The sequence below is a fragment of the Lycium barbarum genome, chromosome 4 (genome assembly GCF_019175385.1).
Source record: "Lycium barbarum isolate Lr01 chromosome 4, ASM1917538v2, whole genome shotgun sequence".
In the NCBI taxonomy this organism is placed as follows: domain Eukaryota; kingdom Viridiplantae; phylum Streptophyta; class Magnoliopsida; order Solanales; family Solanaceae; genus Lycium; species Lycium barbarum.
Genome location: NC_083340.1, coordinates 23,951,096 through 24,012,043, shown reverse-complemented (window position 1 = coordinate 24,012,043; position 60,948 = coordinate 23,951,096). Strand labels below are relative to the sequence as shown.

Genomic DNA, 60,948 nt, shown 5'->3' with positions numbered 1-60,948 from the left:
AATTGGGCAGCATTACCTTTGTTTATACTATGTTTCCCATATTCTATTTCAGCTCTCAAACATTCGCAACAATATCCACAATATAGAAATCAACACTCATCATTTATATACGTTTAGCAAAATCCACCAATTTCCTCCAATTTCTCCACATTTAGTGGTTTTAGCTAATCGTTACTTTTACTCATGCGTCGCACTTATTCCATGGTCAAAACATCATTTATAATGTATTCATAATCACAACATATCAACATTCATAATTTCCATCCAATTACCACTCAATTGTGATACTACACATTCTTTCAAAACCCATTTTCCATGTTTTTTTCTATATTTCAAGCATCTTAGTCTTCCAATACCTTAAACAACATAATGAGATCATGAAACCTACCTTAGATGATGGTGGAACAAGTCTTGAGCAACAATACTCTTTTATGCCAAAACCCTATTTCAACCCCTCTGAGATTTCTTGAAGAAGATGACTTCCAGTAGGGTTTCATGCACTTGATTTCATGAATTAATATTGATGATCTTGGTTTTCCCTTAGTTCTCTTGGATGAAGTGTTTTGGAGAATTCTCTAGAGGGTTCTTAAGTTACATGGATGAGAAATGAAATAAAATGAAGCCTAGGTCCCTTTTTAATACTCAAAATCTGATTTTTAATGAACAACAGTCGGTGTGTACAGTGGTCGTAAACCACAGTTTATGGACCGTATAGTGGTTTACAGGCCGTATAGTATGGTCGTATTTAAGCATGTCAAAACAGAAAGGTTTGCTGTAGAACAGGGTGATTTACGACCGAGGTTTACGGGCCGTATTTCAGTTTACGGTCCGTAAACTGGGTCGTATTTTACCATTCCAACAATTAACAGAAAGTTGAGATTTTTGAGATGCTGTAGGACGATCGTAGTTTACGGTCCGTCAATCACTTTACGGGCCATAAACCACTTTACAACCACTGGCTGAAATAAAATTCCGCAACTTTCTTATTTCCAGAAATTCATAAATCATCAGTCCCGACTTAGTAAAACATCGGACCCTCATACCCTTCGTTGATCTATTCATTGTACATGCACGGGGACTTTTTCGAGGTGTAACACAAATAATGTGTCATCTATGGCTGATATATTGTGCATTTAAATGTTGTGCAATACAAGTTAGCGTTATAAAGAGTAGTATATAACATGATTGACGAACAACTAGCATTCACATTAAAACAAATTATCATGTCATTCTATACCCAATTTGCTGATATTGGTTCTATTACATGTTTTAACCCACAAGACATATTCGAAGCAATAGGTAGGACATGGAAACTAGATGATGATTTTAAATACTCAAATAACCCGAACAACATAATCAATCGACAATAGAATAACACAATGAGAGAGGAGTGGGATTGGCATGTCGGGGAGGCTGTAGCACTTGAACAAAACTTGAGGTCATTAGGGATTAAAGGCCCCAAAAAAAGGTGCCATGTCAATGCCTCGTGACACTCCACAAGAGTTGAATTTTGCTCTTAACCTTTTTCGCGAAGAGAATAATCGGATGAAAACACGTTGCCTAAGGGTAGAATATGGTCAACATGGTTACGTAAGATTGAGATCCAAGTGGGATTCGGACTGTGAGATGTCTGATGAAGATTAATTTTTATTTTATAATAAAATAAGCAGGTAGGTTCATAATTGTTACGCCCTATTTTGAACGATTCCAATATAGTTTGCAACTTCTCGGTTCTTCTAATTGGTTTAAAAAGGGTTAGAGTCGCCACCTTATTTTTAAGGAAAAATAGGAAACTTCTATGTATTTGTGTGTCTACTCCATTTTTAGTCCATGAAACATATGAGATTCTAGATAAGAGTTTTATTTACCCCGAGGGGAAGGTATTAAGCATCCCTCAGAGCCTTCCCGAAGACAGTCCTTAAATTTAGTTTAACTGAACACTAGAGGGGGTTATCTTTCTATTTATCATTATTATTACATGTTTTCAAATGTTATGACTTCATGAAAAGCTACACTAGGTGATAATATACTAATATATACAGTGTATAAAAATGTATTTATATCAAGTATCAAGTATTTATAAAGAATGTATATTAAAAAATATATATAAAAGAGTATAAAGAGAATGTACCTCGTAAGTATAAAAGTGTATCTGTTAATATAAAGAGTGTATATATGTTAGTGTAAAGAATGTATACAACTATATTACTATATGTAATAAGGGATGATCGAACAATTTTTGTCGTCCTCAAGTTAGATTGTAACTAGGCCCCCCAACCAAAAAAGCTCCCTCTTCTAAATTTACCCCTATCTCTCCTCTTTATTGCTTCAAACTACTAAGGTGTATTGGTGTAAATAGAGGCACTTTGAAGCCCTTTTTCGATAATACCAAATCCCTCAAACTAATGGTTTCCAGGTGAAGTCATATGCGGCTATGCGCTATAGTGCCTCTTTATATGCCTCAATATTACCCCTACTTTGGTTATTTATTACTTAATTGCCATTACTCAATTTGATAAAAGTTTAAAAACTTTCGGGCCCTTTAGAAATACTTATAATTAAGGGTGTTCATGGTTCAGTTTGGGTCGGTTATTGATTAAAACCATAACCAAACCAATTTAGTCGGTTTTTAAATTTCTAAAACCATAACCAATCCAAATAAAATAATAACCACCAGTTTGGTTATTGTCGGTTTGGTTCGATTTTTCAGTTTATGACTAGCAGTCATAAGACTTATCAGTAAAACATTAAAAAGTTGAAAAAGACATCTCTTTTTTTGGTTCAAATGATAACTTTTATTTATAGTTTAAGGTGGAACATACATCATAGAAACATTTTCATTATTAGTGATAGTGTAGTACTCAAATTACCCAAAGTTGCTAAACTATTACATATAGAGCTAAAAACTAACTTAGTAGTGGCTGCACCATTTTTGTTATCTTAGTACACATACCTGAAAATAAAGTAGAGCATAGGAGCTTTTAGTTGTCATTACAAACATACATATTAATTAAACATATAGACTACCTAAAATTAAAATGAAAATATATGAAATAAAAAAAATTTGTATAATGATCCCAAACTTTGGGGCAGTACTTGCACTTTGCCCTCAATTCTCCCATTTTCTTAAAAAAACTTTGTGTAATGATCCCAAACTTCAGATGTTTTTCTATCATTATCCTCAAGGCTAGGGTCTCGACTACACAAAGTTGTTCTTTTCTGCTTTTTAGGAAGATTACCCTCGAAGAAGTATTAGGGCATTACTATGTGCTTGAGTTGCAACAAATGCTGATGTTACTGAAGTATCTTCTATATAAATCTACAACCTTTGTCCTTTTCATATGAAAAATATTAGAAGTTTAGGACTCATTCAAACAAGAAAAAAAGAAAGGTATAAATTAAAAAAAAAAAATCAAATGGCTGACAAAGAAAGGCTAAAAACTTAAGTTAAAGACATCAGACTCTAACGTGAGCTTCTGTTAATAGGTTTAGGGCAATTCGCAGAATTGCCCTTCTTTTGGGGTGGTCTTTAAATTTTGCCCCTCATATTTGAAATCTTTAAATTTTGCCCTACGGCTAAACCCTATGGGTTCCAGGTTCAAACCCCCACACAGTCAAAATTTTTAAAAAAAAATCACAAGGCAGAGTTTAATTTTCGCTATGCCCCCACCAGCATACACTTGTGAAGGAATTATCAAAGTTATGCCGGACCCGGCATACTTATGCCTTATGGACAGACTTGTCATAAGTATGCCGAGTCCGGTATAACTTTGGTAATTCCTTCACAAGTTTATGTCGGGTCCGGCATAAAATTTTGCCCATTAAAAGTATGTCCCCACCGGCATAAACTTGTTAAGGAATTACCAAACTTATGTCGGACCCGGCATACTTATGCCTTATGGGCAGACTTGGCATAAGTATGTCGGGTCCAGCATAACTTTGGTAATTCCTTCATAAGTTTATGCCGGTGGGGTAATTCCTTCATGAGTTTTGCCCATTAAAAGTATGTCCCCACTGACATAAACTTGTTAAGGAATTACCAAACTTATGCCGAACCCGGCATACTTATGCCTTATGGGCAGACTTGGCATAAGTATGTCGGGTCCAGCATAACTTTGGTAATTCCTTCATAAGTTTATGCCGGTGGGGGCATACTTTTAATGGGCAAACTTTTATAGTATGCCACATAAGACGGAATTTTTCTTTAAGGCATAACTAAAAGTTTGCCTTATAAGAAAAAGTCTATACCTTAAGAAAAAGTTCTGCCTTATGGGGCATACTTTTGGTTATGCCTTAATTATAAGTCTGCCCCATAAGGCATAATTCCTTAAGGAAAAGTTTTGCCCCATAAGGCATAACTAAACTATGCCTTGAGGAAAAGTTATGCCCCTTCCGGCATAACTTTAGTTTTTCCTTAAGGACTTTATGCCGGATCCGGCATACACTCCCCCCAGCCCTGCCTTGCGAAATTATTTTTTTATTTTATGCCTGAGCGGGGGTTCGAACCCAGAACCTCAGGTATTCAAGCGAAGGGCAAAATTTAAAGACCACAAATATGAGGGGCAAAATTTAAAGACCACCCCAAAAGAAGGGCAATCCGTTCAAAAAAATGGTAGGTTTACACTTACAGAGTTAAAAGACTTAAAGACATGAGCTTGGACATATTCTTAAAAACATGGGCCTTAAACAATCATGTGAAATAAGTAGATCAAAAATCAAATTAATGATTAAAAGGTATAAATATTTATAATTATTTATGAAAAACTAATATTATACATATAAATAATCATTTATCGGTTTGGTCGGTTATTTTTTAATAGAACCATAACCAAACCAAATATTATCAGTTTTTAAAATTTAAAACCAAATCAAACCAAACCAAACCGAATGTCGGTTTTTTTATTCGGTTTGGTTTTGATTTTAACCAAAACTGTGAACAGCCCTACTTATAATTTGTGAATTGTGAAGATTCCACACGTCATTATACAAAACTTTTAACATTACTCTGTAGATGATACATTTCACCCAGTGCATTATGAAATTATTTTTAAATTCTCCGCATCTTGTTTTTGTGTAGTATTTTTTTAATTTTGAAAATATCAAATAAGGTATGATGTTCTAAATTGATGTTCCCGAAAAATGAGAAGCAGAAACAGACAATATAATTAGCTACCTTTTTTTTTAGCATGTTGTAACTATTTAAAAATGGGATAATACTCCATGCATATTTGGTGTTACCCTAAGTAAAGCATGTACAGTATTGCACCGAAGAACAATGAAAGTTCTCTGCTTAACAGCTTATAGAATCTTCAATTGTTTAACGTGAGGCTTTTAGAATTTAACAAGAAATTTGATCTTTATATTAAATATCATTGGCTAACTTATTTATTATTCATTTTTATAAGAACCTTGGGATTCAAATCTTTTTATTGGGAAATTGTGTTGGTATATAATTGATGAGTTATTTATCTCATGTTTAACAAAATTAACTTACTTTTTTCTAACGTTGTTTGAGGTATCATAATTTTAAAAAAAAAAATTAATACATGTGTACTTAAATATTACATAGTTTAAAAGAAATCTATTTCTTCCATAGCTCAAGAAATTATATGCTCACAAATTTATAGAAATGCCAAATGTTCCCAATTTATGATCTTCGATCAGTTATAATTATTTACTTGTAAATATTTTTGCTTTGTAATATATCGAATCACGCGTGTCCCTTTATTATTTACTAATTCTCTTCCAAACTTGCTTCCTACTAAAAAATATCACTTTTAAAGATTATCCAATTATGTGACTAAAAAACTTTGATTCTTATGAGAACTTATCGACAAGACATGATTAACGTGCTACTATCATAAATCTATTATCCGAAATAAAAGTATGATTCAAATTATACAATAACTGAATCTAGAACTTTTAAATTTTAAATTTGGGTCCGGGCTAAGCACGGGCCTGCTTGAACTAGTAAAGAATATATAAAAGAATGTAAGAGTATGTAAAATAAATATATCAAGTATATAAAGAGTGTGTGTCCATGTATTAAAAGAATGTATGTATATTGAACATATAAAGAACATATTTCAGGTATAAAAAAGTGTATATCAAACATGAAATGTATAAAGAATTGTTTAACTAGGTATATTAGTACATAAAGAATGTAAAAATAATTTACGAATATCCATTGGTGTAAAGAGTTTATATAATGAAATTATTCAAAAAAGTGATGTTTATTTGACTTGTTTCTACCGTTTAGTTAAAAAGAGTGCTCGTTTAATGAATATCCTATCAAAAGAATAAGGAACAAAAGTTTAGTAAAATGTTTTGGTAAAAAAAATAAGTATAAAGAAATATGTATGAAAAATGAGTGAAAAGATATAATGACTTTTAAAGAATAAAAGATTTGCAAATGGACGGCCTAGTATTACCTAGCATCAAAAATGTGTATTTAACTTAACTAAAATATATATTGGTGGATACGAAACACTATAAAATGTATGTTGTATTAAAAGTGTATAAAGAATATAAAATAAATGATGGACTAGTATTTTTTTGCCTAAACGCCAAAAGTGTGAATTTAATGAACAAAGTATTTATACCAAGTCAATTTAATCTATTTATGAAAGTATTGACGGCCTAAGTCTTTCCTAAAGCGAATGACAAATTTTAAATTAAACAAACAAGGCGACAAGTAAATAAATATATCAACCCGTCATTCCAAAAATAAAGTTTCCACTGTACTACGAATTTATGTTTTGTACAGTTATGGAGAATGTGGAAAGTAAATACAAACAGTGATTCGGGTCCTTTCCGAGTGTCGTCTTCGAGATGTATTTCCCCGTACCTATATAAGCACTTGGTAAAAAAGTTAGTAAGCGAATAAATAACTATCTAATGAATTAAAGAAATGATAAATAAACTTAAAATAAAAACCCCTTTTTTGTACATGGGAGGCCTTGGAAATCGATGAAAATTTCTTCATCGGCCAAAAGTGTAGTATTTGTAATAAATTGCAAGATAAAAGAAAAATGTATTGGTTAAAATAATTTAAAAAGTCAAGAAGTAAAGGATGTAACATAAAAGTCTTAAAAGGTGATTTGACATAAAGTCCTAAAAAAGTGATTTGACATAAAGTATTTAAAAAGAATATTTGACAAAAGTGAGGGTGAAACTTGATTTGGCCAAGGATGTAGTGTAAAAGTGTATACGGAAATGATTTATATAAAGGAAATATATGAATATAAAAATGAAAATATATGTAAATGTAATATGATGTACAGAAAATGTAAAGAGTAAAATGTGTAGAGAAACAATAAAATAGGCATGTAGTGCGATGGAACAAAAAATGTAAAAGAAAATGCTTGAAAATGTATACATGTATAAAAAATAAAAATAAAAATTGTAGAAACAATATAACAAAAATATAAAGATAATGTATGAAAAATATAAGGATAATGTAGAGACAATAAAGTGCATTCTCTTTAATGAAAAGTTTCTCCCTTCTTTACTTAGCAGTTAGGTAAAGTATGTATGTACATCTATATGTATATAATGTATGGTATAAAAATATATAAAAGAATATAGAGATGTAAAATGATGTAAAGGAAAACTGTGGGTTAAAGTGGAAAAAAGATGTATGAAAAATGTAGAGCAAATATATGAAGAAAATGTAGAGATAATGCATGAATAAATATAAACAAAATGCATGAATAAATGTAAAGACAATACATGAATAAGTGTAGAGACAAATGCATGACTAAATATAAAGACAAATGCAAGAATAAATGTAAAGATAAATGTATGAATAAATGCAAAGACAAATGCATGAATAAATGTGAACACAAATGCATGAATAAATATAAAGATAGTGTATGTTATGTATATAAAAAATATAAAGACAATATATGAAAAAAGAAGGGAGAAAAAAAATATAAAGAGAGAAAGAAGATGCTAGCCTTGCTAATCTTCCTATGAAGAGAAAATATGAAGAGTGTAGAGAGAAGAAAACATATATGTGAGGTAGTGTGAAGTGGTGAAAAAATAAGACTCATCTCCTCTATTTATAATACAAAATGACCCCTTGTTCTGTCCAAAAAATAAAGGACTACACCACATTGTCCCTTAATGCCACATTTGGTCTTTAGGTTATTGTCCAATGGGGATTTCACCCTTTTAACCAATGTGTAAAAATCTATTAACCAATGGATTAAGAACCCAACCCATCACTTCAAATGTCACCTTTTTAAAAAGTGATAAGATCTTGACTTGATCAAATTCTTGTTCTGCATTTAAGAATTAATTGCTCCAATTTTCTCTACAGTGACGGACTATACTAAAATATAGTTAACTAATGCATGTATAAATAATAATGTAAGTATAAATTTTAAATATTAATGTATAAGTTACAAAAATGTACTGCTATAAAATAAAGAGACAATTATTAATTGCACAAAATGGTTGTATTACGTTGTACATGTGCAAAAATAATGATTCTTAAAAATGACAATAAATTGATAAAATTCCTAAAATAAGGATAATCATCAATAAATTGACGAAAAATGTAAAAATGTGTAAAAATCTATTTCGTGCTCTTTTATGAATCAGGACCACCCGAAACGTTAATTTAAGCACGTCGAGCCAAAATTAAGTGTCAACAATAATGACCACCCCTGAGGGTACTTGGTTTCCATCTATATAAGTAGCATTTCATTTGTTATTAGACTACAACATTTTCAATGTCGAGTAGTAGAAATGTAAATTGGTCTTTATTCCTTCCAAAGGATTCGAATAGCAGTTGTGATGATAGTTCAAATCATAGCAGCTATTCCAGTGAATCAAGTTTTCTTAATAACAATGATTTCAAACTAGATGATATGAAACCCCACCTTCTTATAGAGCATAATATTCCGATCCATGAGAATATTTTTGCGGGTTATGCCGAGAATGGGCACATCGGCATACCAAATTAGAACGTCTTATTCGTGACTTGAAAAATATCAACGCTCAAATCCCAAAAAGGTATTCAATAAGCATGCCTCGAGTAGTCTAGAAACTTGCGGGCTTGTCGTACAAAGGATTAGAAAAGAAAACAACAGAATGCTAGCAAGACGTTGCAGATTTTACATGCTAAAGTTGGCCGAAGAACAAGCATCATCAACAAGTAGAGAATTAACATCTACAGAAATAGATATGTCTTAAGAAACCCAAAATATTGTTCTGAGGACGATATTGAGGACTTCTATTCTGATGATGATTAGGGGTTATTTTGGTTCACTCTCTCAGATTTTGGGTAATTTAAGTTTCGGACTCTTGCGGTTAATTTGTATTTTTAATTTATGATGAAGTCACCAATTTGAATATTTTTAGAATGTTTTTAATTTGCTTTGATTGTTATAGTCCATTATTAATTTAAATAATCTTCTTAAAACAGAGTACATAAAAATAATAAACAACAGAAACAAAGTACATAAAAATAACAAAATACATAGAAAAACAAATTACATAGACATATTAGACTTAATAAACAAAATACATAGAAATAATAAACAACAACAACATAGCACAAATAGTCTTCCAAAATTTTAGTTTTTCTTTCAAAGCATTTTTCTTGTGTTGAGTTTCTCTAAGGTAGACCTTGAGAAAACTTTGTTTTTCTTTGGATTCTTTTAGCAACACCTCCAAAAGGTCAATCTTTTCTTTAGCTTCCATAAGCTTAAATTACAAATCAAACTTCACGGTATCTCTTGAGATACATGAAGTTGCGGTATCTCTATTAACAGGAGGCTTTTTAATTTTAGCCGCCACCGTTTTATCCACGGGAATGCGATCTTCCCAACGAAAATATTTGCAACTACCCATATACTATAAACATTACAAGAAAATCAGTTTTAAAACGTATAATATATAGATAATGTGAAAAAAAATTAAAACCTAAAAGAAATGTAAAAACAGTTACTTTGGGCACTTTACAACACCAAAAATGACGCCCCGAATTATCTTAGGTCCTTGATATTTTTAGCTTACAATAACGATCACATTCACAAACATCGGGTTCTATAGCAAAGTTTGATATTTCAGGGCTTTGAGACATGATTTGAAGGGAGCTAAAGTATGTTGAAAGAGTGAAAATGAAGGAGGTGAAGAAGAGTAGCTTGAAAAATCAAACTGGGCAGAATTTTATTGAACCTATATTGCGCATTAATTTAGTGCACAATAGAGCTAAACTGTAAAATTATAATTTAGTCCTATTGCATAATAAATTAGTGCGCAAAAATTACTTCGGTCATTTTTTTAGTAAGGTATTTTAGTGCCTTTTGATACTTTGTGGGTTAAAAAAATTGGTGACTCCTCTTTTCTTAGGGGCCAAGATTCGTGTTGGCTAGTTCCTTGTCGGACATCCACTAACAAGTTAATATTTACAGCAATTCTAAGAATAACAAAACTTTATTGCATCTGAGTTGACACTTTGTAGTGCCCAAAAAAAAAAAACTCTCAAGTCTTTCTTCCAAGTTCCCAAGTTTGTCTTAAGGGGTGTCCTTTCTTGCTCCTTCTTTCTCTCTCGACTGAATCTCAAACATTTTCCAGTTGACTCACTTATTCATATTGCTGATATTGATTCTTGGTGTCCATCAAGATTGCTTTTTTAACTCCTTTTTTGGCTTGCACACAATTGGTCAGTGAGTTTTTTTGAAACCATATACATCTTTTGCTGCTTCTTGATTTTACAACTAGTTTTTAGTTCAGATTTGTGTTTTTTCTGTTGAGTAGTATTTTGGTTTTGGTTTGTTGAAAGTTTGCTGAAGCAAACAATGGAAGTTCACTTCTTCAAGAATCCAGATTGATTTTTGTTCTTTGAGTTTCTTGTGTACATTGCATATATATTGCTGAAATTAACGTATACTATAATATTTTGGTTGTGGAAGTGGTTTGAGATTTGACATTTAGTAGTGGGGTTTATGTTAAAGTACTAGTTTTTCAATTGGTTTTGGCAAATTTTGAGTAATTTCATGATGACCATGATGGAAAAAGGTGTTGAACACTTGATATCTGCTAGGAAGTCTTTGAGGGTTAATTTGGAGAAATCAAAAGCCTTAGGTTTATCTCTTGAAAAAGATGGCCCTAGATTAGTTGAGATTAACCAGAGATTGTCTTCTTTGGAGGCTGCAATTAGGCCAATTAGGGCTCAAAGTGATGCTCTTGTTGCTGTTGTTGGACATATTAATCATGCCGTGTTACCTGCCACTGCTGTTCTTAAAGTTTTTGATGCCATTCATGGGCTCGAAAAGTCGTTATCAGATCCTGAATCTGACCTCCCTGGGTACCTTAGTGTGATCAGGAGGCTTAAAGAGGCGTTAAGATTTTTAGGGGAGAATTGTGACATGGCAATTCAGTGGTTGGCGGATATTGTGGAGTACCTAGAGGACCATAGTGTTGCTGATGGAAAGTTTATTTCAAGTTTGAAGGAGGCATTGACTTATCTAAGGGAGCTGCATAGTGGGAAGGATGGGGTCCACTTTGACGGAGGACTTCTTGAGGTTGCGTTAGATAGATTGGAAAATGAATTTAGGCGGTTGCTGACTGAAAATAGTGTACCGTTGCCAATGTCTACTCTGGACTTGCCAGGTGAACAGGCCTGTATAGCTCCGTCCCCGCTGCCCGTTGCTGTTATAAAGAAGCTACAGACTATACTTAGCAGATCGGTTGCCAATAACAGGGTTGAAAAGTGCGTGGAAATCTATGTTGAGGTACGGAGTTCTAATGTCAGGGCAAGTTTGCAGGCACTTAATTTGGATTACCTCGAGATTTCAGTCTCCGAGTTCAATGACGTGCAGAGCATAGAGGGCCACATTGGTAATTGGGGTAAGCATCTAGAGTTTGCTGTGAAACATCTTTTAGAGGCCGAATATAAACTCTGTAACGATGTGTTTGAAAGATTAGGGTTGGATGTGTGGATGGGGTGTTTCGCAAAAATAGCTTCCCAGGCAGGTATTCTTGCGTTCCTTCAGTTTGGAAAAACTGTTGCAGAGAGCAAGAAGGATCCGATTAAGATGTTAAAACTGTTAGATATCTTTGCATCTTTAAATAAGCTGAGATTGGATTTTAATCGGCTCTTTGGTGGAGCTGCATGTGCTGAAATCCAGAAGTTGACAAGGGATCTAATAAAGCGGGTGATTGATGGGGCTAGTGAACTCTTCTGGGAAGTTCAGGTTCAAGTTGAATTGCAAAGGCAAATGCCACCTCCTCCAGATGGTAGTGTCCCGAAACTTATCATCTTTATCACCGACTACTGCAATAAGCTGCTTGGAGATGATTATAAGCCAATTCTCACCCAAGTTTTGGTAATTGAAAGAAGTTGGAAGCGTGAAATATTTCAAGAGCGGCTTCTCTTTGATGAGCTACTGAATATTATGAGAGGTGTTCAGTTGAATTTAGAGACATGGTCCAAGGGATACAAAGATGATACCTTGTCGTACGTGTTCTTGATGAACAATCATTGGCATCTTTATAAGCATCTGAAAGGCACAAAGCTCGGTAGTCTTTTGGGAGATTCTTGGTTGAGAGAACATGAACAGTACAAGGATTACTATCCTGCCGTCCTCATGAGAGAGAGCTGGGCGAAGCTTCCTGCTCTCTTAAGCCGGGAAGGTCTTATTCTCTTCTCTGGTGGACGTGCCACTGCTCGTGATCTTGTTAAGAAAAGATTAAAAGCTTTTAATGAAGCTTTTGATGACATGTATAAGAAGCAGTCTAATTGGGTCATTCTTGACAAAGAACTAAGAGAAAAGACATGCCAGCTCATCATTCAGACAATTGTACCTGTTTACCGGAGTTACATGCAGAACTATGGGCCATTGGTTGAACAAGAAGGAGGTTCCAAATATGCAAAGTACACGGCTCAGTCTTTGGAGAAAATGCTGAATTCTCTTTTTATTCCAAAGCCTGTGAGACATGGTAGTTTCAAAGTTCGAGTACCTAGTGGAAAATTCAACAACAGTGTTGCAGATCAGAATCAGACTGCTAATGTTAAGTAACTGTGAGCTTTTTATCCTCAAGGCAAAGTTTGATCTGTAAAAGACTCGTCAATTAGACCTATTCATTTTATCTTATGTATTTACTCATTCATTTATTCACAAACTAAGCATTAGTACCATCTCCTGAATTGGTTGTAGCTGTCTTGTACAACGGATAAGTACAAAATCAGAAATTTAGCAACTGTATAATGTTTATTTGTAATTTGCTTATAAATTTATAAAAGAAAGACAATGGTTGAATCTCCAGAAAAACTTGCTTATTGTGCTGTTGGATGGAAATGTTATTTAGTAGACCCTTGAGCTACAATTGAACAATCTTTTTATCAATAAAGAGTATATGATGTCTTATTTCCTAGCTATCATGGAGCCTTAAGCGATACAGGAACAATGAGTTTAATAAAGAAAAATGTGTGCTTTACAAGGGCATGAACATTTTATCATGCGATATCTATTTATATTCTCCTATTTGATTTTCGGTTGGAGGACATTTACAACTTGACCGTTGACTTCAACATAGGTGTATTTCAGACGTGTAAGGAGCACGCATATGAAGATTTAGACTAAGAACATATTTTTGAACAGGTTCAAGTGTCTGAATGAAACCCGGTGAAGTAGGGGGGGTCGGGATGAGAAAACAGAAAAACCAAAGGTGTCTATTTGGCCACCGGCTTTATTGTTAGCAATTTCATTCTGGGGATTTTCCGTGATCTATTACGCTTTATTTTCTAATCATTTAGCATAGCTGGGAAAGGAAATGAACACTAGAAAGGATGATCAGGAAATTAGCAATTCCTTCCCATTATCATGTGATTGGATGAGATGGGAAACGATAGATAATAAAGTTGTTTCTCTCATTCCTTCCTCCTTTTTATCAAGTATTCTCTATCCAATCATGTGATTATTGAATGCATTCTTCGAACCGGCCTATCGCTCTATGAAAAGATTCTTCAGTAATCACTCTCAATAAGACATTTATTCCCCTTTTAAATGAAATGAGAACTAGACTTTTCTCTTCATCACTGAAATCCGTCATTAAATCGTAGTGCGGTGCTCTCAAAAAGCTCAGCCCTTCTGAGGCTGAAACGAATAGATCAGTAATTTGACCTGGGAGATATCTGCATGTTCCGATCCTCGCATACTAACAGTTGCAACCCAAATATGTATATTGGGAGAAGCCCTTGATCCTTCCGTGTAGAAGCAAAGGAAGAAATTAAGGTGACCATGAATACTATTGTAAACGAGATTTCAGAACTGTGCCTTTTAAGTTGTTGACAATTACTAAATTCATTTGAAAGTGCCAAATATACGTTAAGTAATTAATGTCGTTCGTATCCTAGAACGTTATTTTATAAAATATTCTGAGCCCTATATAAAGGCAGTTTTTGTCATAATTTGAGAAACTATGCTTAATCAACCCAAATATTGAAGTGATTCTTAACTTTCACGTTGATAAACGCGTCAAAGAAAATCTGGTTTAATTTCCAGATGTGTCGACCTTGCAAATTCATTGCTAAACGAAATCTTGATATTTTTCTGCTACTACAAATCTAAAAAAAAAATTAGCTGGTACCACCCCAAGTTATAATGATGGTAATTATCCCTCCATCCTTAACCGTCTCAGGTGGGATGGAGTCTCCTTTGGTAGCAAAATATTTTACCTCTCAAAGTAGGATTTTCCGGTGCAAATATGAATTAGTCAAACCCTAAAATAGGTACTGAACATCGGGTGAAAAGCTAAATAAAGAGGGACATGCTCAATTGGAGTTCACATTTCCACAGACAATTAAGTTTTTTTTTTTGTGAGGAATATGTAGTTGCAAGAATTTTTAAAACCCAAAATAGGTACTGAACATCGGGTGAATAACTAAATAAATAGGGACATGCTCAATTGGAGTTCATATTTCCACAAACAATTAAGTATTTTTTTTTTTGTGAGGAGTATGTAGTTGCGAGAATTTTTAAAATGATTTATGAAGAATATCTAAATAAAAAAAAATAAGATACGGAATTTCTCAAGGGAAAAAAAGACTTGAATACTGAAAAGACCAATTTGGTGCTAAGGGTTAACCATGTCAATCACATAATTAAGAAAAATTAATATGTTGCTTTCTTTAACCATTTAAATTTTTTGATGAGTTGATCATACATGTTACATGATAATAGAGTTGGCAAAAGTACTGATTCAAGTCTCACCTTCACGTTTTATTAAAAAAAAAAGTGTTTAATCTATTAAAAAGAATCACGTCTCCTCCTTATGGGAGATGGAATACTAATATAGCTATACTACTAAACATTTAGTGTCAATTTTGCCTAACTTTTAAATTTTCTTATATTAAAAAGCACTTTTTTGTCAAAAAGCTCAAATTATTTTTACTTTTGGATAAATTTTTAATTAAAAAGGTTACACATTTCCACAAACTAGTACTGATTGACCAATAAGGTTGGAGGAGACCTATCAATAATGATAATTAAATAAGAATATTAGGAGTACTATTTATAGCCAATTCCCCAAACTTTCAGAATTTACTTTTTTTAAGAATTTTTTTTTTCAAATGAAATTTCAAAAAAAAGTAACTTTAGATAGTAGTACTATTTTAGTGTATTTGACAAAAATCATGTGACAAATAATGTCATTTTAATAGTGTAGGGGGTGTCAAAGTGTAACAAACAGAGTTGGTATTATTATCACTTTAACGTGATGCTATGGGATTCAATAACACAAGAACCTCGTTGTTTGCATGTTGATTTATAACCTGAAAAGGAGGAACTAGAAACCCGTTTAATCTCTACTAATTTTGCTACCTTCACGCATCAACAGCCATTATTATCTCTTTTCAGTAAAAAGGCTTTTTAACTTCTTTTACTAAATTGATGCATTTGTCAAACGTATTGCTCTGACTTTAATTCTTCTTCTTATTCTTTTTAACGTCTGCATTCTCTATATTTTTCCAACAGAACCCACCAAAACGATTCTGAAAATCCATGAAGTGAAAAATGTAAGTCAAAATCGCATTTTTTTCCATATATTTATTGGCTTATGGTGTTATGATCTATTTGTGGGCGTTGTTAATTTAGTTTCTTCTGGAAGATAATGTATTTATCTAGATTTATGCATTGAAATTAAATAAAGAGCATTCAAATGATTTTATCTTGTCCAGAATATATAAACCAAAATCAACTAATTAATTTGATGAACTTGATTTTTCAGAAATTTGTGATATTGAACAGCTAAGTCTATGATCAATCTCTAAGTTTCGTAGGTCTAAAGACGTTCTGCTAGAAAATAGTAAATGTCCAAATTTAATGGTTTTTCACGTATATATTGTTGAAAAACATGGGGACTTTCTTTAAAACCAAATTTTATCATATTTAAAATGCTGAATTTGATTTGCCAGTGATTCACCACATTAATTCCTTAAGGAGAGTATATGGCCAACTCGAGAATATAATTTTTCCTCATATAAGCACCTTCTAAGAGATTAGAAAATAATATCTGTTGAAACTTAACTGACTCCGTCAAGATTGATTTATATGCGACATAATTTGTTCTTCTGTTTTTCATGTTAAGCAAACACCTAATTGTGATTCTTTCCTATGATTCTGTAACAGTGCATTGAAAAAGCAGCAAATAAAGGATGTCGCCCCAACCAGCTCCTTATGTACCCAAAAATGTCCTCATAACGGGTGCAGCAGGCTTCATTCCCTCGCATGTAACCAACAGGTTGACCAAGCTTTATCCTGACTACAGGATTGTTGCTCTTGACAAGCTCGATTATTGCTCGAGTCTGAAAAATTTGGAGCCTAGTTACTCATCTCCAAATTTTAAATTTGTCAAGGCTGATATTACAAGTGCTGATCTTATCAATCATCTTTTGGTTGAAGAGAAGATTGACACAATTATGCATTTTGCAGCACAGACTCATGTGGATAATTCATTTGGAAATTCATTCGAGTTCACAATCAATAATATTTATGGTACCCATGTGCTTCTTGAAGCTTGTAAGTTGACTAAATCCATCAAGAGATTCATTCATGTTAGTACAGATGAAGTTTATGGTGAGACCGATTTGGAGACCGACATTGGCAATCCTGAAGCTTCTCAACTCCTTCCTACTAATCCATATTCTGCAACTAAAGCTGGAGCGGAAATGCTTGTCATGGCTTACCATAGGTCTTATGGCCTACCGACAATCACAACCCGAGGGAATAACGTTTATGGCCCGAACCAGTTCCCTGAGAAGTTGATTCCAAAGTTCATAATTCTTGCCATGAAGGGCGAGCGTTTGCCAATTCATGGGGATGGATCGAACGTTAGGAGTTATTTGTACTCTGATGATGTTGCTGAGGCATTTGATGTGATACTTCACAAAGGGGTGATTGGCCATGTGTATAACATTGGCACTAAAAAGGAGAGAAGAGTTTTGGATGTGGCCGAGGACATATGCAAATTATTCGGCTTGAACACTCAAGAAGTTATCGAGCTTGTGCAGGACAGACCCTTTAATGACCAAAGGTATTTCTTGGATGATCAAAAGCTTAAGAAGTTAGGGTGGCAAGAAAGGACCCCTTGGGAGGAAGGACTAAAAAAGACCCTCGATTGGTACACCAAAAATCCTGATTGGTGGGGCGATATAACCGGAGCCCTTCACCCACATCCGAGAATTTCAAATATTATGCCTTCACATGATGAAGGGTGTTTGTTGCAGCTTATAAAAGGAAGCAAGAAAGGCAGTGGCTCGGACTTGAAATTCTTGATTTATGGAAGAACTGGTTGGATCGGAGGGTTGTTAGGAAAGATGTGTGAAGAGCGTGGAATAGCATACGAGTATGGGTTAGGGCGATTGCAGGATAGGAATTCGCTAATGCATGACATGGTAAGGGTAAAACCGACCCATGTTTTCAATGCAGCTGGTGTTACTGGGAGGCCTAATGTGGATTGGTGTGAATCACATAAAGTAGAGACGATTAGAACTAATGTTGCAGGTACACTAACTTTGGCTGATATCTGTAAAGAAGCGGATATCTTGGTGATGAATTTCGCGACCGGTTGCATATTTGAGTATGATGAGGGGCACCCACTAGGCTCGGGCATCGGATTCAAGGAGGAAGAGAAACCAAATTTTACAGGATCCTTCTATTCCAAGACCAAAGCCATGGTAACTAGTTCATTTTCATTTAGCATTTGTTACTCCTGAATAATTGTCTTACATTTCAAATTATATGTGCCATCACTTGCATTTTATATCCAATAACTTGAGAGATTGGTCCATTCTTTAAAAAATAAAAATAAAATTAAGAGGTTAGTCAGACTAGAAGCATTTTAACAATATTTCTGAAATTTTTTTAAAGCGCAGATAGCTATTTTAGTTGCCTTGGCAACAATGGAATAACAGATGAAGTCCGTTAGTTGATGCATAGCTTGGCATTAATATAGAGGCAGCAAATACATTTATAGTTTGATTTGATTTCTATAACATTGCAGTTGAAGTGTTCCATAATATTTACAGGTTGAGGAGCTTCTAAAAGAATATGATAATGTTTGTACCCTCAGAGTAAGAATGCCAATATCATCGGATCTCAGCAACCCAAGAAACTTCATCACGAAGATCACGCGTTATGATAAAGTGGTAAACATACCAAATAGCATGACAGTGCTAGACGAGTTGCTACCAATATCTATTGAGATGGCAAAGAGAAACTGCAGAGGGATATGGAACTTCACCAATCCGGGAGTTGTGAGCCACAATGAGATTCTAGAGATGTACAGAGACTATATTGACCCCAAATTCAAGTGGCAGAATTTTGATCTTCAAGAACAAGCCAAAGTGATCATTGCACCAAGAAGTAACAATGAGCTTGACACAACAAAACTGAAGAAAGAATTCCCAGAATTGTTATCTATCAAAGAGTCTATCATCAAGTATGTCTTCGGACCTAACAAAAAAACATAAGCCTTTAAATTGTATTTTCCATATAGTGGAGGTGCCAAACAGAACCCATCATTGATTTGAGATCTTGATAAGGTGAATACCCAGTCTATTCAATGCTAGGCATAATGAGTATAAGGACCTATAGTCTTTCCAAATTCCTTATCTTTCTCATTCACTTTATTCTTTTACAAATGGATTTGAGCGTAAATGGCTTTTTCTAATCACAAGTCTTGTGATATATATATATGGAATTAGGGTATCTTTTTAAATTGATTCTTTTATCACTATGATATTTTACATCCTTGAATGGCCCCATTCGAGAAGAATTGGCTGCTGACAAAATTATTAACCACTGACATTCCTTATTTCTATTCAACAGCGTTTTTCTCATGTTCATCAATCTTTTTGTCTTAGTTACTTGAGGTTGTAGTTTTAGATACATAATGATTCAGGTACTTCTAATTTTCCTTTTGTTGGTCGTCAGTTATCATCTCACTTTTTCGAACACGATTGGGCTGAGTGAAATCTACTTCACTATCATTTTGGAATTTTGGAAATCTTGCACACCAGTTTAATTGATGCATATAGAACAAATTCAGAGAAGGCTTGCTTGATTTATTTTAATCTATTGATGTCTTCTGTTGTTTCATTAGTTTCCTATCATTTTAAATATAATTTGCAATTCTTGCGAGAGTCGATGTGCGAATGACATTGGTTATGGTAGTTTGTTTGGCCAAGCTTCTAAATTCAGCCTATTTTGAAAAGTGTTTTTCAAAAAAAAAGGTATTTTGACAAAAAATAGTTTGTGTTGAGTCAATTAATTTTAAAAACACTTTAAGCGCCAATTAGTTTTTGGCTATGCTTTTAAAAAGTGCTTCTAAGTATATTTTTCTCAAAAGTGCTTTTCAAAAAAGTACTTTTGATCAAAAACTATTTTTTTAGCTTCTGAAAAACAACTTTTGTTACTCCCCAGAAACATTTATTTTCTCCCAAATGCTTAGTCAAACACCTCACTCTTTTAAAATAAACGTTTATTGAAAAAAATAAGCACTTTTAGAGGAAAACAAGCTTGATCAAACAGACTATCAGTATTTTAAAGGTAGCATTTCTTCCTTCAATTTAAAGCTTTTTCTTCTCCTTTCTTTCTCTTCTGAGATGTAATTTTTATTCTTCTTCTTCTTCCTCTGTTTCTATTAATCCAAAAAGTCAGTATCTTGGCATTTAAACAAGGACTCATTTGCATTTGGACGTGCATAGACCATATCCTTTCTTAATACAATAAAAGTTACTGATTCAAGACACTTAAACTTTTATTTTATTTTACCAAATTTGCTAAACATTTTTTATTTTTTTTTTGCAATGAAAGATCATTAACTTTTCTTTGGTATCAATATCTCAAAAGGTCATGAACTTTGAGAAATTATGTAGTAAAGTCATTGAATTTCGCTAAATATCAATAAAATCACTCAATTTTGGCCTACTATCTCATAAAATCACTCAACTACATATGTCATCAAAAAAATCTGACATGACAATACAACAACAACAAGTCCAGTATACTCCCACCATGTGGGGTCTGGGGAGAGTAGAGTGTACGCAGACCTAACCCCCACCTTAAAAGGTAGGGCGGTTGTTTCTGAAAGACCCTCGGCTCAAGAGAGGAGAACAAGAGAGAAAAAACAAGACAAAATGTTAGATAGGACCAAGCATATCAAAAACAATAAGAAAGCAAGGAATAACAGTTAACTGCAAAAGGATATTTGTGCTATCCAAAGTTCGGGCCTGACATGACAATAATAATTAATTATTTTATTCCTTGTAGACGTGGGCTCCACGATAAAATAAAATAAATTTATATATTTATACCCACACCTACTCACCAACCCTTCATCCAAAATTCATTTTTCCCTTGTCTGTATCTTCTTCTCACTGTTTCCTTAAAATTAGGTTGGATCAAAATAATTACTTAGCCAATATAACTTAGAGAGTAAATCAAAACAATTATGGTAATTTACACATATCTTATTACCTCAAAAATGAACGAGTTCCACTCCAACGTACCACATCCATCACCTCTCAAGACTAAGACAAGCCCAGAGAAACATGTAAGCACTCCTTAATTTTTTATACAAAACCATCACAAAGCATGCAAAAAAGCCACACGGAGATACACATAGTATTACTAGTCCCCAAACAATCATAATTATTATCATGCTACGCCCTAAACCACAATTAATTGTTACCACTATAAATCAGTTAACAAATACACATATAACATTAACCACGCAAAATTGTAGAGTCAGAGCCCTAATCCTCATTACATATAACTTTGGCTGTTATGAGCACCATGTTTGCCAACCGAAAAAAAAAGACACAACATACTGTGTCATCATAGGTGTTTGACATAACCACAAAAGATTACAAAGATAGTTCGTGTACTTTGCTATGAGTTCTAGTCTTCTTCTTCTTCTGAACTTCAACAATATACTCCTCCATAGCTTTTCTCATAAATAGCCTGCCTCTCTTAGAAGTATCAGATGGTCCAGCAGTTTCAACACCTTCAATTGCAACTTCATCAACACCTTGAGCAGCCGATACATCAGTTTGAATAACTATATTGGTTCTTCATTTGGTTCCTTGTGAATAAAAAATAAAAATATGGATTTATTTTATTTTATTGTGGGCCCACGTCTACATGGTATAAAATAATTAATTAATATTGTCATGTCAGAATGTTTTGATGACGCATGTAGTTGAGTGATTTTATGAGATAATAGGTCAAAATTGAGTGATTTTATTGATATGTAGCAAAGTTCAATGACTTTACTACACAATTTCTCAAAGTTCAATGATCTTTTGAGATATTTACCCTCACAGAAAGTTAATAAACATTTTTTTACAACCAAAACGCCATCCAACTTTGCTTAAATATAAGGGCAAATGTCTCATTTCTTTCCTCTTAAAAACTTTTGTGATTCTTGATTAAATTTGAGTGACTTTTTTGTTACAAAAGAATATTTAGTGACTTCCGGAGATACTCAAAATAAAGTTGAGTGAATTTAATTTAATTTTTTCTTTTAGTATTTCTGGTGAAGAAAAAACAAAATAAAAGTTGAACGACGTTGAATTAAATTAACCCTGAATTCCACCAGTACAAATATCATGGATGACAACTCGTCCAAATCTGGGGGTGTCAATGGTTCAGTTTGATCGGTTATTTTATAAAATTTATACTGTACCAATTTTTCGATTACTCTATTTTGTATAACCAAAATTCAACTTTTTAAAATCGTTCCGATCATCTCGGTTCTCTTCGATATCAGTACGGTTTGGTTATTTTTGAGTTTTTTAAGACATTATATAAGAGTCGCTAGTAAAAGTTTCAACACGATAACATGCATACTTGCATAGGATTTTGGCAAAACTCAGGCACATTTACTTTCAAAAGTTGAAGAATCAAGGGAATATGAAAGATGCTCATAATAGAGATTCATTCTACCATTTTATAGCAACACAAAATAAATTAAGCAAAGACGAGAAACATATAAATCACACTAGTAAAAAGATATGCATTGTGCAAACATCATATATAATACTTGTTTTCCAGTTTTAGCAGTTTAGTAATTGGTATGTTATGAAAGTTAGGTTTATCTCATTGTTCTTTGAAAATCAAAAGATTAAGAACATGGTCAAAGCTGAACCTTTCTCTCTTTTAGCAGTTAGTAATCGGTAAATTACGAAATTTAAATTTATCTCACTATTCTTAGTAAGTCAAAAGATTAAGAATATGTTCGAAATTTGAATTTAATTTCAACACCGTAGCAAAATAGGTTTGGGAGTAGGAACTTTTGGTTTTAATTACTTGTTGGCTTTTAATAATTTCATAATCCAAAGATCCAAGGAAATAAATTTAGTCCTTTATTATTTTTAAATTTAATATATAAAATATATTTTTAATATATACATTTATCGGTACGGTTCGGTATTTTTCGGTTTATTTTTATAAAATTTAAAACTTACCCTATTATTCGGTACAGTTATAGATTAATATAATAATTTACGGTATTATCAAAAGAAACTTAATAATCGGTTCGGTATGGTACAGTTTGATCGGTTAAGTTAGTTTTTAAGTATCCATTGACACCTTTCATATACTTTTTTGCCAAAAATCATTAATTATAATGTTCTGCAACTTTTAGCCTCGCTTTATGGACTGTCTGATTCTAAATCTAGTTAAAGACATGTTGTTTTTGTTGGGTTTTTTTGTGTGAATGAAAAGTGAAGGTTTTATTTTTCACGCATTTTTTATATAAAGACTTGAGACTTTTCGCAAAAAGGCACATGCCTTTTCTCGTAAAAGCACCACCATTTTTCCAAGAATACATCGGGTTGACCTATTCGTTGGTCATAAAATCAGAGGTTTTGCCTTAGATTTTTCCATTGAATTTTGAATTTTCTCTCTCACCTCTTCTCTACACTATATCTTCAAAACAAATAGAGTCGTGTGATTTGCTCCGATCTTGTCATTCGAAAATTACTGAAATTTGAAGTACCGCTATTCCATCAAAGATATTTCGTTCTATTTTGGGAAAAATAATTTTATACCTCTGATATTTTGAGAGGATTAAATTCCTTATGAACATACAGTGCATTTTGTGAGCGCAGAACTTTTATTTCTATATATGTTTATTTTTTTATTTCGAATGTCCAGTGAATAACAATTTGCCGGTATAAACTATATTGGTCGGAAAATAAGGGTCAAATGTGATGATACAAGAGAAAAGCATTCTAGAAACAAGTTTAATGTATTGATGTCTACAGTATTGAACAATGCTTTTAGACGTAGCTATGCCCTTTTTTGTTTAAAAGAATAAAACTTAAATTAGTACTTGGGGGATTTTTATTTCAAGACATACAGAATTTACTGACTTAGCTAGACATTTTTCACAAATTATATGAAAATTCAGTATAAAGAAATAACAAGTTAAGTTAAATGTCAATAAGTTGGTAATTTGTGCGACTAATTAATCTAAGTTGTATGTTTCAAAATGTCAATATTAGCAAAAATCATCATACTCATTTGTTTTTCTTTTGGTACATTTTAAGAATATGAATGTTAGTGAGAAATTCTAAATTTGATTTACAAAAACTTTTTATTATATCGTATCAACTTAGTAAACCTTTTAGAAGTAGTACTAAAATAAAATAAAATCCATCACCTCAGACTAAACAGGGAAAATTCACGAAGACCCACTTTTAGGACTGATATTTAAAATGAGTCACAATATCTCGATATAGTCACTCATTTATGCGAAAATAATATTTCTACAACCATATTCCTAACTCAAAAGAGAAGCAGAGACCAGCTCCTATAGTCTGGGTTTTTCAAATGTTTATTTTTTGTACTCTTTAAAAGTACATGATAGTGTCTCGGAATTCAGAAACTCTTACGTGTGAAACTTCATGAAAAATTTATACAGTTTCATCCTTTATCATATAAACTCCAGAAATTTATCTGGACTTAGAATAAATCAGGCCGCATTTATCAATTCTAGATATTAATATGGAATTTCACTTTACGAACAATCACTTTAAAATTTTCAATAAGTCAATACCAAAATTTACCTTTAGCACCTATTGATGTGAAGATAATTCAGAAATAAAGAGAAAGTTATTCAATACTTGTAGACACAATCCTACAGCACAGAACAAACTCCAAAAATAAGATTTCAATTAGATTAAAGAATTAAACAAGAGAACCTTAAATTTGGACGAAACCGTCAATGAAGACCCCTTCACTAATTCGAAGACTTTAACTTGGGTTACAAACACTATGATGTTCTTTTTTTTTTTGTTTCCCACCCCTGATATCCGCACTGGAACTCGATTAAATTCGGACTCGTGCCGAAAAGTCTCACATTTCAAACCTCTTTAAAGATTAAGGAGCACTCGTCACTCCACCACGACCCTTATTAGTAAACGCTATGATGTTTATATAGGTTTGTATGCGATTGATATTGCTAAAAAGACCCTGACATCATAAGAGAACAAAATATATAGATATTAGACATCAATTTTTGAATTAATGTAGAAATGGGCACAATGTAGCTCTCCTAAATTTCTTCATTAAATTTAATACTTTAAAGTGCGCTAACAAATATTTACATACTAAATAATGCTACATACTAGTATATTCTAATAATTTTCATACAGAATTTTAAATTAAAATTAACAGAATTTTTATTTCCACAAACGGTAATTACCGTTTCGAACAGAAACTGTCTTTAGGTACATGCATGTCCACACCTGTTGACACCCAAAGTTCTGCTATAAATTTTAAGGCTTCACCTCAGTTTTACTCACTGAAAATTATCAATTTTTTTATCTCTTCGCTCTTCAGCATTCTGCATCGTATCATAAGCAAACATAAGTATCCAATGTAATTTCCTACGACCATTTGAATTCGCTGAAGTTCTGCAACTTGCATTGCCGCTACTGTATAATAGTTTTCTGTACTATTCTGGGAGGAATTAATCAGTACCTTGATCGCTGTGAAGGGATTAAATTTCTTAAGAACACACAAGACATTTGTGGATTTGAGAATTTCTACTTCATCTATTTTCTTATTTACTGCTTTGAACACACGAAGTTAACAAAAAGAGAACATGGAGTTGATCAAGGGACTGCTTCGGGTCAAGCTACAGAGGATATCGCGAAATAACCTAAGGTAGAAGAAAAAAATACGTACTACTTAGTTTAGTATTTATAGAAACTTTATATGGACTGTAGATAATAAAATTCGTGTTAAGAAAATCATAATCAAGATAGGAAAATATCGCAACAATCGTAGTATTTGATTTCAAAATATGAATGTTACAATCACTATGAATCCTCTGATTCTTCTTTTCGATAATAAATTCAAGGGCTTTTGAGTTTAATTTTGAACTTGCTGGGTTTGATCTTAATTTGTACTTGAATTCAAGGGCTTTTGAGCTTGATCTTGAATCTGGTGGTCTTGAACTTGAACTTATACTTGGATTCAGGGGTTTGAAGCTTGATCTTGAATCTCATCTTGATCTCTAGAACTTCTAGAGAAATACTTAAGTGAATGCTTTTAGCTTGTAGAGAAATCTACAGCGTTTGATCTACGAGCCCTCTCTGATTTCTTATTAGAATTGCTGGTCCCTTTTTTGAATTATGAAGCCCCTATTTATTGTTGTAGAATGAAGAAGTTGTGATAAGGACGAACTCCTTTCGGCCAATCAGATTTCAGTTAACAAGACGATATTTGATTAGTCGGAGCATGTCACTTGTACACGTGACACACTTTCATTGGCCTTTGATTTGACTAGGCTTGTTTACACGTGGCATGATCCTATACGCTCCTTTGTTTGACTTGGCGTGCCACGTTATTTAACATGTGGCGCCAATTTGAGCCTCTAGGATAAGATGACATCTTGGGCTTGACAAAGTGGGCTCATCATTTATAGTCCAAACAAATGGACTAGCCCAATGAAGTTGGACCCTTAATTAAATTCATGTTATTAGACTTAAATAATTAATCCAATTACATTCATCTACAATATTTATTCGGATTAATATATCTTGAACTTAATATAATTCGAATTTCATACGGATTTAAATTCAATAAAATTCCGTTGTCCACAGTAACATTAGTACTTTTAGGTATTTAAATTTTGCCTCAATAGTCAGGACTACATTTTGCCTTTAAAATAATTAGATGATTTTATAACTTTTTTTTTTCTGGCAGAGAAATTGAAACCACTGAGCTATTGAACAAAAAATTTATAGGTGAAAGAACGACGTTCACCCCTAAAATTATTCACCCAAAATGCTCTCAAAATTATGATACTAACCTGATATATAAATATATTGAGATTCTATCATGTTCATTTATTCAAAAGGTGTTCATTCATTCAAAAGACACTTTTCTCAACAAAATTAAAAAAAAAATTCTCTATGATATCATCATCTTATATACATATAGTGTGATGATATCGTGGAGGACTGCTTCAGTCCTTCTCGTAGTCCTCAATGACCTCCATGATACCATCATGATATATAAATATACATCGATGGTATCACGGAGAAGGATTTTGGACGAGGGGTAATCAGATAAATATTTTTGGCCGGTTGGATAAGAAGCGAAATTAGTTTAGGAGAGAGCATGAGCGGGATAAATATTTTAGGGATATTTTGTGTTGTTTTCCCAAATTTTAAATAGGGATCAGAAAAGGCTATTTGCACAAATAACCACTTCTGCCTATATATATATAGTAATCATATTATAGGGTGAGATACTTTTGCGTGTCCCGTTCAATAGAACACCAAATTAAATCAAAGCCCTTGTTCTACAGTTTGGTGTTTCGCTAGGGTTTCAGGTATGCCTCTACTTTCCCAATTTCTCCAGCCAAACATCACTTATAAGCTCATCTGATCTTGAAATTATTGGAAAAAAGATGTACTGATTTTGTTGAGTTGTTAGATTCTTCAATTTATTTGTGATGTATAACCAACTTTGCAGTAGATTTCTAGTTTTCTTACTTAATTTTTGGTAGAATAGGGAAAATATGTCTTGTTTCACTCCTCCCTGTTATTTTTTGTTCTTATATTTATTTTTACTGAACTCTTGATGGTTTCATTGGATTCAACTCTTAAATTTATGTATAGCTCGTTCAGTTTATATAGCAATCGTTGTATTGCTGCTTGAACTGTTGTAAAAGAGTTGCTGTAGTTGTATTGCTGTTTCTTTTTTAATTGTTTGATATGTAAGTTGTATTTTCAAACTTGGGATAAAATCCATTTTCCTTTAGAAATCTGGTTATAGCAATCGTATGTTGTTTGATTAATTTGAACTCTTGAATTATTTCTTTATCTTGTGCTTATTCCATATATGTGGTGCATATCTTAAACATAGTTTTGTAAAGGCATTTTCACATAGTGAGTGACACTGAAAGTTTGTATTTTTTAAGTGGAAAGAATTGCTTATAGTTTGAGGATATTATTATGTTACTAGGAACATGGTGTTTTGTGAGTGGTATTTGATTCCTTGATGGTCTTATTAATGTTAAGAGTTGACTGTACTTTTCTGTTTCCCCAATAGGTGTGTATTGAAGATGTCAAGAGTCTATGTCGGAAATCTGGACCCTAGGGTCAGTGAAAGAGAGCTTGAAGACGAATTCCGCATCTTTGGAGTTATAAGAAGGTAAAGCAAGTTCCATGATTTACATCTCTTCGTGATTGGTATGCATGGTTGTATTGGACAATTAATTCTTTCCCTTGTTATTTTCCTTCATGCTCACCTGCACCAGTTGAAATTATGAGTCATTAACTGCCCATCACATAATTGAATTTTGTGCAATTTGTTCTTTTTTGTTGGTTTTAGTTGCTGAGGTTTAGCACCTTAGACCATTGATGTTGCAACTAAAGGCCATTATTACTGTTTCCTTTATCTCCATTTTAAAAATGCTTATTATTGTTTGGAATTTGGATTCGAATCGGTTCTCTTAACAGTAAGATGGAAGACATGAACAACTTATAATAATAGTATTTAATTTTTTTTTTTTTTGGATAACAATAGTACCCAAGCCAGCGTGCGCCCACCTTGGCTTTTCCGCGGGTACCTGCAACCTCCCACCAGTAAAGGTACCGGCTAACTCTGTCTGCTAAGGCTTAGGCACTGTCCAGCAAAAGGCTTAGGAAGATGGAAAAAAACCATCTAATGTTTTTTGTCTCTGTCATGATTTGAACCTCGGTCTTCAAGGTTTGCACCCAATTCATTGACTGCTAGGACACACTTTTGGGTGCAATAGTGTTTAAATTTTGGCCTATTTGGTTTGTAACATAAAGTCTTAATTTGTTATACTTCTTGTGGCTGAACAGCTCAGTGCTCACATGCCTTTGACTCCTGGGATTTTACAAGAAGATAGAGCGAGGCTTCATGTCTAGCTTTATGGCCATGCTGAGAAGTTTTTAGAGGAGATTGAGGGCATATGTTTCTAAATTTATAATGAACTAAGTTTAATTCCAGTCTTGGTTGAAGATGCACAGCTGGTTCTGATTAGCAAGTTGGCCAGAAAGAGAACCAAAGCTCAATTCTTTCTGTACTGTTATTCTTTGCATAAAGAGTGAACATCTTACATATATTGTGCTTGAGCTAATTGAGTTGCACTTATTGGAAAAGAGAAAAGAGCAGTTTTGGAGTGACTGATTGAAAAATAAAAAAACCTATAAGCAACCAGAAGGAGATGAGCATATATTGACATTTTAAATTACTTGGCAAGGTGGAAATTCTTAAAGATAGTTTGGGATTTCTATGCCTTTTTTTAACATATGGATCAGTTTCATGCAAGTTAAAGCTGTAATTTGGTCTTTAGTTGAATAACATCAGAAACATAACGTTGTCTGTGACACCATGGGAAGTCCTCATGTTCCATCCCTCCTTTACATCGGTACCATTCTCCAAAAAAAAAAAAAAAAGAGAGAGAAAAAAGAAAGGAGAAATCTATAAAAACACCCAACTTCCAAATAGGAGTCGTAATTTTTTGCATGTACATTTTCCCTAGCATACACGATGAAGTCATAAAGGACATTTTCCTCTGTCAGTAGTTAGTTGAAGACTTGGAGGGTCTAGCCTGGTAGGAGCCATTTGTTCATAAGTTTTTATCTCTTAAGAGCATTAGTTGCAGTTCACTTGCATTCTTATACATTATATTTATGATACTTAACTGGTTTGCTTTCCATCATTCCTAACTCACAAATTTGTTTACAGTGTTTGGGTTGCAAGACGCCCCCCTGGCTACGCTTTTATTGACTTTGATGATCGACGGGATGCACAAGATGCAATCAGAGAGATCGACGGTATTGTTATTTGACTGTTTGCACCAATTGAGGCATATTATGAAGCTTTTTGAATGAGTTTCTCTTATCTTTGTGATGGCCATGCTATATTTGGCCTTGCTCTGAGCTAAAACCTTAATTTAGTTAGTTTATCTAAGCATGGGTGTCTGTGTATTTCTTTCTTATCTTAGCATTTCTAAACACTGGTAGTATGTTAAGCTATGAAGCACTTCTTGAACTGTATTTTATCCCTGATTCTATGAAATAGGTAAGAATGGATGGAGGGTGGAGCTTTCACATAATTCTAGAGAAGGAGGTCGTGGGGGCCGTGGAGGGGGCCGAGGTCGCTCTGGCGGCTCTGATTTGAAGTGCTACGAGTGTGGTGAGTCTGGTCATTTTGCTCGCGAGTGCAGAACGCGTGGAGGTGGAGGTCCTGGAAGACGTAGAAGTCGAAGCCCTCCTAGATACCGAAGGAGCCCAAGTTATGGTCGTAGGTGAGAAACTGAAGGATGTATCATTGACTAGGATTCTATTAACAATTTGAGATCTTTTCTATATTCGTGATGATCTTCACATGTAATTTGCTGCTGTTCCCTCAGTTTCTTCTGATTTCCCCCTCCTTGAAGCAGGAGCTATAGTCCTCGTGGGCGTTCCCCTAGGCGCCGAAGCCCGTCACCACGCGGTCGCAGCTATAGCCGGTCGCCATATCGCGGCCGAGATGAAGCTCCATATGCTAATGGGTAAAGTCTCTATTTACATATTTAGGGTTCTTTTTTTATGTGAACATAGCTGACAGTTCTCTTTCGTAATAAATACTGGGTTAATGCCTTTGCATATGCTCTCTTTGATACTACAATATGTTTATTTTCTTTTTCCTAAAGATTATGATTAAGCATTGTTCTTAATTTATGCACTGATTATACGCAGAAATGGACTCAGGGAGCGTCTCAGAAGCCGAAGTTGAATGGAAGAGATGATAGTCTGACGTGCAGGAGTTTTTTGATTTGTGTTACTGTCCTTGACTTAATCACAGCTGTGTAAGTGAGGCCAGGCCCTCAGCTTAAACTGGTGGTTTTGGTTAAGTTTTAAGTTCTTGCTTTGGTATCATAAGTGTTGGTTTTTGTTGTTTCTTAATATTACCCTTTTTAAGAATCTATATCATAGACTTATATTTTGGATTTCATGTTAGCTGTTATTTTTATGAAGAAAATCACAAAGAATGTTGCTGAAGATTTATGTTTTTGTTTTCTTGTGCCGAGGTGTCTTCCTGGTACTGCTTCATTGGTTTTCTGCTTCTACACTCTGTGGTTTCGTTCTTCTCTGCCCTGCTGGGGGATCTTCAATTTTGAAGATTGTGGATCCCAGCTGGCTACATACATCGCTAGATGCTTCTGTTTCTTGAATCTCTGCGGATATGACGCGCCTCACCTCAAGTTGTAGTGGTATTTCTTTATGTTCGTATTAAGGATGAGGAACGGCATGACACGCGACTGGCAGGTACCTAATCTGTTCCAGGGAGGTTGGGGATTTGATGTTCTCGTCTAAACTAAATTGTGAATGGTGCTTCATTTGGGTTCATAAGGCAGTGTTGGAGTAGATATGCTTATGAGGATTTTAGTTCCCTTTGGCTTTATATGCTGGCTGCTTCTTTTTGCTTTTTCTTTTTCCTTCTTTCACCTACTCTTTTTAGTATCACCTGTCAAAATATCAGTCCTCTTTTAAGGGAAAATTCTCCATAATTTCTGTCTATCTGGGATTAAGAGCTGGTTCCAGTTTTATGAAAATGTTCCCTCTAGACTCTAGAGTGACACATATATTTTGAAATTTGAAGTTTCTCTTCTACTTTTCCACACAAAGCTAGTGTTTTGTTTTCAAAGGTTGCCTTTAACCCCCTTTTTGCCTTTAAAAAGCGTCAGTTATTTCTGTTAACTTCATCATGTTCTTTCTTTATTCTATCAATATCTCTTCTCCATTTTCTGACGTACAAAGTATGGGCTGGCAAGTAGTAGTTGCACTCATCAAAATTGTAGAATGATATGCATGAATGTAGAGGATAACTCGCCATTGGCCTTTCCAGTCGAAGAGCTTGCTTTAACTGCCTTCGTCCAAGATGTTCAGCTGATTGAGTCTGTGTCTTTGAGATGTGGCCTCATTGTTCTGGGCGAATCTTCTTACACCAGTTTCTGTCTAAGTATTCTGCTATATCTGCGCAGCAGTTTGCTAGCTATTGGCTGAATTCTCATCATGTCTCTTTGCTTCAGTCCATTTTAGCTGCTAGTGCCAGCTTGTTACACGGCGAGGTGAGCACAGATTATCATATATGTTGTATGCAGGAATAATTTGAACGGTAAGGTTATTATACCCACTAAAATGTAGTAAGTTTTCAAATATGTTCTCTTGCCTGCTCTGCTTTGCCTGTCAATAAGTTTGTTTGGCACGTCATCATTACACATGGAATTACGTCTGTAGTCTTAATATCAGATTTAAGGTTTACTTATTTTAATTTTCAATTTCTATTTTCTTGACTTAAATTTTGCAATATCTGTTTTGCATCATAACGATTGCTTGACCAGCGTGCTGCTTCTGTAAGCACCCGAGAACACTAGTTTCTATCGGTTCATGAGTATTTTGTGCGTGAGCCAACCACGTATACTGTTATCATGTTCTGTTAAATCATCAAAATATGGATTTTGCAAGGGAAACAGTAATTTTTATTATAATCTGTTAAATGATCCCAAATATGGAAGTTTAGTCCAATCTAATTAATGCTGAAATCTGGATGTATTTTAAATTGGTTGTGTCCTACTTCCCTTGTATGTTTAAGCTCTTTATAAGCATTATGCATCTTGAGCTGAATGTAATATTATTCGCTCCTGTGGAGGATGCGTCACATAAAAAGTCTTTTGTCTAATCTCATTGTTTCCAAATGAGCATAAACTTAGACGCAATAAAAACATGTAATAGAGTAGTAAAATCCGCCCTTTTCTTTCAGTAATTAATCTATTTCGGTTTGACCCTTACTCGCCGTGGTTGTACGTAGAATGAGCTATTGGGTCAAAATGGTCTAGCATGGTGACTCAAAATGCAACTCTAGTGCAAACATACATTATGATATATGAAGATCTTAAGTTAAGAGGTTTAATCATGTTGAGGGTCGTAGTTCACATGTTATTTGACCATCTTGACAAGTATACTTTGTGTGGATCTGGTCATTACCCGTTTAATTTTTCATTACCATCTTAAAAGACACATTATAATTTTTTAGCAAATATCCTCAAATTTACATTTCACATCAGATTTCTAATCCATAAAAGAAACCCCTATAAGACCCAACACCAATTTCTTTCCATCTTCTAGCTAAAAAAAATATGCTCCTCCTATACTCTGTTCCTATCAGATTTCTAATCCATAAAAGAAACCCCTATAAGACCCAAGACCAATTTCTTTCCATCTCCCATCAAAAAATATTCTCCACCCGCAAGGGTGGCTCAGTTGGTTGAGCAAGCATGATATTTTCATAATGAAGGTTTTAGGTTCGAAATTCCCTGCCTACGAAAGTAGGGGATTTGCCTTCTAGGTCATGAGGCTTTCATAAGGAAGGTTTCAGATTCGAAAAACCCTGCCTACGAAAGTTAAGTCTGGGGTTGCCTAGTGTGGGTTTTTGTGCGGCTTGCGGGCTATTTCACAAGAGTGGGGTATACCCTATGCACACCCGAAGGGTAGCGGCTGTCGGTTTCCTCCTATATTCTCTTGCTATCAACCAAAATGAATATCTTCATATATTCTCACTAAAAATAGTCTTTCTTAATGGCTGAAAAAAATTGCATAACATCCGTTTTATTCGAACAAATTATCCGACAATCTCGATCCTATTCGATCCAGTATAAACCAAGTATTATTAATAATATTAATATACTTATTGTGTCGATTGATAACCCTTGATGGCTTGCATGTTCGTAATACTCATCCTTAGTGTATACTCATTAAGAAGTGTGGGGTATATATTGATGCCCGGTTAGGCTAGTTGTTTGAGAATTATTTGGATAGCACTCGTGATTTACGATTTATTCTTTGATTTTAAAGGAAAGGGATATAAATTAAGTTAAAAGGATCAATTCCTTAATTATTTGATTTCAAATTTTAAAGAGAGAAAATTAGGTTAAGGGGAGAAAATGTGGTAATCCATTCCTAAACTAGCGTGTTATAAATGTTAACTGCTATTTTTGAGGGGAAAAAAAAAAACAGTTACATATATACTCGTAGTATTTATAAGGAGTTCTAAAGGAGTTAGAATCCACCGACCTTCTTCCATTATTCATTCTTTATTGAATCTATTGTTTCGTGTTTAGAAAATCCAAGAAAAACTCAAAAAGATACTATAACATGCATTGGAAAAAACAGCACGTTATTGGGGTTGGATCTTATGGCCCGGTGCATTTTGGATGCACCAATAAACTATTCAGCCAAGAATTCTTCAACATTAGCAGTTAAATCCTCAGAAGTTGAGAATTCATCTCGACTATGAAAAGAAGGAAAAATCTTGAACGAACTTAAACGCTCGCCTTACATTGTTCGATGTTTTGGAGAAGACGAGAGCTTTGAATACGGTAAGAAGACTTATAATATCTTATTTGAATATGCCTCTCGTGGCACTTTACATGATTTGATACTTTATAACGGAATAATTCTGGAACCAGAAGTAGCCCTCTATGCATATCAGCTCTTAATGGGGATTCGTCATGTTCATAGCAAAGGTTTTTTTCACTGCAATATAAAACCGAGTAGTATACTTGTTTTTCCAACTAACAAGTTGATAAAGATTGCTGATTTTGGGTCTGCGTTGAGAGCCACAGAAGTACCAAGAGAGCTTCATGAAAAAAGATGAATTTTCGACGTGTGTTGTATAGGGTGTGTAGTTGTAAAGATGCTCACTGGAGATCCGACTTATTGGTATACGGAAGATATTGAGAAATATCAAGAAGCGGTTTTGTGTTATTATCCTGATGAGTTTATGGACAGTACTGTTTCTAATATGACAAATGATTTTGTGAGAAATTGTTTGCGTTGTAAGAATCCTGGTAGATTGATTGTGGATGAACTAATTAATCATCCTTTTATTCAGAATGCAATTACTGAGAATCATGAAGAGTTGATGGTTTCTAGTGTTAATGATAATTCTTTTGGTGATTGGGTTTCTAAGCATGATTTGTTTACTACAAGTGGTGTTGATGATCCTAAAAGAAAGGCAGAATTAGGAGATGAAAGTAAACTGATCAATTCGTTCTTTGCATCAAAGGAATTCATGGAGGCGGACCTAACTGAAATCATGGAAGGAAGTTATGCAAAATTATTGCGTTAGAAACTGAGGTCATGATGTAGATCAGAGTTGAATGATGTTATTCTTTTTGTTTTTGAATTTAAGATTCTTTTTTCTTCTGAGTTTAACCATTCGACATCCAGAATACATTGACTTGTCTAATCCAGATTCTTGCTATGTAACGAATCGGATGGAACTTGACATCGCTAGTGAAGGATGGAAGAACTTTTACCATTTCAAGCACCATTTGGGGTTGTACGAGCTATGCAAAGTTAAAACTTATTTTGATGGTGTAAAAAATCTATACAGCGACTTAATTAGTTTGTTTTTCGGATGTCACGCGTATAATTTATAAAATTCCTGGGATTACCTCTGAAAGGTACTTGTAGTAGAAGTCGCAGCACTTGCACTAAAGCAAATGGAAGTTGTTCTGTGGAACCAGTTTATAGTAGACATGAGCTCTAGGACCATGCCAATTAAATTAAATGATATAAATCCTTGAAAGTGAAGTAAAGTAATTGGACTGGGAAGACTGAACTAATTTGAATTTACTAAACATGAATGGTAAGAGTTTTTGATCGTACTGTGGGATTAATTATGTCCATTCTATATAAAAATTAGTGAATTTATCCGCATTTCGCGCGGTCGTTAAAGAAAGTTAAAATATAAACGTAATATTTATATTAATATTTTTAATTAAAAAATTAATTTATTCATCGACCAATTTTATCTTTTCTCCTCTTTTCAACATAGATCCAAGAAGTATAGAATCTCAGAATGGAATTTCATTTAGGGTGCTCCACGCAGTACAAAAAAATCATAAGTAAATTTATAAAAAGACCAAATAAGTAATAATATATTTAAATAATATCCCCTTTTCTATGAGAACAAAAACACTTTTAATAAATTACTTTAGGGTTAATTCATAAATTTGATTTATTTACAATAGATACTTATATATTTCGATGTATCATATAGTTAATTATATATTGCTAATGGAGTTTATTTAAACTTTCACCTAACTAAGAAAAATTCAAGGAATATTTAAAAGTAGGAAAATTAAAAATTAAAAAATACTAAAGGATAACAGGTGCATAAAGCATTCCAAGTTAACAAAAAATATTATTGATATTTAAATTTGGGTAACAATTCTTCTGCAATTACCCAAAAGTCACATAAATAGATTAATAGTTTTAACCAAAAGGAAGCGTAACTAATAGCGGAAAAATGTAAAAGAAGAAGGACAAGAGAAAAAAAAAAATCACCTCGACAGCGTCAAACATAATATCCATCTACTACACTTCAAAGCTAGCCGAAACCTCATCAAACTATATAAATAATGTCGTCAAAAAATAATAAATAAATAAAATTAATTACCATCAACTCTTTGTTGACACCCAATTTTGTCCCACCTCTCCTCCGAAATACCTATTTACGCTTCTAACATTTTTGAAAAAAATTAAGAAATATATATTGTACTTTTACTGTAATTATCATCTTTATTAATACCAGCATTTCATTACTCTTACTACCGTTATCATTATTATTATTATTATTATTATTATTATTATTATTATTATTATTAATTATTATTATTATTATCATTATTAATTATTATTATTATTATCAAATTATTACTATTATTACTACTAACTGTTATTAATTATTATTATTCTTATTATTACCATTATCATCGTCATTATTATTATTGTCATTATTATTATTGTCATTATTATTATTATTATTATTATTATTATTATTATTATTATTATTATTATTATTATTATTATTATTATTATCATTAGCATTTATTACCGCTATTCGTTACTGCTATTTATTATTAGTGTTGTTATAATTTGCGTTTCAGCATTTACCACCTTCTGCATACGCACCGCGTTTTTTATTCCGCACAATCAAATGATAGCGTTTACTTATTGTTAAAATATTATTGCACGGCTATTACAACATCATATAATTTTATTACCCGAGTCCTAATAATTACATATTTTGTATTAGGTAATATTTTGTCACACTCAGTATATGTTTAGTTAAAATAGGCCTTTTATTTAAAATTAGAAGTCAAACTATTCTTTGCACTCAGTCCGTATTTTTTGATTTATCGGACCCCAAATCAAAGTCCAATCAACTCATAAATATTTTTGGACCAACCCATATTTCGACCCCAATTTTAGACCAGTCCATGTTTTAATTCACTAGCCCATTCATGTAATACCCAGCCCAAAAGAAATTGACCCAGTCCACAAATGGACCGGGTCCGACCCATCCCCGTTCGAGATAAGGGAAACCCTTCCAAATACATTTCCTTTTTCTCCTCCGCCGCACACATCCCTCACACTCTCTCCTTCTCTCTCCCTCTGCTCCCCCACGTTACCCCCACTTCTCTTCTCCCTCTTCACGCCCATACCTCTGTCACCCCACTCCTTCCTGTCCCCCACGCCTCTGCCACCTCCACGTGAAGATCTGTTGAGATTCCAACGGATCCATTTTTTTATTATTATTCATTTTGAAAACTTAGATAATTCGAAATCCCACCCAATTTTCAGATTTTGAAACCCAAACAAACCCTAGAAATTCCCCTATAAATAGGAGTTTCGGAATCCATTAAGGGAGGTCTGTTTTGAGTCATGAAATTCCCCAAGAACTAAGTTCTGAGCCGCGCCAAATCCCCTTAAAAATTTTTGAGTCCTTTTGCCTGAAAAAATTCCATAGAAATTGAAAGCTTTTCGTTTTGTCGCAAAAAATCCCCTAAGCAAAAACTTCGATTTTATCAGTCTTTTTTTTTATTTCTAGGAATTGAGTTTTGAAGTGTTCGAGTGTAGATTGAAGATCCGTACCCACTTCGCTGCACCCGAAGAAGGTTAGTCAGCTTCCCTCTTTAGCATATTTTGGCCTTTTATTTGTATTTTGTTTATATGTGTTAAATTGATTAGCTATGACAATCGTTAGCATAAATTAGGCAGATGTTGTTAAGTGCTCGCCTTGTTTGGTTGTGTCGTCCTAATTGTTAATTTTAGTCATGTTTAAAGAGCAATTTAAATATCAGTTTAGGTCCTTGATTTAAGCATGCTAAATGATTAGTTTAAATCAGCGTTATGCCTGTTTTAGCTCATGCTCCATATGTTGCCTGTTTCTCTCGTTATTTCAGCATTTAGCACCTCCTAATCTTATTGCTGTCTATTATGAGTTTATGCCAGTTTTGAAATATGAGTGGACTAAATCTTTAGTTTAATTAGGTTTTTGCTTGATCTTATTTTATTTTACCATTTTTCAGTTTAGTAGTTTGGTTATGGGTCAGTATGAACTATACTAATAGAATATCATTAATGTCTCTATGCTAGGCTATAAGCTGATTTTGATAAGGTTTGGTGTTGGCCTGAGCTTATTTTAGTTCATATATTCTTCAGCATGATAAAAAAAAAAATAGGATTAAAATGATATCAACAAGTATAAATAGGATCAATAAGGATATGAACTCAACTTCAATTAGTGTATAAATATATAGGGTCTCTGGTTTAAAGGATCAGAGCTTTAAATGTTTCCTGTTTGTACCTTTGTCTGCACCTTGCTTCATCAGAACTTACTCTCAATGAGCATCTACTCATCTGCATATGGCATGACCTCACTTGTATCATGATCTGGGTGCAATTGGTTAACATATATGTCTTTCTTTTGCTTCACTGCATATATGTATTAGATACCTTTCCCATCTGTTTTGTACCCTCCATGCAATGCCTTGACTTCATTAGCCTGCTGAGCCATCATGGTGCCTGAGATGCTATGCCTACTTCATTGCGCTCGACTATTGCATCGTGTGAACTTCCAAGTATCTTAAGTCAATCTATCCTACCCTGCCCCCCCCGTAGTGCTACTTATTACCCTCCATGACCATCATGTGACAAACTTAGAATTTCGTTGGATATGCAAAACTGCTTCTAGCCTCCTGTCCCACTTTGCTTGCTTGAATCACTTTTCAATATACTAATGTGTGTTGGTGTGCTCCCTAATGTGATCCTGCCTATATCTGTAATACTGACCTAAGACCTGGCATGACCTTTCATTTGTGGAGTTTTTGCCTAAATCTTGTGCATACATGCCCTCTGTGAGGACTCTTATTCTTAGAGAGGTTCTGGGAGGCCATGCTTTTGCTCAGGGCATTCATTGATATAAAATACTAGGTTGTCCTCATCTTGTCCCCATCCCACTGTTTCCCTGTGTCTTATTTCGGAGAAGTGTAAAAAATGAAGTTAGGCTGGCATGAGCTGTCAAAGTTTTCCTTTCTATTATTCAGATTCATTATACAATAGCACAAATAATGTTGGCTTGATGCTTTGAACTAAAATGTGCTCAGGAAAGTGACAAATCTAAACCACTAGCTTTGTTTAAAAGATCTTATATTATTCCCTTCCTCAAATTGTTGCTGAAATTGCATGCCATAATTATTTCCTTCACTCCCTTTCATTCATCTGAGTTCTAATACAAATATATCCTGCATGTCTCTTGTATACTGCTTTGTGCTACAAAACTAGGTTAAGGTTGAGGACTAAGTTAGGTATTATCACTGAACACTTAAGTTTCATTTGCATCCCTTCTTGCTGGTGTTGTATTTGTCTCCCCAAATTCCAAGCTTTACCCCTTTTGCATCCTGTTTGTTTGACATGGTAAACCTCTTTCCTTAGCTATTTTGTTTGTTTAAATTGTTGTTTGTACTGTTCATGTTACGTGTTTAATCCTGTGTTAGTAGTAAGCTTGATTAGGATAATTATGTTGTTTTTGTCAGAATTACAGTAGTAGGCATGATTAAGATTAAGTTATGATTTTTGCTTAGTTATAATTATAGCCTGGTTGAAACATTAGTGGCATGTCAAGGAGGTTATCTAGTGTCGTCCAGTTTTCACATATCAATTCGTGTTTGCTTGTTTGGAAACTGCTGATATATTAATCAGAGGCAGTCCACTGTGTTAGTTAAAAGTCATTAAGTTGCTCATAGATTGCTACACTTAGTAAAGTATAAAATCAGATCTGTGGAGCATGTTTGGGTTTGCTGTTTGCTTGATATTTTGTTGTGATTCCTATATTGCAAGCATGTTCGGTTGGTTATGCATATGTATGTGTGAGATATACATTAATTATACACGACATATACATAATCTGTTTTGAGTTTATATTTTCACATGTTTAACCTTATTCGTTGACTGCATACTAATCCTTCTTCTTTCATTTTTTCGCATGACCATCGCATACGAGTCGTTCGGACTCGTCTCCCTCCGTATTCGGCGTTGGGATAAAAGCCCAACACAACCCCTCTCTGTCCAGCCTTCCCCTGTCCGCAGCAAGTTCGTGCAAAATATTATGGGCTGAGGCCCATATAACAGTAGCAACCCACAGCAATAAAAAAAAAAACTGGGGCAAAGAGCCCAATAGCAGCAGATCAGCGGCCCAAATGGGCTGAGCCCACTTAATTTATTTATCCCTCTATTTTATTCCTTTATGCATTTAATTTGTATCGCATGACTAACATTTTGTTTCTTTTGTGTTGGTTTAGTTAAACCTTAGTGAAATTAGTAGGTTTAGTTTTAGTAGTGGGTAGTTAGTTTAAGGAAGATTAACAATTAATTAATAAGTTTATTTCTCCTTTTTTTTCGTATTAAATTATTTATAATGTATAATATTTATTTATTGAAAATAATTGATTTGCAAAATGGCATGACTATATATTTCAAGTAAAGGGAATCATATTTTCAAACGTCATTAATGCACAAATATGAACATAAGTATATTTTATAAATAACTCTTTAAGTTTGAATCAATCATAAATTTTAGCGAAGCACAGTTAATAAGAAATAATGAAAAGGATAAAAAGAGCTTTCATTAGCTATTTTCGTATTGTTGTTTACACTCCCAAAATCAATCAATATCCCGCCGTTTTAGTTATTCCAATATTTATTAAACATTGCACAAATCCGCATTTTCTTCTACTTATATATTTTATGTAATCTTATTTTAAATGATATTATTATCTAAAGTCTTTGCAACATTTATAAGTTTATTTTAAATGGCATTTGAAGTTTCCTTTTTATGCAAATTATTATATTTTCTACAAATCTCATTCTAAATAGCATTTTTTATTTAAAGCCTTAGCAACTTTTATAAGTTTTATTTTAAATGGCATTTAAAATTTTCTCTTATGCAAATTATTATATTTCTCTAAATCCTATCTTAAAGCAACATTCTTGTATTTTTTTTAAAAAACTTTAACAACATTTCTTAGCCCCCTTTCTTAAAATTTCAGGCATCTTATTTAGCATTAATTAATTAACCTAAGTTTGGCCGGATAACCGTATTTAACGGATTCTGAAGGATGCCTAACCCCTTCCCTTTAGGATAATATAGAACCCTTACCTAGAATCACACTGAATAAGCAGACTATTAACGGAGGTTTAGCCAGCTTTACCTTAGTTAATAACTAGGTGCCCTAATTCACCTTAAAATCAATTAGGTGGCGACTCCTTAAAATAAAGCAATTTAGGAATCACCAATATGTTGTACTCCGCTTCAACCCGGTTAAAATGGGGTATAACACTCTTAAGTTCGAATATAATCTCCCGTAAAAAAACAAGATTTATGTCGTTGAACTTCATTTGTCCTTCGATGGTAAGAACAAACTATTACCCATATGAATCTACATCTTTCACTTCATCATTCGCATCATTACTATTCATCTGAATCCATAACTTTTGATACATGGTATAAATACATATATGTAAAAACCTACTATAAGAAATCAAAAAGTAATATCTTAGCTATAATTTTACAATAAAACAAATACAATGCTAAAAATCTTAAAAATTGAACTCATTAAATATAAAACTTGGACCAAAACTCTGATATTAAAGGACTCCTGAAAACATTCTACTTTGGTTGGTGAAATGTTCATGGTGCAAATACTGCTGCGATGAACGACACATTTGGCTGAATAGTAGCTAGCTTTGAATTCTTTATTCTCCATTAACTGGAATGTAAAAACTAAAAGGGTGTGTCCGTTCCATACAGAGAATGTGAAAAGGTTAAACGGTCTTAAGAGCCATTAATCTTGGCTCCGTTTCTTTTTTTAATGTAGTCATGCTATTATATTAAATTATTATTGATCAGGAAATTGAGTAAAATGCCAAAAATTGATAAAAAAAGATAAATAACAATGCTGGACATAGAGAGGTGTCACATCACCTTGTCTATGCCTAGCTTTATATTATATATAGATATAGATGTATTTAGGGCTCTGAGGCAGATTATTAATTATGAGCCTAGAGCACTTTTTTTTCATGTTCCAGATTGTTCTCTAAAAACTGGCACGTCCAAATTGAAACATTAGGGAAAAAGAACATAACCATATATTTTAGAATTATTACATATAGTACCCATCAAATAATTACCTCATATACCGTTCTGGTTAAAGAATAATAAGTACAATATAAACTTGACACTAAATTAAAGGAAATTATCCCTAAATTAAAGCATGGAATAAACATATTTTGAACCAAATATTGAGATTTACTCTCCCAATTGGTATCTTCTTCCTTAAAATTTCAACATGGAAAAAATATTTTTCAAATCAAAAGTAATTGCATATCTACTAGTATTCCAATAAAGAATAATGATATATAGTAATATTCTAATCAAATTTAAGTTTTTAACACTATACTTTTCGATTGGAAAGAATAGTATATACCAAAACTTAAATGTATTATTTGATTACGTTGTAAACTGCTTCATTATGGCTTAGTCGCTTTCGTTATTTTCATTTCCATATCGCTTTGAATTTTTTGGCCTTATCTGACCTCCTTTTATACTTTCTAGACCAAAGTCATAGATAGACCCTCAAACTTGTCCATATTTTCCACTTGGACCCCTCAATCGAGCCGCGTACCATATGAACCCTTCAAGACAGCCTCTATTGTGCCACTTTGACCCGTTGGTCTAGCTTTGCATTTAAAGAATTATGCGTGTTGGCACGCGCCGCCTACGTGTATAAGCCTCCCAATTAAATGTTGCCATGTCAATTAGAATGCCACATACGCACAGGCCAACCCGGTTAAAAAAAAATTTAACCCGTTAAATTTTTATACCCAAACATATCAGTACCCGATCATTTTCCATCCGTCAAAGTCCATTTCTCTTCCAAATATTTTCACCTCCTAAATTCATCCTAATTCAAACCCTAAATTCATCTATTTTGACTGTAGAATTCGACACAGTGTTGTTTGTTACCCCCAATTCTAACGCATACGTTGTTCGTTACCCCCAAAATAAACCCTAAGTTCATCGTTTTCGACTGGTTGATTTTGTGTGTTGGAGTCATAGTTTTTCGTTGGGTTTTGAAGGTTTTTCTGTGCATTTTGTTCATTCCATTTCTTTAAGAAGGTAACTTTTGCTTTAGCCTTTTATTATTGTCAAAATACTTAGTGGATGGTATTGTTGTTATTCCGTGCAAAATTAGGGTTTTTTAAAACGATTGACATTATTAAATAGTAGATATGTCAGATATTATTCAGGTCCATTTTCACCATGGTGGTAACTTTACAATGGGTCCTAACCCCATATATGTTGATGAGAAGGATGTTGTAATTTCTGATATTGATAAAGACCATTTCTCTTTATTCGAGCTACTGTTTTATACAAAAAAAAATTGGATATAATTTAGTGGGTGGTTTCCTTTACTTTGACTTAATAAGTAAAACTTTCGTCCAAGTGATGACTGATAGAGAATTGTTAAATATTGTGAGTGGTTTGAAAGTTGGTGATGTGTTACATTTTTATATTTCACATGTGTGTGAAAACCCTGAGGTGGTGGAAGATGTGGGCCCTACTGGACTTATTTGTGGGTTAGAGGTAAATGATGCATCTAGGGCAACAAATGTGGATTTTGATAGTGATATAAATACTGGGGCTGGAGAAAACATAGAAAACCCTAAAGAAAGAGAAGAAGCTGTTGTAAATGCTCCTAGTGTTGAAGAGGTTGAAGAGAGAGGGTCTGTAAATGTTCCTAATGTTGAAGAGAGAGGGTCTGTAAATGTTCCTAATGTTGAAGAGAGAGGGTCAACTGTTGAAGTTGAAGAGGAAGTGAATGATGAACAAACTGATGATGGAGACTCATTTTTGGCTAGTAGTGAGTCAGATCTGGATAAAATACCAGATGAAGATGATATGAAACTGATGAAGAGTTAATTTGTTTGAGGAATGAAAGGAGAAGTAAACTGAAGAAGCAAATACCAAGGAGAAAGGAACCTGCTGTCACTGCTGAGATTCCCCTAGGTGAGGGAAAAATAGATAGAGGTTTTGAAGATATTGGAAAGAACAAGGCCTCCAAATACAATGGATGCTTAGCAGGGGATGAGCAGTATATTGGTAGTTCTGCTGAAGAGTATAGTGAAGATTCAGATGATGAGCTGGATGTGGATGTTGAACCTGGTGTTGACTTGCCAAGTAGAAGGAAGAGCAACAAATTAAGGTATGATCCGGATTGTTTGGTTAGTATTTTTTAGCTAGGCATGGTATTTGAGAATGCTGAAATATTTAGAAAGGCAGTAGCTAATTATGCTGTTGAATACCATGCTCAATTGAAACTTAAACCGAATGAGCAGAAGAAAGTGAGGTGTAGGTGTAAGTCCAAGATTTGTAATTGGAGGTTGTATGCTAGTGTTGATAAAAAATCAGGGGATTTTATGGTGAAAACTTACCATCCAATTCACAAGTGCACTCCACTTAACAAGAATAAGATGTGCAATGCTAAGTTCATATCCAACAGATTTAGGGATAGGATCACTTCTCAACCTAATATTAGAATTTGGGAAATCCAGGACTTGGTTAGAGACCAGTTAGGGTTGTATGTTGGTAGAACTATATGTCATAGGGCAAAACAAATAGTGCTTAATAAGTTTATGGGGGATTGGAGGGAGGAGTTTGCAAGACTTTGTGATTATGCAGAACAAATCATTTTGAGTAATCCTGGTAACATTTGCATAGTGAAAACAGACAGAGAAAGTCAGCCTGGAGTGAATTTGTTTAAGTATTTTTATGTTTGTTTTGATGCAATGAAAAGGGGATGGTTGGAGGGATGCAGGAAAATTATTGGGTTTGATGGTTGCTTCCTAAAAGGTGCATGTAAGGGTGAACTTCTGGTGGCTGTTGGAAAAAATGGGAATCAGCAGATGTTTCCCATTGCTTGGGCTGTCATTGACAATGAGTCAAAAGAGTCATGGACATGGTTTATTCAGAACTTAATCAATGATTTGGGGCTGGGAATTGGAGATGGAATTACAGTAATGTCAGACATGCAAAAGGTAATTTTACTAACTTTTTTTGCATTGGTAACCTTGTTTTTTTGGCATATATACTAACTGTACTTGTTGTGTTGTATTGTAGGGATTGTTGAGCACACTTCTAGATCTTTTACCAAATGCTGAGCATAGGAAATGTGCTAGACACATATGGGCTAATTGGTAGAAAGATTGGAAAGGTGAAGAAAGAAGAAAACAATTTTGGAGGGTCTCTAAAGCATCATTTGAGGTAAAGTTGAGAGAAGAACTTACAAAATTAGATAAACTTGGAAAAGACATATGTGAAGATTTATTGCAATTTAACAAAGAGCGCTGGTGTAGAGCCTATTTTAGGGAACACTCTAAGTGTGATGTAGTTGAAAACAATATGTGTGAGACCTTTAATTCCTGGATATTAGCAGCTAGGCATAAGTCTATAATTACCATGCTAGAAGAGATTAGGCATAAAGTAATGACTATGCATGTTGAAATGAGAAGATTTGCTGAGACATGGATTATTAATATTTCACCTATGGCAAGGGTGATGTTGGAAGAAAACAAGAAGCTGTCTAACAAATGTGAAGTGTTGTGGAATGGGCTAGAAGGGTTTGAGATCAAGGAATATGAATATAGGATCATTGTACACTTGTGGAACAAAACATGCACTTGTAGGCTGTGGCAGTTAAGAGGAATCCCCTGCCAACATGCAATATGTGCATTCTACCATCTAGGGGATGAACCATATAATCATGTGGAACGTTGGTATAGAAAGGAGATATTTATGAAGGCATATTCATACTTTCTTGACCCAATGCCCAACATGAAGATGTGGCCTAAGACTAATAACATGAAGATTGAACCTCCAGCACCAAAAGTAATGCCTGGCAGACCAAAGAAAAAAAGAAGAAAGGATAAAGATGAACCAAGAAAGAAGTATGGCAAGCTGTCCAAGAAAGGTGTGCAGATGACATGTTCAACATGTCACCAACTAGGCCATAACAAAAAGTCTTGTCCAGTAACAAAGGTATGCGTTTGTTTGTTGATTTATTTTAGTTTTAACACCTTATTATTAAGAACTGCTACTAACATTTGATTTTACTTCTAGGGTGGAAGTGGTAGAGGAAGTGGTCAATCAAGTTTTGCACAGAAAAGGCTTATAGGAAGTGGTGAATCAAGCTCTGCACAGAAAAGGCCTACAGGAAGTGGTGAATCAGTTGGGTTGAAAAGGGGTAGAGGAAGTGGTCAATCAAGTTCTGCACAGAAAAGGCCTAAAAATGTAGGCCTTGGATGCTACATAAACCCAACAACTGGAAGAACTGTCATTAATGTAAGGATTCAATGTTTACAATCTAGCATTTACCACTTTGTTAAGTTAATCTAATTTATTTTTGTGTCAATTGCAGCCTGGTAGTTCAAGTGAGAGAGTTGTGAGGCACGGGACTATGATGGACACCAGTGCAGTCAACATTGATCTTGGATTTAAACCTCCTGGTCTGAAGTTCAAAGGTAAAAGTGCTGTCATAACCACACAGCTACATCAGCAGTCTAGAAACAGGAGAAATATAACCACCAACAAGCCTTCTACCCAACCAGAAGCAAAGAAGAAGCCAATTTGGAAATCCTGAATGTATGTTCAAACAATTTAGTTCTGAATGTATTGTGAAACAATTTGGCAGTTTTAGCTAAGTATTTTTATGTGTTTTATGTCCTTTGCATGAAACTGTTATTTTTCATAAAACTGTTATTTTGATGGCTAGCCGAGTACTTCTATTAAATGTAACTATTTTTTTGATTAGTTAAATGGTAGTTGGATGGGGGTTGAATGAATTAATTGAATGGTTGAATGAAGAGTAATTGAACGGTTGAATGAATTAATTGGAGTAATTGAATGGTTCAATGAATGCTGGAGTAATTGAATGGTTGAATGGTTCAATGAATGCTGGAGTAATTGAATGGTTGAATGAGTTAGTTGGAGTAATGGAATGGTTGAATGGTTGAATTAGTTGGAGTAATTGAATGCTGTATTATCCCTATATAAATTACCTCCATAGTCTTCCATTTTACTAGCCAACAAGCTCACAAACGAATTCACTCATAGCCTCTCAAACAAAATGCCACATATCCAGCATTACACTATTGGTTGGTTTGAGAAAACATTGACCAAATCCTATATACAAAACGATGATTTCGTAACTCCTATTTTTTAGTTTTTGTTTACCATTATTTTGTTATTGCTTTTAATACTACTTGTTTGTGTAGATTCTTCCAACTATGGATGTTCTTCGACAAGTTGACAAAGAAGCCGTTGTTTTATACGACACAGCCGCTTTCAAAATGAAATACAAGATCGGTCGAAAGGCGCGCCTCAACAATGGATGGAAAGAGTTTGTTGATGCAAAAGGCCTAAGGGAAGGGGATGATTTGCGTTTTCAAGTTTGTTATCTAGAGGATCGCCTCTACTTCATTGTTACTAAAGTGGAGGAGCCGGAGATCATAGATGTTGATTAGGTCGTCTCTTTCTATTTATGAAAAATGAAGTTTGGTTTGGTTTGATTTGTTTTGTTTTGTTTTGTTTTGTTTTCGTTTACTTAATGACGTATGGTTTTGATTTATGTTAGTATCCAAATATATATTCATTCGATTCATAAAAGTGTGGCCATATAAAATTACACAAAATCACAAAATTTGGCCAACTTTGTGAGTCCCTAAAACTGTCCATAAAACTATCCCTAAAACATCAAAATGCACTGCAATTTAACCTACTATAATTACTAAAACTAAACATCATCGACTATAATTCCAAAACTGGAACCAAATTGCAAACAACAACACTACACCAAACACCAACTTCTTCCTAGTTCGTCTAGCACGAGCCTTTTCTTCCTCAAAAGCTTTAACCCTCTTCAACAACCCATAAATGACTTTATTTGCTTGCTCGGGATGCCTTGGTTCGTACCAATTGAAGTAATTACATCAACCTCTAGCCTTCAAAGAATAAAAAGAAAAAGCTTTATGAATCAATTACGAGGAAGAATTAAGTAATGAAATAACCCATAACAAGTATACGCTTACCTCATCAATTGGGCACGAAAAAAATCTCCTTCCGGGATTATTTGGACTCCATGAAATTTTCAATTCGCAAATACGCCCACATCGGCAAAACTCGATTCTTGAAGTGTTAGTCATTGTCGAAGCAAGATTAAAAGCAAACAAGAGAGATAGATTAGAAAAAAATTAATGACACAACAATTACTTTGACTGAAAATTAAAAAAATTTGGAGCAGCAATGGTTTTAGAGTATTTAGGGTTTAATATTATGAATTGGGGAAGAAGATGATATATTTAAAAGTGGGTGGGGCAAATATATCTGTTGCTGGTCCATTTGGCCGTTATTTTTGTCCAGCTCGGCGTGTTTAAGATGCCTCACGCGTGAAAAATTCGTCCACTGCACGCGTTGTGCCAAGCTGGACCGACGGGTCAAAGTGGCACAATAAAGGCTGTCTTGAAGGGTTCATATGGTACGCGGCTCGGTTGAGGGGTCCAAGTAGAAAATATGGACAAGTTTGAGGGTCTATCTATGACTTTGGCCTACTTTCTATTGAGCCGAGGGTCTTTCGGAAACAGTCATCTTACCTTATAGGAGTAAGGTCTGCGTATGTCTACCCTCCCCAGACCCCACGTAGTGGGATTTCACTGAGTTGTTGTATTAGATTACTTTTTAAATTCAATCAAATTTTATCTATAAATTAATCTTATTTTTCAAGCATCCAAATCATAAAAGTATACCTTCAAGAATTTCAGATCAAAATTCAAAATTACAATATGCATACCATTATTCAAATGCAAATTAGTTGTATACCTATCAGTATTCTAATATAGAATAGTAATAATACTTACTGGCATTCCAACCAAATCTGAAATTTACTTTCCAATAGAAAAACCGTACACCAACAATTACTATAAAAAAATATATATAATCAAATTATGCAATTTGGTGGAGAATTCTCCACTTTTTATGGTTCTGTCAAAAGCAGTAACTACTCTTATTACCCAATATATGAGTCGAATGGATGGGCTAAGCAGCTTCTTCATGACATTTGTGGGCTTTTAATTCTGGACGGCTACTCGGCCCATTACGTTTACAACCATGAAAAAATTGCACGTTTTGTCCTTTATATGGGCTGGTCTTTAATTTTTGCCTTTGAGCGATCGAACACATGTCTAATTGGCATAAGTTCTTTAAAGACAAAGACATAACCTGTGGGATATTATGATACAAATATAAACTTATGCCCTACGAAAAAATTATTTGTTATAAAGGACAAAAATTAAAGAACAGCACAAAATAGGGGCATAAGGGCCAGTGACCCTACAACCATTTCTTAAACAAGTTTTGGTATGGCGACAAGCCTGAATTCACTTGATGTAGCTGGTGTTAGTGATCTTCTTCCTACAGATGATTCACAAGTGGTATAATTAATGTTGATTACGTTAAATCCCGTGATACTATCACAAATCTATTGACTCCGCCTAAGTACATTTTGAAGTGCAATATTATACTATTAATCTTCATCTTATGATGTAATTGCGTTTATTCAACAAAGTTATGTAAATTTTGGATTTTTTTATAAAACTCTTCATGAAGATACAAGAGCAATTTTGACGGGTTTCATATATATGCACGTATATATTGGCCCCTTCGTCTGAATATTGAGTTTATTTGCGAAAAAACTTTGATACAGGAGAGAGCCCAAATAGAAAGCAATTCTACATGCATTCCCTTTTTTGGTCTTCCCCCATTTTTCAAAGCTATATGAAATAATGTCAACATGATCCGTTCGAATTGGTCTTATGTTAGATATTTCTCTTCAGTTAATTACATTTCTTGAATTGTTCTCCAACATAAGAACAAAATCTACTTCTAACTGGTAGGCATGAAAGCTTAGTGGATTTCGTGAAAGCAACATGATAGTAGTTATTATACTCCTATCGGTTCATGGTTTATACAAGACCCTTTATTTTATGTCTTTGTTGAATGGTTCTCTAACATTTTTATATATATATAAAATTACTTCTGCCTTTTAGGCATGAAAGCCTTAGTGGATTTCGAGCAAGCCAACTCCAATAATACTAACAACTACGAAAATCATCACACGGTATTTGCAAGACATCATATCTCCTCGTGTAGTATTTCTTCCACGTCAGTTACAATCTAGCTTTGATAAGCATAACTTTGATTAAAAGAAATTCAGAATCGTTCAATGTAAATGACCCTCGGTAAAATTTAATCGGTTAATTGCTTTAGATCAAATTTTGTTGACTTTTATTAGTCATGTCTCATACTAATAGGTCAATAGAAAATATAGAAAACTTCCGGAAAAAAATTTAATAGTGATGTTTAGAATTAGACTGAAATTGTTCTTAAATGGAGATAGATAGATACTGGAGATCCATTAATTGATCGCAACTTGCTTGAAATTGAAGCGAAATTATTGTTTTTGACTAATTACTTTCCTCAATCTCAAACAAATTACCTCATTGTTGTGACATCCCATAAGCAAACTAAATAGTAGGCGTTTGGCAATTGAAACCAAAAACTTTTTCACTTCTTTTGGAATTTTGGAGTTGGAGTTGTGTTTGGCCATAGTTTTTGAAATTGTATGTTTTTGTTGAAATGTACTTGTTTTGGTTGTGAAAAAACTTGAAAAACAAGTTTTTCAAATTCCAGATACAACTTAGTTGTATTTGGAATTTCATGGCCAAACTAATTTTTGAAAAAAGTGAAAAAAAAATCCGGAAAAAGTGAATAATTCTTATGGCCAAACGGGTAAATTTGATAGGGTATAAGTTAAAATCCTACTGTTTATGTAACTTAAACTTCATTTGATAGGTTAGAAATGCAACTTAATGCTCTTTAACTACTGTCTTGTTGTAGGTTTTGCTTAATTAAACAATAATATTACTTTTTGGGAGTGAAGTTATGGAAACATAGATTACTTAGTACTAGCTAGCTGGTAGAAATAAAAGGCTCGAATTCTGTATATGACTATTGTAACTTTCTAAAAACTTACAACTCGAACTTGACCTTTTACTTAATTGTATAGTTTTGTCTAATAATTTGATATGAAATTATTTGAAGTTAGCTGAGCATCGAGCAAAAGATAAATCAGGGGGGAGATGAATATTTTTTTTTTAAATAAAGGAAAGGAAAATGAAAGAAATTAGATTGAAGTTCCTTGTGCTTGATTAGAGAGTAAATTACGGCAGAAGTAAATGCGTCATTTTCTATGTTTATCTGTTTGGTAATCCGCCGCACGTGCCTGCAACATGAACACACGGATTTTACGCCTCAATTTGTGATCATATATCTATTTCATTCATGTTTCTGCGACCATAAACCTCAACTCACACGTGCAGTTAGTTCTAACTTCTAGTGTTATGGAGATCAACACCCTTCCCCAAAAAAGAGGTTGATTTCATTGATGATATCATGATACTCGATTTTTATTTTATTGTACTAAAAGTTGTAAAATTTGTTTTACTTAATTTGCTCAAGCATCCCAGAAAGACACTGAACCTTTTTGTACTAAAAACATTATTCAGCTTTAATTTGCCTAAGAATTACAAGGCACAATCAATTTAATTATAATTAAAAAAAAAGATCGTTCAATTTTGTGTAATTGTCATGAGAAGTATATACGTGAAGGAATCAAATCATACACAAGAGTCAGATGATCCATCACAAGGAATTGGTTTGATTAAAAGATACATCATAATCAAATGCAAAACTACCCATAGGATAGGGGGTCATCAGCCCATGACTTCGCGGTGAGGAAATGATCTCTTACGACCACTTACAATTTGAATAGAAGAATATAACATTTTCAGATCTCTTATGTATAAAAATAACGATCTCTTGTCAACCGCATTGATCTATCTCTTGGCTAGGAGTTGGGTGACCTATGTTTTCCATATTTACAGAGAGGCTAATTCGGTTGCTGGTGGTTTAACTAATTTGGCTTTTAGTCAAGTTTCGTTTTGAATGGATTCACATGTGCCTTATAGCATTTCTTCGCGTGCTACAGGAGATGTTATTGGGGTTTCATTCCCTCGCTTAGTTTTGGGCTAGTTTCTTGTTGTTTTAGTTCTCTCTTTTTTAAAAAAAATAAAAAATAAAAATGACGATCTCTTCTAAAAAAGAAATAAAACTAAAAACAAGTTTGTAAAGGCTACAAACTCACTTCTCTCCAAAAGTTTGGCCAGATGCATTGGTTGATTTAGGGTTCATTTATTCACTTTTTGTATATTGACTTGGGTTTGATTCACTTTTAGTTCTTAGAGAAATATGCGACAATTTTTGTATAATAAGTAATTGCTATATCGATGTCATTGGAAAAGAAAAGATTGATGTGTCTAAGTTAAAGACAGTGGTGCTCCACCACTTTTAAATTATAAAGAGAAGAATAATTCACATAAAAAAGACGAGCAAACTGAAGATCAAACTGAATGATAAAGATTTCTTCTGTATGAGTGAAAAGAATGCATAAATTGTTGAACCAAAATTCATCTAATGAAGCATGGATGAGTTCAATGGAAAAATTAAGACAACAATAGTTACATGCACTCTACATTTCTATGGCTTTACTTCACACTTTAGCATATATTTCCTCAAACTAAACTCCAATCAATTCCAAATTCTTGGCAAATAATCACTTAATTTCCATCAAAATGTCTTCAATTTGTTAAGGGATCGTGTCAAGTCTCTTCAAGTAATATACATATTCAAATGGATATAAAATTAACCCATCACTTGTTTAGTCTTGGCTCACGTCAGCCATTATACAATCTACCATTCTATAAATATATCAAGTTACATGTTCATACTATCCCAGGTGATTTTCAGTTGTCCCTTCTGCTAAAAATAATATATATTTTCTTACTTGTCCATTTTAGCAAATTAAGAAATATTTATTGTTTTATTCCGATATTATCTTCATTAGGTAACTAATTAAAATACTAATGGTCAAAATTAAATTTTCAAAGCATAATTAATAAGGTTAATTTAGAGTTTTCCCTCCATTCCAAAATAAATGAATTTTTGGGGTGTGGTACACTCCTTAAGAAAGCTAATTATAGACATTAATAAAAGGGTAATTTGTCAATATTATCATTTTGCTTCTTCACAAACTTTTTAAAACTAGAGATAGTCATTAAAAATATGGGTAATTTTAGAAAAATTTAATTAATGCATCTTTGTACTTTGAAAAAATCATTCATTTTGGATCATAAAAAAGTGTCAAAATTCATTTATATTGGAACAGAGGGAGTAAAATAAATAAACCCCTTATAAATAGTACTTTCTTAGAGGAAGTGTCAAGTCAATATGGGTCAAGTGAAAGGAAATGGAGGGAGCCTTTTCAAAGAACAAAAAATTAAATAAACAAAAATCACCCCTAACCGAATTCATTTCACTTGTCAAAACTTCCCACATTCATACTCAATGAGCAGAGGCGTAGCTGGTATTTGAACTTTACGAGTTCTAAATTTTAGGATAGCGACATCAAGTGTTAGTAACTGGGCTCAAAATTTAATTTTTGTACATATTTAGTAAATTTTTTAATAAAAATATAAAATTTGAACTAAAGTTACTGGGTTCGGCCGAAACTGAACGTCGGCTTCTAGGTCCACCCTTGTCAGCGGATGATTTGGTCTCTTTATATGGTTTTGGTCAACCCTCACTTTATGAACTAATCTTTTGTATTGAATTAGAGTAAAGATTCATATTTTTAGCAACTTGAAACGTTGTTAGGGTACAAGCGAAGAGACATCGGTAGCTTGGCTCGCCAGTCCGTGATCATAGTGGATTCTATAAAACTTCACAACATAGCATTTTCTGAACAATAATAAACGAAACAAAACAAGAAAGTTAAACTGAGACATTTCCATAAAAAAAAAAAAAAAATATTCCTCAAACTAAAAATTACTTAGAGAATTAACCTAAGACTACATTTGGACTTGGACATGACGTATAGGGGTGGAAATATGGAGTACTATAAAAGATCAACACATGAGGTAGCAAATTCAATGGCAATTGACAGCTTCAGGAGTGGAAATAATTTTTTATAATGATAAGTGAGATTATCTTAATTAGGATAATTTTTCATCACGTGATAGGTAGGTAGGTTAAACAGAAGAGATATAATTGTTCTTTTTTAATCAAAATATAAGTGCGTATATATTTTATATTTATATAAATAAAATAGAAAACCAACTGTATGCAAAATTGCAAATCCTTTTCATAGTGTATCCAACAATATTAGGACACTTGGCAACTCTTCTGCCATTTACAGGCAGCAACATTATTATTTAGTCCCACCAAAAAATATATTGTCTTTTTTGTTAGAGAGAAAAAGGACTGCCAACATTTGAGTATATTACTACAAGAGTATTATTGAATGAAATGCGGCCTGAAAACCGGACAATCTCTTTTTTACTTTAATCTTTTATGTTCTATGGAATAATTTAGGAAAGTTTTCCTAATGAAATGACACTCAGATATAGTATCTGACTAGATGGTAGTTTAACATTAAGGTTGTACACGGGTAAAACCGAGGATACGGACATGCTCGGTTTCCCGTTGTTATGGTTATGCTCGGGCACGATATGACCGGCTCCTCGGGAACGAGGCAACGAGCTCGATCTGGGATGATGCGATAAAGGAAGGGAGGTTAACTGCCATAAGGAGAAGACCGAAATATCCGCCCTCAACCGGATATTTCGGCGTCGATCTCGGCAACAGCTGTCACCAGATCTCTTTCTTTTATTTAGAATTGTACTGGGGTTGGGACTCCTCTACTATATAAAGACGAGGTTCCCATCCCTTGAAGGGGGGTGGCAACAGAAAGCGTGAAAGAGTTCATATCAGAAAACAATAAGAATCCTTTGAAACCATTCTCATTTGTTCCTTAGTTCATCTTTATTGTTCATCGTGTAAGTACTCAACAGAGGGTATCGACCTCGGTTTCTATACCCGAGGCTGGACATAATTAATATTCGGTCAGATCTACATCTTTATTTACTTATTGACTCATCTCGCAATTTAATCTCGAATCGAATTTAGCCACATATCTTTGGCGTCACGCATAAATTTAATTGTTCTCCATTTTAAGGTTAAATAGTTTGGCACCCACCGTGGGGCCTTAGATAGTAGTGGCGGTTCGATACAACATTCTGGTTACGCTCAATATTTTACACTTGTTCTTTAAGGTTTGATTTCAGGTATACCAGAAATGTCGGATTCTCATTCCGTCAACTTCCAAGTGGAACCAAGCCGTCACGAGCATGACGACGGGGACGTACCAAAAACCAACGCGCCCCTGTTAACCCTGTTCAAGTCGGATCATCGGTGGGAAACGTACTGGCCGGCGAGAATAACGGAGTCATGCTGCAACGGCTCTAAAACCAGTTAGACATGGCTATGGCTTAATTACAGGCCCAACAAGAGATCATAGCACAATTGCAAAACCGAGGTCAGGCACCCGATATTGGCCCATCAGAACAGACCCAGGATACGGAGGAAAGACACGTCCCACGGGGTAACGAGAACCACCCCGGGCAAAACAGCGAATTGATAAGAATGCTTGAAGAATTGACGAAACGAGTCGAGTCCGGCGAAAAGAAGATAGAGGCGAACGACAAGAAGGTGGAGAACTACAACTCGAGGGTCGATCAGATTCCGGCTCCACCAGTATTGAAGGGACCGGATTTGAATAAAATTGTTCAAATGCCCTTTTCGACGAGCGCGGCACCGATGAAAATCCTTAAGAGATTTCGCATGCCCGATTTCCCGAAGTATAATGGGACGACGAGCCCAAATGAACATGTGACTGCATACACATGTGCTATTAATGGCAATGATCTCGCCGATGACGAAAGGGAATCAGTGCTACTTAAGAAATTTGGGGAAACCCTGTCGAAGGGGGCGATGATTTGGTATTGTAACTTGCCCGAGCATTCAATTGATTCATTTGCCATGCTCACTGATGCTTTCATCAAGGCCCATGCCGGGGCTATCAAGGTCGAGACACGGAAAACAGACTTGTTCAACGTCAAGCAACGAGATGACGAGACCCTCCGTGAGTTTGTGGCTCGATTTCAAATGGAACGCATGGACTTACCCCCAGTCACTGACGATTGGGCCGTTCAGGCTTTCACCCAAGGGCTCAATTCAAGGAGCTTGATCACATCTATGGAGCTAAAGGAAAATCTAATAGAATACCCGGCGATCGCTTGGGCTGATGTACACAACAGGTATCAGTCGAAGATGATAAGATTCTGAGGGTTGCTTCGGTATCATGGCATTCCAGTAAAGGGAGTGATCGATTGAAGAAAGTGGTAGATCGGGATTCCAGATCGTCATATGACAGGTACAGCCTTACCCACTTGATCTAAGGGAAAACGGGCGCAACAACGAATCGGGCAAGAATGATAGGAGGAATGATCGAGGCCAAAGTAGCCGTGGATTGATAAATAGAAATGTTGTCGATAGAGCCTCGGGAAACAGAGAAACTCCAAGATTATCCGAGTACAACTTTTGCATCGATGTAGCAACCATAGCGGCGGTCGTTATCCGAAACAAAGCAACAAGGCATCCAAGGCCAATCCAATCTGATCTAGAGAAGCGGGATAAAAGTCTTATCTGTAAGTATCATCATACTCACGGCCATCGGATCGAGGATTGTCGGCAGCTGAGAGAGGAGGTCGCTCGTCAATTTGGGACATCTTCGAGAATTCCTAAGTGAACGAGCCAAAACCCATTTCAAGAACCTAGACTCCAACAAGCAGGATAGGCCGGAAGAGCCTCAGCAAGTGATACACATGATCATAGGAGGAACTGACGTTCCCATTGGGCCAGTTGTAAAACACACCAAAATTTCCATAATAAGGGAAAATCGTATCCGAAATGATGACCCCGATGGTCCCATCACATTCGATGACGAGGACATGGAAGGCATCGCCCAGCCGCATAACGACACACTGGTAATATCTGTCCTTGTCAATAAATTTAGAATTAAACGTGTGCTAATTGATCCAGGTAGCTCAGCTAATATCATCCGATGGAGAGTCGTCGAACAACTGGGACTACTAGATCAGATCGTGCCGGCAATACGGGTCCTCAACGGATTCAACATGGCATGCGAGACGACAAAGAGTGAGATCATTTTACCGATCAATATGGCAGGAACTACGCAGCAGATAAAATTTTATGTGATAGAGAGAGACATGGGATACAATGCATTGCTGGGCAGACCGTGGATTCACCTCATGAGAGCGGTCCCCTCAACTATGCATCAGGTATTGAAATTTCCGACCCCAGAAGGTATCAAAACCGTCTGTGGTGAACAACAGGCCGCAAAAGAAATGTTCGCGGTTGAAGAATCTGTTAGGACTATAAAGGCGCCAGATCGGAACGAAGGGAAGAATGACAAATAGCAATCACAGATCTCGATCCCGAAATCTTCGGAAGATCGGAACGGAGACACACTAGACGAAGAGTTAAAATTCGGAGTACCGAGAACCTTTGTGGTGCCCGATGATTCTGATGCCACTAAGTTCACAGTCGAAGAACTCGAGCAAGTCAAACTGTTCGACCATCTACCAGAGAAGAAAGTATACCTGGGCACGGGGTTAACCCCTGAGCTCAGGAAAACAATTATTGAGTTTCTTAAAAATAACTCATATTGCTTTTCTTGGTCCCATTTAGACATGACATGTATTCCACCGAATGTGACGACACACAAGTTGAGCTTGGATCCAAGTTTTCCTCCTGTCAAACAAAAACGGAGGCTACAGCTCGAGGTAAAGCATGCATTCGTCAAGGACGAGGTAACCAAGCTCCTTAATATAGGATCCATTCGAGAGGTAAAATACCCAGATTGGTTAGCTAACGTTGTAGTAGTGCCTAAAAAGGGGAATAAGTTTAGAATGTGCGTAGATTATAAAGATCTAAACAAGGCCTGCCCGAAGGATTCATTTCCTTTGCCCAGCATCGATCGCATGATCGACGCTACTGTGGGTCACGACACGCTGAGTTTCCTCGATGCCTACTCCGAGTACAAACAAATACAAATGGACCCAGAGGATCGAGAAAAAACCTCCTTCACAACTAGGTCTGGCACATATTGTTATAATGTAATGCCCTTCAGCTTAAAAAATGCCAGTGCCACCTATCAGCGTTTAGTCAACCGCATGTTTGAACACCAAATAGGAAAATCCATGGAAGTTTATAGAGATGACATGGTCGTTAAATCCCTGCGAGCAGAGGACCACTTGAAATTTTTGAACGAAACTTTCAGCATATTAAGAAAGTACAACATGAAGCTGAACCTGGAAAAATGTGCCTTCGGAGTCGGATCCGGCAAGTTCCTCGGATTCATGGTATCAAATCGGGGGATCGAAATCAACCCAGATAAGATAAAGGCAATTGAAGATATCGCCGTGATTATCGACATCAAAGGGGTACAAAGATTAACGGGACGGATAGCTGCCTTAAGCCGATTCATCTCCAGATCCTCGGACAAGAGTCATCGATTTTTCTCGTTGCTAAAGAAAAAGACTGACTTTGAATGGACCCCCGAATGTCAGATGGCCTTAGCAGAACTTAAAAGGTACTTATCAAGCCCACCTCTACTCCACACGCCAAAAGCGAACAAGCAGTTCTATACTTGGCGGTGTCCGAGATAGCGGTAAGCGGTGTCCTGGTTCGAGAGGAAAAAGGTACGCAATACCTAATTTACTATGTAAGTAGAACCCTCGGTGATGCCGAAACCAGGTACCCACATTTGGAAAAACTCGCTTTGGCTTTATTGAGTACATCTAGAAAATTAAAACCTTACTTTCAGTGTCATCCCATATGTGTCGTAATGTCGTACCCCATAAGGAATGTCATGCATAAACCCGAACTCACAGGCCGACTAGCAAAGTGGGTTGTGGAGATTAGCGGGTATGATATTGAATACAAACCCCGAACTGCGATCAAATCCCAAATATTGGCGGATTTCGTGGCCGATTTTGCACCGGCCATGATCCCCGAGGTCGATAAGGAAATGCTTCTTACCTCGGGGACTAGTACGGGAGTCTGGACCCTTTACACAGACGGTGCTTCTAATGTAAAAGGGTCCGGGTTAGGGATCGTTCTTAAACCTCCCTCGAATGACGTAATAAGACAGTCTATTAGATCGGTTGATTTAACTAACAACGAAGCCGAATATGAGGCTATGATTGCAAGTTTAGAACTGGCTAAAAGCTTAGGAGCCGAGATCATTGAGGCCAAATGTGATTCTCTCCTGGTGGTCAGCCAAACGAACGGAACCTTCGAAATCAAGGATGATCGAATACGGAGATATCAGGAAAAATTACAGGTTATCCTTCGCTAGTTCAAGGAATGGACGTTGGAACACGTACCTCAGGATCAAAATCATGAGGCGGATGCCCTGGCAAATCTGGGATCCTCGATAGAATCGGATGGGTTTAATTCCGAAGCTGTGGTGCAGTTGACAAAATCGGTCACAGAGACCGGCCACGCCGAGATAAACTCGACCAGCCTCACTTGGGATTGGAGGAACAAATACATAGACGATCTTCAAACAAGAAAGCTACCATCTGATGCTAAGGAATCAAGAGCCCTCCGAACCAAAGCAACTAGATTTTGTCTGATCGATGGCCAGTTATACCGAAGGCCATTCCACAGCCCCTTGGCGAGATGCCTAGGACCAGGAGAAACCAACTACGTTCTGAGGGAAGTTCACGAAGGGACTTGCGGAAACCATACGGGAGCTGATTCATTGGTCCGCAAGCTGATCAGAGCGGGATACTATTGGAACGAGATGGAGGAAGACACCAAAACCTTTGTTCGATAATGTAACAAATGCCAAAGGCACGCCCCGTCAATACACCAATCCGGGGAAAATCTCCATCCGGTCCTTTCCCCATGGCCATTCATGAAATGGGGCATGGATATAGTAGGGCCTTTGCCATGGGCCCCAGGTAAGACGCAATTTATTTTACTTATGACTGATTATTTCTCTAAATGGGTCGAAGCGCAGGCACTCGAGAAAGTCAGGGAAAAAGAGGTCATTGATTTCATTTACGACCATATAATCTGTCGATTCGGGGTACCCGCGGAGATCGCGTGTGATAACGGGAAGCAGTTCATAGGCAGCAAGGTCAACAAGTTTTTCGAAGAATACAAAATCAAAAAGATCTTATCCACCCTGTATCACCCGAGTGCGAATGGCCAGGTCGAGTCTACCAATAAAACTATATCAGAATTTAAAGAAAAGACTGGCCGGCTCTAAGCACCGATGGAAGGAGGTTCTACCCGAGGTTTTATGGGCCTACCGCACAACGGTAAGATCAAGCACCGGGGAGACTCCATTTGCCCTTGTATACACAGCCGAGGCCCTGATACCCGT

General features: G+C 34.9%; 4 protein-coding genes and 1 long non-coding RNA gene across 5 annotated transcripts; all 5 read left to right on the top strand.

Annotated features, from left to right (window-relative positions):
* Positions 1 to 10,436: 10,436 nt before the first annotated feature.
* Positions 10,437 to 13,393, top strand: LOC132635596 (exocyst complex component EXO70A1-like). The gene has a single exon (XM_060352041.1). It carries the CDS (start codon positions 11,010 to 11,012, stop codon positions 13,032 to 13,034), a length of 2,025 nt encoding a protein of 674 aa, XP_060208024.1. The 5' UTR covers positions 10,437 to 11,009; the 3' UTR covers positions 13,035 to 13,393.
* A 2,528-nt stretch (positions 13,394 to 15,921) lies between these two features.
* On the top strand, positions 15,922 to 19,469 carry LOC132638291 (trifunctional UDP-glucose 4,6-dehydratase/UDP-4-keto-6-deoxy-D-glucose 3,5-epimerase/UDP-4-keto-L-rhamnose-reductase RHM1-like). The gene is made up of 3 exons (XM_060355233.1): positions 15,922 to 16,030; positions 16,644 to 18,190; positions 18,542 to 19,469. Exons 2-3 carry the CDS (start codon positions 16,670 to 16,672, stop codon positions 18,983 to 18,985), a joined length of 1,965 nt encoding a protein of 654 aa, XP_060211216.1. The 5' UTR covers positions 15,922 to 16,030; positions 16,644 to 16,669; the 3' UTR covers positions 18,986 to 19,469.
* Positions 19,470 to 27,223: 7,754 nt separating this feature from the next.
* LOC132635595 (serine/arginine-rich splicing factor RSZ22A-like) lies at positions 27,224 to 31,054 on the top strand. Its single transcript, XM_060352040.1, has 6 exons — positions 27,224 to 27,366; positions 28,089 to 28,190; positions 29,757 to 29,845; positions 30,093 to 30,318; positions 30,454 to 30,564; positions 30,752 to 31,054. Exons 2-6 carry the CDS (start codon positions 28,102 to 28,104, stop codon positions 30,786 to 30,788), a joined length of 552 nt encoding a protein of 183 aa, XP_060208023.1. The 5' UTR covers positions 27,224 to 27,366; positions 28,089 to 28,101; the 3' UTR covers positions 30,789 to 31,054.
* A 13,758-nt stretch (positions 31,055 to 44,812) lies between these two features.
* Positions 44,813 to 45,693, top strand: LOC132638290 (uncharacterized). The gene is made up of 2 exons (XM_060355232.1): positions 44,813 to 45,499; positions 45,582 to 45,693. Exons 1-2 carry the CDS (start codon positions 44,882 to 44,884, stop codon positions 45,660 to 45,662), a joined length of 699 nt encoding a protein of 232 aa, XP_060211215.1. The 5' UTR covers positions 44,813 to 44,881; the 3' UTR covers positions 45,663 to 45,693.
* A 1,855-nt stretch (positions 45,694 to 47,548) lies between these two features.
* Positions 47,549 to 48,026, top strand: LOC132638289 (uncharacterized). The gene is made up of 2 exons (XR_009581661.1): positions 47,549 to 47,614; positions 47,735 to 48,026. It is a non-coding gene; the product is annotated as an uncharacterized LOC132638289 (long non-coding RNA).
* Positions 48,027 to 60,948: the final 12,922 nt, after the last annotated feature.

What these genes read in the sequence shown, in the direction of transcription:
- LOC132635596 (XM_060352041.1), top strand. Translation starts at nt 11,010, where the DNA reads ATGATGACCATGATGGAAAAAGGTGTTGAACACTTGATATCTGCTAGG.
- LOC132638291 (XM_060355233.1), top strand. Translation starts at nt 16,670, where the DNA reads ATGTCGCCCCAACCAGCTCCTTATGTACCCAAAAATGTCCTCATAACG. An exon ending in ATTCCAAGACCAAAGCCATG is followed by an intron (nt 18,191 to 18,541) that starts GTAACTAGTTCA and finishes TAATATTTACAG; the next exon opens with GTTGAGGAGCTTCTAAAAGA.
- LOC132635595 (XM_060352040.1), top strand. Translation starts at nt 28,102, where the DNA reads ATGTCAAGAGTCTATGTCGGAAATCTGGACCCTAGGGTCAGTGAAAGA. An exon ending in ATCTTTGGAGTTATAAGAAG is followed by an intron (nt 28,191 to 29,756) that starts GTAAAGCAAGTT and finishes ATTTGTTTACAG; the next exon opens with TGTTTGGGTTGCAAGACGCC. An exon ending in TGCAATCAGAGAGATCGACG is followed by an intron (nt 29,846 to 30,092) that starts GTATTGTTATTT and finishes TCTATGAAATAG; the next exon opens with GTAAGAATGGATGGAGGGTG.
- LOC132638290 (XM_060355232.1), top strand. Translation starts at nt 44,882, where the DNA reads ATGGTGAAAACTTACCATCCAATTCACAAGTGCACTCCACTTAACAAG. An exon ending in TAATGTCAGACATGCAAAAG is followed by an intron (nt 45,500 to 45,581) that starts GTAATTTTACTA and finishes GTTGTATTGTAG; the next exon opens with GGATTGTTGAGCACACTTCT.